Raw genomic sequence first — 69,505 nt, forward strand, 5'->3', positions numbered from 1 at the left:
AATGTATCTGAACGATTTGGAAGAAACTTTCATATTAAACGCCTTTGACGGATTTAAATGTATAGATATAGGAATGTTTAAATTGTTTTACTGTTATATGTAGATGATATAGTCACTGTGATGGTTTCTGAAACTGAATTGGGACTTCAAAAAGGGCTTGACATTTTAAAAGAATATTGCGAAAAATGGACACTTACAGTTAACTCTAGTAAAACAAAATAATGACATTTATAAAGGTGGCAAAAATAGAACGTATTTAATTGTCAAGTATGATTGAACAGACTTAACAATTGTTCACAGGATTTCTTATTTGGGTATTGTTATTTTGTAAAAGGAAGGTCATTTTTTTTTAAACAAGCACTATAAGCAATTTATTAACTTTAACTGTATATGCAATTATTCACAAATCTTCAAATGAGACATGTTTTACAACTTTTTGATAAACTTATCGTTCCAATTTTAAATTACGGATGTGACTTTTGGGGCTTTGCGGAAGTAAAGAAGCTTAGAAACATTCATATTCCTTTTTTTGTAAATCATTACTAGTTGTAAGACTGCAGACTCAGAACTCCTTAAATTAGGCAGAATGACATAATAACAGAAATACATGTTTAAGAAAAGCAAATAATTATTAGTTCATATTCATAATGATGGATGATTGTAAATATGTTAAGAAAATTTATACTATGATGCTTAATCACATACAAAATAAACTTAACAAAAATTGTTGGGCAAAATCTCAAAAATGTTTGTTAGAAAAAGCAAAGACTAATATATATCTTTTTTGCTAGAACTTAGTAGTTCAATTGAAAACTCAACACGCACATCTTCTTGCAGGTTACGTATAAAGATACATGTGGTTAAATTTCGAATTACATTAACAAGATTCAGATTGCCAGGCCGATGGCACCAACCAAACCTATCTTATGCTTCCCTTCAAATCTTAAAATTTTAACCAAGACTGTATCGCCAATGTTGATTCTTGCTGCTTTAGCTTTGATGTCGTACTGTTCTTTTTGTTTAGCTCTAGCTTTATCATTGAATTCTTTTACTATTCCTCTTGTTGATGCCATTCTTGTCTTTAAATCTTCTATGTATTTGTTTATGCTTTTTGTTGTTTCTTCTTCTTCTGTTACTTGTTCAAACATAGAGTCTATTGGAAGCATAGGTTTTCTTTCAAACATGAGCTCAAATGATGAAACGTTTGTAGACTCATGTGGTGTACTATTGTATGCGTATACTAGTGATGGTACATATTTCTTCCTGTCTTGCTTCTGAGATGTATTTAGTGTTCCTAAGATGTTGAGCAGTAATCTATTACATAGCTCAGGCGTTGAATTTCCCATAGGATGATATATATAGTGTGGTTCGACTTTTCTTTGTGTTAAGCAGATGACAGAGTTCTTGAATAATGTCTGACTCAAAATTTGCTCCTTGGTCTGAGTGTTATCTGGTTGGAATACCATAATGAACGATGAAATTGTTGAATAAAGTTTCAGCTGTTGTTTTTGCTGTCTGGTTGCGAGTTGAAATTGCATACTTGGTTAAGTGATCCGTAATAACTAACATGTTTGATATTCCTCCTTTTGATTCTTCAAGGGTTAAAAAGTCCATGCATACTAATTCAAGAGGATAAGCTGTAGTCACATTCACTAATGGTGCTCTGTCATTGGTTTTACTTTTTTCCTATGCATCTCTCACATTTGCTGATATATTCTTCTGTATCTGTGAACTTGCCTGGCCAAAATTATCTTTCTCGAAGTAGTCTAAGAGTTCTATCTCTGCCCCAGGATGACTAACATCTGTATGAAGCCCTTTTAGTATTTCTTTTCTGTACTTTTCTGGTATAACAAGCTGTTCTCTTTCTGTATCTCCACCAAGCTATTTTTCTGTAAAGAACACCTCGTTTCATTTTGAAATTCTTAAAATATCGTTTCATGATAATGTCTTCTTTGGATAATGTTTTTGGAATTCTTTGATCTGAGTAGGCACGTCTCCGTCTATCTATGAGGATATCTTATCTTTGACTCTTTCTTAGTTCTCTTAATTCTACTTGTGCTATAAGTTGTGTTAAGTCTTCAGTTGCTTCAAGAATGTTTAAATTTTCACAAGGGATTATCTCAATATATGGTGGTATTACAGTTGTCCGGCAAATGACCTTGACCTTGTTGTTGTTAATCTTTCCCATGTTATCAGGTGTTTTCTCTTTGACGAATGGATATCTGCTTAGACTGTCTGCATCTGCATTGTTGATTCCAGCACGATAGTAGATATCAAAACTATATTGTCCCAATGCTGAAGCCAACCTTTGACCTGTGGCGTCAAGTTTAGCTAATGTAAGAACATAGGTCAAAGGGTTGTTGTCCGTTAATACCGTGAAATGATTCATTTGCAAATAGTCCGAAAATTTCTCTGTCACCGCCCATTTAACGGCTAAAAATTCTAACTTGTATGCACTGTAATTATTTTCAGATTTGCTGAGTGATCTGCTAGCATATGCCACTGCATGTTTGTTGTTGTCATCTACCTGGTATAAGACTGCTCCAAGTCCTTTTGTCGAGGCATCCGTGTGTAATTCGAAAGGTTTTGTGAAGTCTGGATAAACTAATATGGGAGGCTTTGAAAGTATTTCCTTTAAATCATCAAAAATCTTTTGTTCATTATCTGTCCAATTCCATTCTTTTGTTATCTTCTTTTGTCTTTTCTTTATTGATGTTGGAGGAAGTAAGTCTGCTAGAGGTCTTGTAATTTTACTAAAGTCTTTTATGAATCTTCGGTAGTATCCAGCGAAAGCCAAAAATGATCTTAATTCATCAGAATTTGAAGGAGTAGGCCAGTTTTTAATTTTCTCAATTTTAGCTGGATCTGTCTCAATACCATCCTCTGATACCACATGTCCTAAAATGTGTACTCTCGGTTGGATGAAGAAACATTTCTCTGGTTACAATTTCAGTTTACATTCATGAACGCGGGTGAGAATCAAGTCAAGTCTTCTTATGTGTCCTTCAAACCTCTCAGCAAAAACAATGGGGTCATCCAGATAAATAACACAAATAGTCATATTGTAATCTCCTAGGAACTCCTCCGTAAGTCTTTGATATGTTGCTGGGGAGTTACTAAGACCGAAAGGCATTTTCTTTCTAACTAACAAAACATTTCTTGCCCATGGTGATTTTGATTTCCTAATTATTCCAGATGCTAAGAATTGATCTAAATGTTGTCTAACTTCTTCGATCATCATTGGTGGAATCCTGCGATGCCTTTGTTTGAATGGTGTTTCATATCCCGGAAGTAAATCAATTCTATGTTTAATTTTATCACATTGTCCTATATCTGTGTCAGAAGTAGAGAAGATTGACCTATGTTTTTGAAGTAGTTCCATTAATGTTTCTTTTTGTTTATCACTCAATGTTCCACTGTTGTCTACATGCACTTGATCTAAGACATCTGTTTTGTTTAATTCCTCTGAAAGTTTATTCATGCTGTCATGGTCTATTGTTACTGGCTGAAGTTCACAGAGTATAGATTTTGGCTGAATGGTGATAGTATTTGTTGTTAAGTTTGATAAGTTGACCATAATATCTGAATTTTCTCTGTACTTGTAATTTATAACTGATGGAGCAATATCAATGTAGGCAGGAAGTGTAGATTCTTCACATTCATGAACAATGGCTAATGTATCATGGTATCTTAATTCTCGATCTGAATATCCTTTCACATTAATTGATTCATTTGGTCTTAAGATGATTTTGTCTGGCACAGCACTTCTTACAATTGCAATCCTATCTTTGTTCTTCTTTAGTTCCTTTTCTCTAATAACAAAACATCTAAATGTCAAAAACCAAGGTGTACTTATTCCATTTCTCTGAGCTTTTTGTAAGAATTGTTCTCCGTATTGTTCTTTACAATCACTTAAAAGTTCCATTAGTATGTTAGTTCCAAGAATCACTGGAGTTGTTGTAGAGAATTTGGTATCTGGACTCACTAGAAAAAGACCTAAGTATGTTTTAGAATGTGGTAGTCCATCTGTAATGCTTATTTCAAGATCAATATAGCCATCATAAGGTAGTTTGTTGCCATCCGTACACTCAATGTTAATATCTGTCAACGGTTTAAGTTCTAAAGTTTTTCTTCATCAAATGTCCTGGAAATGATGCTTACACGACTGCCGGTATTATGTTCTTAAAAAATGGTATTAATAGCGGGGTGGTCTTAATTCCAGGATAGTCTTAAGTAGGGATTCTACTGTTTTATAAACTTTTTAAAAAGTTTGACCTGTTGAATCAGTTTAACTGTCATTTCATTACAACACTTCAGTGTATGTTTTATCAGAACCAATGCACGAAATATTTGATCATTTTAAATGAAGAATTTTGTAAAGTTTAAACTAAAACATTTCTTTATCACCTTTGGCATATGTTTTCTTTTCATAATGATATTTGGTAGGTAAAATATAAAGCAAAACAAGGCAGAGCATTTTGAAATTATGGTAATTGTATTAACAATGTGCATGAATTTTGTAACAGTACCTTTTAGAGATGTTTCAGATTCAGATGAGAACAAAAACTGTTGTTTAACTGAAAAGAATGTGCAAACCTTATATAATTCTTTAACTCTAGCAACATGATTATAATTATTTTCTTATATCTAAATTTGACTGAGGTGGGTAATGAATGGAATGGAATTTTAGTAGAAATGTGGCCTGATAGGCTTACATTACTAAATACTAAATAATTTATACTATATAATTTACTAAAATTATAAAACGTTTTATTAAAAGGGGTTATGACCCTACTATCTTAAGACATACCGCATGCTTAGTGTTCAACCCATTTACAGTTGGACACTACGCTTTCCTCTTTTGATTACATCTGACGGGCCAAGTGGGAGACTATATGATGGACAGTTCTTAAAGCCCTTTGGGACTGAATTGCCTTAATGTTTGTCTTCTGTCTTGCTTCGTCGGGCCCTTGTAGGTGATTTTCTTGTTGCTCTGTCTTCCTTTAAGACATCGAGTACTTTTGTTATGGTCATTGGGTTTACTTTTATATGTTTCTACATGATCATTTTGGTGTTTTACTTATTTAACCTTTTGTAACCATAACAACTGTTAGAATTTCACTTGGCGGGGATTCATTTTATTTACACTGTCTCGTTTATAGGAACATGGTGGGGCTAAGAGCGAGGTTTGGTGCACCATTAACCGGTTTAAACTCCCAGTAGTCATTATTATGCTGCTGACCGTTCCAAGGCGGCGCCCCTCTGTGTTCCTCAGATGTATGTCTATGTTGTTTTATACTGATTTGGTGACACTTTTGCTCGTGTCTCTTGTTGTTTCTCGTCTACGGTAAGTATCTTCCCTTGTCCCTAGTTTTTATTTATTTTATCCCCCCCCCCTTCCCCGTGTCTCGTTTCCCCTTCCCCTGTGCCTTTTGACATAATGGGCCTTATATTAAATCATTTATTTGTTTTGTTTTAGTTCCTTATAAGTTACTAATTATGTATTCTGATGTAGTGGTTTGCCTGCCCGTGCTCTGCCTTGTGCCCTGTCCTGTTTTTCTTTGGAGTCCTCCTGGGCTCCTTGCCGCTGACGCTTGTTGCTGGGTCGGATGGGGGCTGCGTTCATTGAATGCCGCCTTTCCTTGTCGATCTTGTTTATCATATATTATATTGTGTATATTAGATATACTATGGCAACACTTGCGTTGAAAATTTGTTCATAACCAGTCATTACTAATAATAAAGGTTGTATATCTAAAGTAGATTAATTCATATAGTATGCAATTATTATTACTTATAGCTATTCGTATACAATAATACAGATATTTATGAGATATCGAACATTTAGGGTAGCTGTTATTTCATTTATTCATTTTACAATTAAGGAAATTTCAAGTTACAAGACAGACGGATGATGATAACATTTTTTTAATATTCACAAAGTTTTATTTTAAGAACTGTTTTGTTTAGTCTGTACTTCAGGATAAATATTAGTTCAATGGGTTTTGACATGATTTAAAGTTATTTTATTGTCAAAGTAAACATGCGCATTGATAATCACAATTGTTAAGACTCATTATGCAAGCTAACAATGCATAACCTAATTTTAGACTGGGAAAGATATTTTAACTTCTGACCTTAAACCTTTAAATTTGACCTTGGCCTGGAATGTATTAGCCTGTTTACTACGCATGACACACTGTCTAATCAAACTGCACATTTGAGCCAAATGTGTTCGGGTATGTGATTGCAGCAACAAAAAAGACCACGAATTTTTTGGCATATCAGCCAAATCGATACAATGTCTTTGTGCGTCGTTTGATTTTTTGTCAGGTGCCCCTTCATGCATTATTGAGGGCTTAAGCGGACACTTGAGAAGAAGGACCGACGTTCTGTAAGTTCTTTTATAGCTTCTTCACATGAAAGATTCTAATTTCATGCGGGATTTCAACCTTCGGCGTGGCGAAAATAAAAGTGTTTCGAATTAAAAGAGAGTTATGCCGGTAAAACATTCATGTTGCTATTTGAATATTCTTTGGTAGTCAAATTAGGTAAATACACATGATACTTCGTTATCTGTACCCAAATAATGTCAAAACTTGAATGGCCTTCACTTTTCGTCAAATAATGACGATGCCATTCATAATCGTTATCTTAATTCCGAAATTTCTTAAGAAATATTTGTTTCATTTTTCACCAGATGTCTTTTATAATTGAAAATAACTTCTCCTTCTACTGATGGACAGGACAACAGAAAAAAGTACTTTTTATTCTTATATTGTTTCTTTCCTTCTAAAACGAAAGACATCAATTGCTATGATATTTACTTGTTGATGAGAAAAGTAAAACAAAATCCTTCGAAAATGCTCTGATAATCGCTGGCTGCTTTTAAAAGTCAGTGGTTGCTATGGAAACAACTTGAAAATCAACGGTTGTCAGGAAAATCACTTCTTGACAAAGAACGTTTACGGTTATTATGAACGTTACTACTTAACACTGAAAGTAAATGAGTTTTATCCAAGTTAATTGTTGCTTAGAAAATTCAGGTGTTGCTTTAGAAAGGGAAAAATTGCTATGAGTCATGGAAAATAAATGCTTTCTATAGAAATCACCGACCCTTTGTGAATAAGGGGTTGCCTTTAATGTTTGAGACATAAGAAATGCAGCCACAATTTGGGTTGCCTGATCGCAAGAGGAGACTAAATTGGTCCGAATAAAGGGAGACTATTCATGACTTAGTTCCAGCAGGTGAGGTTGTCTTGACCTTTGGTCTGGCTTTGAAGTCTTATCAATTCATCTGTCCTGTTTCAGCGCCATATTGGACATCACTGTGTTGTTGTGTCGTTGTATTGAACTGTTTGCCACATTCAAATGTTACTCATGAAGTCACTTGATGTGATACAAAGTTGATATTTGATATGGAAGTCAATTGCTATTTTGTTAATACACTGGGCGACTTGGAAGCCACTTGTTGCTATGTTGCTAGTCAATGGGCGCTTTGTAATTCATAGGTTGCTATGGATGTCAAAAGTTGCAAAATAAATGGTCAATAGTTGATATTGATTGCCTAGGAAATGTGCTACGTTGTTATGCAATCAATTGATTGGATGCTATGATAGTGAAACATTGCTATAGAAGTCATTGGATATTATGAACTTCAATTGTTGCTATGAAAATAAATTTATCTAAACTATTTTAAAAAATAAAAAATGCACGAGATATTAGAAAAGATGCTTAATATATAATATGGTCTCAACTTTTTAGCAGTTATGATTTTAAAAATTCAGCTTGACTGTACCCTCTGATCTTTAAGATCTGTGCCACCAAATAAAAACAAAAACAACTATCTATTTACGTGAGGTCGGTGACCATCATGATGTTTCAAGGCTATAAGGCAAATGGTTTCCAAACGGTTGCCATCTGCTTTAACATAAATGGTTTATACATTCAAGGGCACCGTGAACTTGACATGTACGCATCCATCGATGTAATAAAAAAATAATTCCAACAGTGATAATAGTATGGATCTTTAAAACTGTTGATCAAATAATTCTTAAGTTCTTTAGCTGGAACGATCTTTGTTTGCAATGTTACTATGACATTAACTGCACCGCAAAAACAATTGTTATTTTCTTCTGAGTAAGGTAATAGTCTTAGTAAGATTGAAGGCGACTAGAATATATTTATACGGTTATTTAGAATAAGAAGTATTGAAATTCAATGTCAGTATTACCTTGACTTTCACATATAAGCCTCTCGAACCTAAAACGGAGGGAGATAGTAATCGAATTGGAGTGATTTTATATTTTGCAGTTTTAAAGTATTTATCATGAATTAATAAGAACAACATTCTTAGTAGAATTAAATATTATTGCACAAACTATTCAAACAAAAAAGAGAAATAAGTTCCAAAAATTTCCATAAAAACTAAAGATTTTTTCAACATAAATATTGTGACGTAATAGTTTGATAACTGAATTCATAAAATATGGCACACGACGTCTGCCGACGATAATCTGTAAAAAATACTAAATATCCACTTGCAAGGATGCAAGTGGTATAACATTTATTTCTTTTGCATGTAAGAATAGATTGAATTAAATTATTTCTCTCATGACATCAGCTGTTATTTTTCCCCGATTGCTGTGCCACATGTATATATAAATACTGAATGTGCTACAAAAATATTTCAAAATATATAAAACTGTAAAGAAATTCACATTCATCAACTTCATTGCAGTTGACATTGGATATCCTCTGATTTTGTTAAAACATATTCTAGCACAGGATATACAAGTAATGCAAAATTGGTTAAGATATAATGTTACAATATTACAACGTTTATACTGATAATGAGCAAAATAATATGCAAAAACTTAAGTTGGTGAATCAACATACATGACATAAGGGAATGTTTTTCATATATAAGGACACAAACCACTTATTTTGCTGAGCTAGCTTTTTTTTCGGCAGGGTTTGTGTGCCTTTAAACGTTACAGCGTTTAAAATTGTTGAAGAATTCGTAAGCATGTATTTTACATGCAGCAAACAGTAAACAGAATAAATACACTGAAATTTGTTACAATGTGCAAAATACTATGCATTCTTGTAGTCAATTTAACTTGTGTTTTTCTCTTCTGAAAACACGTTTTCATGTTCTTTCCACAAATATATATTTTGTGTTTTAAACTCTGTAAATTAGTTTTATGCACAAAAAATCTATGTTATGTAATGGTATGATTTGTCATATAAAAATGTAAGTTCAATTGGTATAGCTCACATAATTTAGGTCATTGTGCACAGAAACAGATAGGGTGTAACTAACCATTATGTTGTAGATTATTCTTTTGTGACTAATCCTGCACAAGACTAATAAAAGTGATATTCATAGAAAAACACTAAACTATCATTAATTTATATATGTTCATTTAAGTTAACTCGCAATTTGCATACATATTGTAATGGTATAATACATCTTTATTATTTTCTATTTCATTAAAAATGAATGTAAACATGCAAAATCAAATGTTCTATATCCCCTCTTTTTTAACTTTAATAAGAAGAAATATATAGAAACAGATGAGACAAATCCCACAAATATTATCAATTTCAAGCAATATATCTATTATAAGAAGGAAATGATTTTAAAATAATAGCTCTTTGTTATTTTGGATTGTTTTTGGTTACTTATTAAACTCTAACTTACCGAAGGCTCACATTTCTTTATCTGAAATAAAAAATAAAGAATTATATACTACTACTAAACGCATCCAGAATCATATAAACATACATCTGTTAACAATTTAATTCTGATTAACGATTTCATATTAGTAAAAACTACAAAAAAGTGGTAATCAAGCGAATAAAACCGATTTATTTTGATATTCTATTCTGATTTCAAGGTTATATACAACTTGTTCCACACATAAAAGGAAAAAAACGAATTGAGTGCATGCGCTTATAATTGTTTTTAAATGAAAGGTGTTCCAATACAATTTGCGTTGTTCACTGGCTCTCTATCGAAATGATTTAAGATTGAAATTAACACTTAAGACTGTGAAGTATCATTGTGTGTTTAAATAGGACAGAGTATTTTAAGAACTAAGTTTTGATCGAAACGAAAATATATGAAATATAATTATTTTATAAAAAGTATCAGTATGTTAGAATGTATCTATACGATGAATAAAATCATAGTCAAACTAGTCTTATGTGTATTTTTGATTTCTGTCGTAAAGGGTAATGAAAGACAACCGTTGCACAAATCATTATTTAAACGAAATCTCAAATGTCTGCAGCATCAACAAAAATAGCAAAATTGTTGAGGAACGGAATAAATTGAGCACATATTCCAAACACGAATTATATGCTTTCCATCATTGAGTGTTTATTAGTGAGTCACTTGTTTGACACAAACGAATTGTAGAAACATACAGGTAGACAGTTGTGCTCTTAAAACTACTTCTGTAAAGTTTAATAATGTATCCTTGGAAGAATTAAATGTATCTAGCCCACAACATTGTGTACGGAATTTGTAATAATATGTGTGAAAAGTTGATTTCCGATTCGACTGTAAAACTCTGATTTAAAGACAAATCATGTAGATATGGAAGAGATTTATTAGATATGTTTGTTTCATAATAGATCGTCACACTTTTAATGTGAATCACATATAGCTCATCCCTTGTTACTTTTCAGTACATTTTAACATGTGAGTACTATTTTGACAACTACTTCAATCAAAAACTCGGTTGGATTCATTAATGCAGATTCCAATTTACCACGCAGTCTCAATAAAGTACAGTTTGGTTCAAAAACATAAACATGTATCCCTGGTATCTTTAAAACAAATTAAAAGATTTGAAATGCTATATATAAAACCTGTATAGGATACCTCATGACAGCAATAGGATAATTAGCAAAGCTCTTGGTATTTTTGTTACATTGCTGAGGAATTTCAAAGGTGAATGGTCCACCATCTTGTCTAAACTGTAAGCAAGAAGGGTGACACCGTTTCCCTACGGTGAATTTATCAAAAAACAGTCAAACATATTATTTTCCATTACATGTGACGTGCTTTAAAAATAAGAGTCATAGCCCAAACATTAAACTGGCTGGATTATAGAACTGATAATCCTAAAACTATAAACTATTTTATGGAAAATCTCACTGAGTAAATATAGTACATTAACACTGAGAAATTTCGCCTCGCCCGAGGATCGAAACAGCAACACTGGATTACTAATCCGATCCGCTTCATCTTGAGCTAAAAGGGTGGCTGTTACTTTTAACGATTGGTATTGTTACAAATAAATGAAACTTTTATAACATTTTATTTAAGAAGCATGTGCTTACCATCATATATAGTTAAGTATATAGTGACATATATTTTTAACCTTTTTTAACCCCACATATGAAGTCAATTCAATTGAGACTTATCTATATTTTAGAATGACTTTTAGAAAGGAAGAGCTTAATGTTTCATAATTATTCAATTCGTTATTTCTTATATCCGAAACTAGAGTCTAAACTTGCAATTCATGAATCTATTGTCTGATGGTATTGTTTTACTTTGTTGTCTGGTCCGGAGGCTTATCACTTAAAACAGACTATTGTCGTAATGCAGTGTTAGTGTTAAAACTTTAAAAACAAGCAATTATCATAGTATTGCAAGCAATCAATTAGTCCCCTGCCGGTAAGAACCCCAGCAACATTCTGATGGGCCATTGGCCACTCAATTTTACCAGTCAATGAATGACATAAATGAACTTAAATCTTTTGAGTTCTAAGTTTGTCTATATCATAGTAATGTGTTAAGTTTCCCAGCCTAGTAAGGGAAACAGTTTTATTAACAGACAGACAGACTGAAGTAGATTCTTAAGTTATTCTTAAGTTATTTTTTTAAACATCCCTGTTACCAAAATATAACATATTTTAATACAAAATTCTTAAAGAGGAGATAACTCTTGAAATAACGATGCCAGATTTATAACCATTGATGTGAATTTTACTTGAAGTTTAAAGATACCATTTATAGTCACAAAGAAGATAAGTAAAAAAAATAACAATTTTCAAATATAGCAATTAACTATACCATTTATAATGTATAGTAAGTAACAAAGATGAAAATTAAAATCAAAAATATAATGTAGGTGTTGATAATGAATGTTTATTTTGAATTTGAAGAAAGTCCATGAAGAAATAAGAAAGTTGAAGAATGAATAAGAAAAATTCAAAGTTTAAGGAGGAGATAATTCTGAAAATATGGATTTGGATTTATAAACCTTGTCATATTATTATGATGTGGGATTTTTAAGTAAATCCTATAAGGAATGAAGAAGTTGGAGTAAAGATACCAATTTCACGAAAAAAATCTAAGTTCCAGGGGGTAATAATTCTAGAAATAGTCTTGCTAGAGTATTTAACCTTCTCATAAATGTTGAGTGATAATAAAAAACATATATATAAAGTTTGAAGTAGATACATTAAGAAAAAAAAAAGTTTTTTAAAAAAGACAACATTTGTTTTCATAAAAAAGTTCAAGGGAGGTAATTCTGATAGTTTTTGTGGTAGAGTTGTAAACCTTGTAATATATGTTGTGGTGGATGACCAGAAACTTTATTTAAAGTTTGAAGTAAACACCTTAAGAAATAAAGAACTTATAGTGAAAAGGCGTAAAAATTCAAATCAGAAGTCTTGAAATTCAGACTATTTGAAGCCATAGCAACCAGTATTTTCAACATAGAAAAGAAAAATATGTGCATAATTTCCAGACTGTCATCTACCCATATTTCAAGTTTCATAAAAATATTTTCGACCTTTTATCACTGGATCCAGAATATGTGTAAATTTTGCCATATTTTCAGCTTATTTGTTGCCATAGCAACCGAAATTTTCAACATAGGAAGAAAAGAAAAAGAAGTGCATAATCTCCATACTGCCATTTATCCATATTTTAAGTTTCATAAAATATTTTCAGTACTTTTTGCATTTTCGCGGGATCCAGTTTTGTGGAAGGACGGACGGGCGGATAGACGGACGGAGGGTAAACCTAAAGTCCCCTCCGGTTAAACCAGTAGGGGCCTAATAAGAATTAAGTTACTACGTTTATCCATGCGAATATCATCTCAAATGATTTTGAGACTTGGTCGTTAAAATATTAGGTAGAGAGTTATTCCTTTCACATCCTAAGCAAAATTATTACAACAGTTTTACATTGATATAACTATGAGATCATTTAGATTTTCTGCTTCTGTTTTTTGCCACATGATATAAATGTTGGAGATCTCAGATTATTTTCTACATGCAATACTAGTCTTCTTGATAATTATATCAATAATAACAGTGTTGTATTTGGGGGGCGTAATTTTTCACCCCGGGGGGTTTTTGTTTCAAAGGGTGGAAATTTTAAAAGACGGGAAAAATTTAATTTAAAACGGGTTTTGGGGTGGTGGTTTTCTTCTCACGTACGGGTTTATTTACACACCACATAAATTTACATAAATATCCTTTTTTAATGAATTTTTTATCTAATGATATATTTCATGCGAATGTTTTTTTTCCGAAAATTAAATAGGAATGTCTTGAAAAACATCTTTTACAGGAGTGTTTTAATATTACAACAGGCGTCCGTTCCTAATAAATACATATGATTGTGTTTTTATATTTTCAATAAATATTTGTTTAATAAATTCAGAAGTTGAAAATACGAGGGTTGTTCGCGAAGTTCTGGGAATTTTGTCATATCTCCTATATTTTTTGATTCTATGACGTAATATTTTGCACATACTAAGATTAGCATATCATGGCACTATTCCTAAAAATTGAATATAATCCGACAACAATAGCAGTAACCATAGCAACACTATAACGCCGCACCGGAGCAGTCTGACTCTAAAGAAAGGTATAACGCGCTACACTAATAATATTTCGTAATTTTGATAACGTAAAAAATGCGCGAAAACGCTGACCAGCAGCGAAACGTCATGACGTCATTTCCTGAAAATATCATAACGTTATTTTAATTCTCAACGGATCAACATTGTTTTAAAGTTGCTTCCCAGAGCCACTGAGTAACAACATGACGTCGATAGGTGACGTTGAATTGCGAAGCATCGTGAAATTTTGTGTTGCGCTGGAAAAGTATTCCACAGAAACAATGAAAATGATCAATTCTACAGGAAAATACAAGAAATGCAGTCCGGCTACAGTGTATATATGGCATGCTCGTTTTAAAGAAGGAAGAAACTCGATCAAAGACGATCCTAGATCGGCAGTCTGTTGTTGCATGTTTAATTAAGGACTCGGTAAAAGACATGATCAATTGCGACAGAAGAACGACAGTTAGAGCTATTGCAGATGAACATTGCGTATCAGTTTCTACTGTACACGGAATACTTACAAAAGAGCTCGGTATGTCTAAAGTAAGTGCACGTTGGGTACCACGGTTGAAAAAGGACAATGAAAAGGATTGTCGGGTGCGATGCTCTCAGGCATTTCTTTCACGCTATGACGCTGAAGGTGATGCGTTCTTAGACAGAATAATAACAACTGACGAAACTTGGCTCCACCACTTTGATCCAGAGACTAAGCTGTGTCATCGGTATGGAAAACCTCGCGTACACCTCCCCCAAAGAAAGCCCGGGTGCAGAAAAGTGCGGGAAAACACATGTTTATTTTCTTTATGGACCGGCACGGGATGATTGTGCAACACAGAGTTCCGGATGGTCAAACTGTCACGGCGGCTTACTATTCAAAGGTACTAGTAACTAAAAGTATACATTTCTAATTATAATATATTTTAAAACATATTTATTGATAAACATATAATATTATAAACATAATATTTATAAAAATTAAACATTTAAGATATAAAATTTTTGAGTAAAATAAGTGCAAATAAATTTTTTAACCGCATGCGCTTTTTACAGGTTCTGAGGCGGGATCTTGTTTACGCGATACGGAAGAAGCGCCGCCACATGGACCATGACAGCATCATACTTTATCAAGACAATGCGCCGGCCCACAGAGCAGAATCTAACCAGTTAGAGATCAGCCTCTTGGGGTTTGAGATCTTAGAGCACCCTTCATACAGCCCGGACCTCGCTCCGATGGACTTCCGTGTGTTCCCGGAGTTCAAATCACAGCTGCGTGGAAAACGCTTTAACTCAGCTGACGATCTTGTTAAGCATACGCAAGCTATAGTCTCGTCCTTTACCGATAGCTGGTACGTGGAAACATACAATAAGTGGATCAGCCAACACAGGAAATGCATCGAAATTGCAGTTGAAAAGGTGCGACGATCGATGGACTTTAACGTCGCATAACGTTGCAAATGACGTCGGCGTGCTCCGGTTTTTGTTATATGGTTATTTACTAATTTTATTATGTCTTAGTTTCTGTGTGTATGATGATGATATTTTCAGACACTATACAGTATATCTTGAAATAAATGCCTATATATTTATATTTACGCTAACCCGACTACAACGTGTGCTATAAAACAATTCTCAGAACTTCCCGAACAACCCTCGTATTGATTCATTGCATTTAAGATAGTTATAAATCTAAAAGATGAGAGTGGTTATGCGTACTTTTATAGTTGTGTTTTATCAGGGATAAAAATCGATGATAATTCTAATTCTGACTATGTTGAATTTTGCCCATAACTCGAGTTTTCAATAGAGTTTAACAATAATAATTATTAAGTAATCTATAATTAAAAATGACAGGTTCAATACATGAGTAAAGTGAGACATTATTAAAGTTGGTTTAGTTGGTATACGCTGTAGTGAATGGAGGTGTCACTTTCTTTATTATAAGCATAGATTCACAAGTGCTTAAAAGTAAGGTTAGAACATCACTGATGGTTACCAATATATAAACTATGATGTAATCAAATACATGTAGATCTTTTTCATTTAACGAAATGTATAAAGCATTGTACGCCCTGTAACAAAAAAATTCTGGAACTAAATATCAGGTTATTTCTTAATCAATTCTGTGTCTAACGGAACAATTTTCTGGGAATACCATTATCTTCCAACAAACGGGGTCATCTTGAAAATATAAAAACATAATAATAAAAACATTTTTTAAACAATTTTAAATTTAAATTTAAAGTGACAAATTCGATGCATGAAAAAGAGATAGACATGCAAAGTTGGAACTATATGCCTATATTCTATGGTGCATGAAGTTGTCACTTCCATGAACATACGAGCATATATTTATCAGCGCTTGAAGGTAAGAATAAGAACATCACTAATGGTAAACAAAATATAAACTATGATAGTAGCATTTACATGTAAATCTACTGAGATAAATGGGACGTTTTGCTTGGGTGAGGCTTTGTTTCTTATATTTTGTTTTGTAAACACCCTCAAAATTGATACGAAAAGAATTCGCAACGAATTCAAAAATAGTATTTTAACGGTTGGCTGGAGAAAGTGGACCTTTTTATTAGCATTCATACACATTACTAGCATATATAGATTGAACAAATCGCCGGTCCTAAAAAACGAACTCGTGACGCAGAGTTCTCCCGGAAGTTTAGCTTTGGTTAGGGCTTTGTGTCTTATATTTCTTAAAAAGAAGACTCTCGAAATTGATACAAAAATAGGATATAAAAGAATAACAAAATAGGCAGCAGAATCAGACAAATGGTGGTTCAACGGTTGGATTTAACATGATAACAATTTAAACATTTGTCTATATCACATTGTTAACTCTAATGCATTGTATACAACATGCTGGTCATTTTGTTGATATAATCATACTAAAATATCGACTATTTAACACTGATGTGTAGGAATGTACCATGAACGTAGTAGGCCTGAGTTTGTGTTTGTTTTTTTCTTTTCCTTGTTTTTTCTTCTTTCTTTTTTTTGCTCCTTATTGACAAATGGAAATTGTGTTGTTGTTTTTTATTTAATTTGTATTATCGCTATTATCACATTTTTAACTCCAACATAGACATGAAAACATTATTTTTATTCCGAAACAAGCATTATAACATCGTCATCGTTATAATGACGACATGCTTATAATGTGTAACCGGGAATCGACTTTCATAAATATGCCATTATTGCGAAAGTGGTCGTTTCTTTTTGTTTTGTTTGTCAAAATTACCCCACTTTAGCCGACAGTTTTTGCTTCAAACTCATCACTACCGGAAAGTAAGAGTACAAGCTGTTCTAAATAAAAATGCATATACACCCGAGTGGGTTTACACTCTGGTATGTAAACTAATTTTAAAGGTATATTTAAACATGTGATTAGAAGAAATTGATGTTATATGCATGCACATTCTCAATTTATATAATATATATATGCACGTACAGGAACGTGTTGCGTCAGTGCAGTATATCAATGTGGTACATGTATTTAATAGAAGTTTTGGGGAACAGAACTAGTTCCTCACCTACTTTCGTTAATTTCGGGTGAGCAACTGTAGGACCAATACGTCTGCACTAATGATTCTGTCAGTTTCGGGTACATGCATAAGCATATACGAGTATTAAAGGACCTGCAGTCTTACGTATTATTGTCGGGCAAATACATATAGAAAAATCTGACAATGTCAATGTTGTGATAAAGAACAACTCTTTGTAGGCGACGCCGGTGAACGGCGTCGTCTCTTATGAAATGCTTTTTATTTTGACATGTGGAAGGAGCTGTTATTATAAGCAGTTAATGTAATGTTGTGTTAATTAGTTTTATTTTGATTCGTAAAAAATCAAGTAAACAAATATATTGTTATATTTGTATTTAATAACTTTATGTAAAAAGCATGTGCATTGTGATTATTATTAATTGCAGGCTCAGTTTAACAGCTTGCCATTAGTTTTATTGGCAATACTTAAACCCGGATTTCGAATATCGTTGTGGTGCAATCCGGTCAACTCGTCCCGTGGTCAAACAGTCCCGTGGCCAACTCGTCCCGTGGCCAACTCGTCACCTTTTTAGTCAACTCGTCCCCTACTTTTGGTCAACTCGTCCCTATTTTGTTACAATTCAATTTCTTTAAATAGTTCTTTTATGTAACATGTTAATGAATTTGATTGAAATCGAATTATTAATAAAATAACGTCTGTTTTACGTGCTTTTTAATGTTCTTTATCTAAGCGCACGTGCATGGCTTTGATGTAAAACTACAAAGACATGTAAGTTTGCAAATGTTTAATAAATCTGATATTAAATGATAATTAAAACTAAAATTTTGTCCATCTCTTTGTTTTTCACGCATCCCTGAATGGATTAAAGTTTTGGGAGTGCTAAAACTTTTATGTCGGTGCGTACTGATCTCATTATTGAAAGATCGTGTCAATTAAAAACATAATAATTGTTAAATATAAACGCTTTTTGGAAGAGTTAGTATTTATTTTACTTTTTGTATTATTTTCTATTTTTTAAATTAAAAATCCGTACAATGATATTTGCTGTGGATATTAATTAAATATTAAGCGATAAAGTAATTACTAAATATTCAATTGCCATGTAATAATTAGTTAAGATGAATATTAAATTTCCATAAATCTTTACATTGATCTCAAAGAGGAGCTGTAATAAACCGAGTTCTAGAATGTCTTGTATAATACAAGTCAACGTATCGAATTAATCAACCTTTTTTAATATATTTAACCATATACCATCAAAAACAAATTCAACATTTAATTGGAGAATAAATACTTATAACAACCTTTGGCACAATTTTCACGCGATTTGTATAATTTCAATTTAAAGACATGCGTTCTTTAAATATATTAGTACGTATCCAACCACATTAAAGGCGGATATCTTTTCATGTGTCGTTAATCCTATTATCAACTGGAAAAGCGGAAAATATTGAATAATTTTAAACTTACTTTAATTTTACTTACAATAAAAATATTTTACTTATCTATAGCCGTGAAAAATATATACATTCATATACAAATTCTCCTTTGCATTTAAGAAATAAATATTATTGTGAAGGACTATGGTATGTTTCAATTTATTGATATCCTGCTTTCAGAATACCCTTCTATATAAATATATTCTAAATGATAAAATACTGATTGTAATTAAGTTGAATTAAGTAAAAAATGCCAAAATTTATAATTTTATATAAAGTTTTTTTAAAAGTCTATAATTATTTATGAAATATATGAAAAACAATAATAATAAAATATAGGGGACGAGTTAGGGACGAGTTGACCACGGGACGTGTTGACAAAAGGTGACGAGTTGACAACAGGACGAGTTGACTCTGAATCGTTGTGGTCTACATTGATGCCGTATTCTTTTTCATTCATTTATACGAGGGTTGTTCAAAAAGTAATAGGACTAGGAGTCTTGCGTATTCAAATTTCATTCAATTTAGAATATTTTCATATGTACAGCAATCGTAAAATGTTTTCTACAAATCAAACATACGTTTTTTTAATCTATTGTGATAAACGCACTTTTCCTTTGCTATTGAATAACCATGGTAACACGCACCCGGCGCAGCACATAAATATAGTTATTGGAGCTAAGTTCTACTTCTAATTTATTCATAAATAACTATTTGTTTTCCCCTGTATTCCATCAATACGTTGACATATATTAATGTGACATAGTGTCCAAATTTGACGTCATTCGGACATGAAATGGCCTATTTATTAAGTTTTGAACAGCAGCGGTCATAGCGTTAGATGTAGAAATATAGCATTTGTTAACAAACAGAAAATGTGTGCCATCGTTATATTTTGCCAACAGATTGACTATAATCATTCAGATACACACAAAATGGTTAAATAAACTAAGGACAATTATCCTGCCATCAGGACACTTGTTTTCAGTTGGCACAAGCAATTCAAAAACTGCAAATACAAGATCACTGACGAGAAAGGGCGAGGATGAAAGTTGAAAATTGACGGGACGTTAGTGACGTCAATTGCAAAAGCGCTACAAAAGAATCCACGGTAAACGGTACGCGAACTGTTTATCGTTGTTTGTATCTGCTTCGGGTCTACTTATTCAGTTTTAACCAAATGATTGTAAATAAGAAATTTGTTATCAATACTATTTTATTGTATTTAACTAGATAAATGTGTACTCAATAAATTAATGTAATAGTTAACGGTAATAATTAGTAGTGTTCCCGAAACTTGTTTAATAAACGATAGACTGTGCTAAGTAGAAAAGGATACTTTTCAATTGAGAAATATCTTTATTGTTCTGTATATAATCATGTTGTTTTAAAAACATACAATGACATGAGTAAATTAATAAAATAAATTGCTTTTGCTTTAACATTTTCAGTCCTATATGAGTTCCAAGGTTACTCAAAAAACCACGAGAAAAACCCGGAGAATGTCCGGCTATCGGGCATTTATTTTATTTTGTTTTTTTGAAACAGTGGAACGAGAATGTGATCGTTTTTTTCTTGCTTCATCTCCACATATGAGGCAAAGTGAAAGTTACATGACTCATACACCTAGAGACTAGGGAGACTACTTTCAGAAAGAATGACGCTTATTACAATTTCGATTTATTTTACGACGTCATGAACGTCAATTATTGTATTGTTAGCGTGCGCCGCGTTTCGTACCCCTTGTCATTTGAAAATTTCACAGAAATTTCATTTGTTTACATTTTGTTTTGATTTTTTCACTGTATATAGAGAACATGTTCCGATATTTGTCTCATGTAAAATTGTGTACGTAAATTTAAAAATGTGAACAGTAGAGCTGCAGTCCTATTACTTTTTGAACAACCCTCGTATTTTTTCAAAATGTTCCTACAAGAAAAACGTTCACCTGCAAATGAGTATTAAGATTGGTAATGGAACTACATGTATTGTAAACGATTATCCTATTGATTTAATCCATATAACGTTTAACTATTGCACAGAATGATTGTTTTAACAAAGTATACCAGTATCCGGATGTTGAAAGCTGTCCGGTTTTCTGCAATTACTGCTGTCACATGGCCATGTGACTTTTTATGAATACTTTACCATTACTTTGCATGGCTTAATAAGACTGAGTGAGCCAGCAACATTTCATAATTTTGCTGTTTTGGGTGTTCTTTTGGGTTTCAGATTTTCTCTATTTTTAGAGGAAGTAACTTATGTTTACTAAATTATTTGTTCTTTTCTGTCTATCTTAGGTATTACTTACAATTTTTGTTGTATAAAATTTACCAGTTGTAAGGTCATCAAAGGCATAGAGGCCCGGATGACTGAATAATAATATTTTTACTGGCTTTATATACCGTATAGACTGGATTGTTCTAGTTTGTTCAGTTAGTACATACCTACAGGTATTCTGCTACAGGAATCTTAAAATCACTATGTGAAACTAATTATTATTTTATATGTGTTTGTATATAAATTTTTAATAAACCTTTGGTAAAAATGAAAGTTGGAAAATTAAAGCTATGCATATAGGTGCTTATGTCCATATATTAAAAAAGAGAAAGGATAACATCCTGAAAACATTTGATATACAAAGTATATGCAGTTAGTTATATAGTAAAGTCTAATGGAACGGTATTTGTTACTGTAAGAGATATGCATTTAATGTTTAGACACTCACACAACTCAAACTTTATTATATGATATAGACTATTTGAGATTTTTTTTTTTTTACTTTTATACTATACATTATAGTTTTCTTTCTACAAGATTATGAATTTCCATACAAGTACCAATGCTAATAGGATGTTATATTTATTTTTAATAGAAACTGGGAATTTTTAATGTTATTTGCAAATATATCTATCTTAGTATATGGATATAATGTGACTTACAATATTTCTGTATCTAAAGACTTACAGTTATGATGGATGAGACTTGCATTTAAATTTATATCAAATGATTATACAGGTTTTGATTGGTCTACAGTTTATAGGTGTTATACCCAGTGTAAGCTGGCTAAAAATAGTACTATAATAGAGTTCTTTACATCATAAGCTTCTTTTCTACTAGATTTTGAATTCCAGTCCATTTACCAATGTTATGTTAATTTAGATTTCTATTTTAATTATAGAAACTGGGGAATGTTAATGTTATTACATAATGTATATCTTAGATCTGATATGGTGAAACTTTAATAATTTTTTATTAAAAGAGTTTACAGTTATGACATTTTTATTAAAGTGGTGGAGACTTTCATTAAAGTTATAAAATAAAACGAAAATGTACTGATTAGTTAACAGGTTAATGGTTTATACCAGTGTTAGCTGGCTAAAAAATAATTTAATAAATTAAAATCTTACCTTCTGTATTCTCCTATTTTATCCATCTGAAATTGTGAGATTTGGGCAGGTTACATAATGACCTATCCAAAATTGAGGTTAATTAGTGTCAATTACTAGTTATGGCAGGGCAATGGTGCAATTCCCACTGGCAGTTGCATGGAAAATAGATTGTATTCCAAACCTTTGTGCTAGTAGGTCCTACTGGTTTTACGAAGAAAATTCCCCTTTAAAAATTTGGGTCAAGCAATAGATTTTAAAATTCAAAACTCAAAAAATTTCGAATTGTTATCTATTTTCTAACATGGGGCAAATTTTAAAAGGGAAATTTGTCTTATCTTTTTGTAATGGGGGGGACAAGGTCTGAGCCCCCATCTCCCGAAACCCAACTACAGACTTTTCATAAGGGGAGATTGTTATTCACTTTAATAAAATTTTTGACTAAAATTTTATAGTGGTGATTTGTGCCCCATGAAAACGCAAATACAAAAAGTAAAAAGTCGCCAGATGAAAAACAAAACAATTGCCCCCAAAAGGGTTCGTCTGTTTATTTTCTGTTTTCGCCCGGTTCCCCTGATGCAAAAATAAATGCCTCCAATCTTTCTTATCAAAAAAAAAAGTTAGTTTTTTAATGTCTACAAAATATAGAATTGTACATGTAATAGTACAGTTATGTTCACTTACAAATTGACCTGTTTTAAAATTGGCACAACCAATAAATGTATAAGCCGTTGTTTTTTTAGTAAAATAATATACAATATATAAATTTTATTTGATTAAAACTATAGTATGTAAGTTTTTTTCTTATTTTTTTTGATTAAAATAATCTACCTGTTTTAATTAGAAAAAATCTAAAAGTATTTGCCATGTGAAAGAACTGTTTCACTTTTAGGGAGAAAGGGGAGAAAGTGTGTAAGCGGCCGTTAGCTTAATCGCTACCGCCGCGTACATTATTCTGTGGTCATAGCATTCGAGTTCAGGTCAAGCTGAAGTATTTCTCATCCTGTGACTGCATATAACCTGAGTTTAATTCACTCATGCTCTGTAAACATCAGAAATTTAGGGACACAAATCAATATAGTGGGGAAATATGTTGTGGTTCATTATTAAAGATGAAATGTGTAGCCGGCCGGATAGCTCAGTGAATCTTCCTGACAGTCATGGGTTCGAGTCATGGTCAAGAAGTTTTAGTAAGTGTTTTTTCAACTGACACATGTTTGATTCATTTAACAGATTGTATTGAAATTTGAAATTGACAAAGGCAGTATTGTATGCATGATATTTTAGATGTACAAAAGGCATTTGATACAGTTAATCTCACTATACTGCACATGAAGAAGTTCTTCTTCTTCTTCTTCTTCTTCTTCTTCTTCTTCATGAAACTTCTAGCATCTGCCATAAATAATGACTTTATGACATGGTTCAAGTCTTATTTCTGATGGACAGCAGCTGGTGGATGTGTCTGGTACTCATTCTACTACTGCTCCGAGTACCTATTGTGTTTCCCCTGAGGTTAATTTTAGTTCCTCTTTTATGTCTAATATATGTCAATAAGCAATAAGCTTTTAATTATATTCTGGTGGCTCAGGTATCCTTGTTATATTATAAAATAAATCTGAAGAAATTCTTTTTTTGTTAATGGACTAAACATTGTCTTTGCATCTTAACAAGACAGGGTCTATCCCTTTTGGATTTAAAGTTTCAAACTTAAACTGGGCCTAGCCTCCATGTCGCATGTAATGGTATTATTTTGGCGTCGCCTTTGATGCTTTGCATCAATGCTTTTTTGTTTTCCATTGTTATGAATAATACATTAACCTACCGCCAGCCAAGGGTAGACGGGCTTTTTTGCCTCGGGATTCCTTTAACGTGGTTTTATAAACATGTATCTACAAACATGGGGCAAAGAAATGGTCCGAAAAACTTTTAAGATAATTATGTTCCTTTTGTTTGCTTTTCTATGATTGGATCTCCTGTGACGTTAGAGCTGGCTTGTTTTGTATTACATTATGTTAAAGCAACGCTTAATTGATAGCCACATATCTATTATGATAATGTTGAAATTTCTGTAAAAGCATTATAATTCAAGTACCTGTAGACAAAGGGTACTTTCGAATACTTTTTAGAATGAAGATAAGCGTTTCTTATGTTTGCTGTTTGTATAATAATCGTATGATAGAAAATGACAGACATAACAAATGAATAGTGACATACGATACTGAAAAATATATAAGAGATAAATTATCGTAAAAAATTTAGAGAATAAATATAGATAAGTGTTTTCTCATAATTATTGTCTTTCAACCATAGTATAGACAATATAATAAAGAGATAATAAAATAGCTTGATACTTAACATGTTGTTTTATAATGTATTCCTCAAGGACAAATACTTAGGTAACTGTGTAAAAAGGATAAAATATTCCTTGAATGCTCAGTGTAACACACTCTTTTAATATAATAATTTTATTTATACAATTCTTATTATCATATACTTTTTACCATTATGTCGTCTAAAATAACGGATAAGGTTAAATCAATTGCAAAGTAGGAAATAGCTCATTATAGAAGCATTTTAGTCATTTTTTTAAATACGGAAGTTATATTGCGATATGACACTTAAATGTTTTCTTCATGTTTCGGACTGGAGGCCGATATAAGTTTAACTGCATTTTTAGTGTAACAAAGCTTCATAACCGCCGATTATCCATGTGCATAAACATGGCTTAAACGGGGGACTGTTGATTACATGGCTCATTTATTTTTCTTATAAACATACATGTGTATATTGGAATCGTGACTGCTAAAAAAAACTCACAATGAAAAGTCTAGCCATCATATCTCTAAGTTCTTTCATCAGAAATGCTAACGAAGCGGTCCCGTTTTTATTTTATATAAGGTGTACAGACATTCAGTACACATGTTATCAAAATATGTGACAAAAGTTTACCATCGTTATACATGAAAGATCATTTCTGTTTTGTTATTTGTAAATGCCAATTATTGTAAATCATAATGTTTTGAGATTTTCTATACAATACTGAAAATAACTTGTATCAAATCAATTATCTCTGGTAAAGGATCGATTAATAATAGCAATCCAGCTCCGATTAATTCTTTTTGGACCAATCTACCACACACTTTTAATGTTAAATAAATATCTTTATATTAAAGGTCATATGTTTCTAATGGCAAGTTAAAAAATAATTAAATTGATATCTTGTTGTAAGTATGTCATTTCCTTTTCATATTTTGTCAATCAATGATGTTAGATTTAAGATTTAAATTAAACTCTAACTTACCGTTAACGAAATTTCATGTCCCTGAAATAAAAAAGGAATTGGAATTGTATACTTTTCCTTAACCAATCAAGAATAATATAAACATAAAATGTCTTTCAATTCACTTTTTAATTCTGATTAATGATTTAACATTAGTAAAACTAGAAAAAAATGGTTATCAAGCGAATAAAACGATGTATTTTGATATTCTATTATGATAAATGTATACAACGTTATATACAACTGATTCCTCATATGAAATGAAAAAACGAATTGAGTGCATGCGCTTATAATTGTCTTTAAATGAAAGGTGTTCCAATACAATACGCGTTGTTCACAGTTTCCCTATCAAAATGATTTAAGATCGAAAATAACACTTAAGATTATGAACTATCATAGTCTGTTTAAATAGGACAGAATATTTTAAGAAATAAGCTTTGATCGAAACGAAAATATATGAAATGTATTTTGTTAAAAATATCAGTATGTTAGAATGTACATGTATCTTTACAATGAATAAAATCATAATCAAACTAGTCTTATGTGTCCGTGCTTAATTTTGTGTATTATTGATTTCTGTCGTAAAGGGTAATGAAAGACAACCGTTGCACAAACCATTATAAAAACGAAATCAGAAATGTCTGTAGCATCAACAAAAATTGCAAAATTGTTTAGGAACGGAATAAATTGAGCACATATTCCAAACACGAATTATCTGCTTTCCATCATTGAGTGTTTATTAGTGAGTCACTTGTTTGACACAAACGAATTGCAGAAACATACAGGTAGACAGTTGTGCTCTAAAGCCTACTTTTCTTAAGTTAAATAATGAAAGAATTAAACCACCTTATACCTAAATGTAGCCCACAACATTGTGTACGTAATTTGTAATAATATGTGTGAAAAGTTGATTTCCTATCGACTGTAAAACTCTGATTTAAAGACGACTCATGAAGATATGGAAGAGACTTATTAGACATGTTTGTTCCATAATAGATCGTCATACTTTTAATGAGATGAGCTAATCCCTTGCTACCTTTCAGTAAATTTTAACACTTCAATACTATTTTGACAACTACCTCAATCAAAATCGCGGTTGAATTCATTAATGTAAAACCCCATTTACCGTCCAGTCTCAATAAATTAAAGTTTGACTCAAAGACATAAACATGTATCCCTGATATATTTGAAAGCTAAAAGAAAAATATTTGTAATACTTTATATACAAGTTTGATTTTAGACCTCACGACAGCACAATTATATAACTACTAAAGCTCTTAGTATTTTTGTTACATTGCTGAGGAATTTCAAACGCGAATTTTCCGCCATCTTATATCAACTGTAAGCAAGAAGTGTGATACGGTATCACGTTCCCTACGGCGAATTTATCAAAAAAAAGTCAAACTTATTATTTTCCAATACATGTGACAAGCTTTAAAAATAAAGAGTCATAGCCAAAACATTAAACTGGCTGGATTATAGAATTGATAATCCTAAAGCTATATAATATTATATGTTAAATCTCACTGAGTAGATGTATTACATAGAAACTAAAGCCTTTTACTTATTGGTGTCAGTAATTTCCCTTGGCTCTCTCTTTTACATTTGTCTCGGAGAAATATCGCCTCGCCCGAGGATCGAAGCAGCAACCCTGGGTTACTAATCCGATGCGTTTTATCTTTAGCTAAAAGAGTGGCTACTACTTTTAACGATTGGTATTGTTACAAATAGATTAATCTTTTTTTTACATTTTATTTTAAAAGCATGTGCTTACCATGATATAAAGTACAGTATATAGTTACATAAATATTCTTATCTTTTATTTTAAACTCACACGTCGACTTCAGTACCATATCAAGTCAATTCATTTGATACTTATCTATATTTTACAATGACATTAGAAAGGAAGAGCTTATTAATTCATAATTAGTAAACTCGTTATTTATTTTTCCGAACCTAGAGTCTGAACTTGCAATTCATGAATCTATTGTCTGATTGTATTGTTTTACTTTGTATTTTGGTCACGAGGCTTATCACTTTAAACAGACTATTTTCGAATGCAGTGTTACACGCCTGGTAAATGATCGAGCTACCTCTTTCGGGAGATATACAGATATACGGTAAATTGCTCTATCTAATGCGCGCTATTCTGTAATGATAGACAGAACACGACTTTGTTGTTCTACAATAATTAGGAGAAAATCTTATTTAACAATAAAGCCACAAATAGATATTTATCAGTGAATTCTAAGATATATAATCCAAATTCTTAGAAATTGCTTCAGCTAGATTATTTAAATCATTTTCGTCTTGTTGGAAAAGGAACAATTAAATGGATAATATGAATAAATACACATTCAGGAGAAAGGGCTTTAAAATGGTATTAATTAAAAAAAGCCATTGAGACCAAGCTGAAGTAAACAAATTCATTCAGCACAGTCACATGAAACATGTAACCTATTAATAAAACATGTCATTTCTAGATAAAGTTATTTGTTGTTTATTTTGTTATCATTATTATATTCAGATCAAGAAATTAAATGCAATTTAGACATGATACACTATATTTACTTAAAGAATCTGTTTAAAAATCTTTTTGCATGACTTTTCAAAATATGTAGTGTTTATGATACCTAGATTTGTTTTTTTAATGCATTATTCCACATAGTACCGTTAAACATATACATAGCTTTGGATTCAAATTTTTAAATCACTATTTATGTACCTCTCGGTAAGCGCTCGAAATAAAAACAGGCGCCTGTTAAAATCATTTTAATGGCACCACTTGTTCAATATTGTATACAAATCATTTCGTAAATATTTGTTCAGCTTTGTTAAAAAGGTTTTCGTTTCCTTTCATATAGTTGGTGAGTCTACATTATTTCGTTTTCATTTCAATGATAATTTATTTTGTTTTATATCAATCTTGTCTCTCTAATTTAATCATCTTGACATTCATACAAATAAGTAACATAATAAAGGCATGTAACCCGGTTTTAAAACATCATCATTGTAGAAAATTCCAGTTGGAATACAAATGCAAGCCACATACAATTTACAATGTCAATGATAAAAGATGATGATATAGAATAATTAAACAAGCTTTTGTAAAAGCAGCATATTCAAAAATTGATGATTAATTGACTTTGGCGGAGGGGAAGGGATTTGCTTAAGCAATCTATGCTTGGTCTTCACATAAATTAGCTACACATCCTCCTTTCTCTACCTATTTAGCTGAAATCAATTTTCAATTTTGGTAATAGTGACCATGATATTGATCCTATGGGACTCAGTAGCACTCTTACGTGAGAATTTCAATTATGATGCCAAACAACAAGTTTAAAAACAATTTCTCATTCCGAAATGTTATTATATACTGGAAACCGATTTTCCGTTTTTTAGTAAACGTGACGTAGAGTTGGTACTAGAAGGAACAAAAATAAATCCCAAGCTAGCGTTTCACATTAAGTTTCATGCTCACCACGTGTGCATGGACTATCTCATTCCAAACTGTTGCTTTTTACTCGAAACCAATTGTCTATTTAAGCAACAAAGATCTTGACCCTAGGGGACTCCAAAGCATTCTCAAGCGAGGTCTTCATTATGCTTGCTTTACACCAAGTTCCACTGAATATCTTATTCCAAACTATTGTAATTGATCGCATACAATTTTTTTTTGTTTCTAGGTTCAACGGCCTCGACTCTAGATGACCGAAAACAATCAAGGTGAAGTCTTCACATAAACTTGCACCACACCATCTTATATTAAAAAAAACTCGTTCTTATCAATAGTTATTGACCAGAAAAACTAATTTCCTCATTTTAATAGTGACCTTGACCCTAGGGAGAACCAAAACCAATTGTAAGGGAGGTCTTCATAAAACAAAGCTAAACATTTATATTCATTTAAATATAAACTCAAAATAATTTTCTATTTTAGTAACAGTGACCTTGATATTGGTCCGTACTGGTCCTTTCAGCGAAGAAAATGTCCTTAAATTTGGATCAAGCAATATAATTTATAAAGTCTCAAAACTTCATATTCTGAATTGTTATTCTATTTTTTTCTAACATGTGCATAGTTTGAAAAGGACAGCTTCTGTCTTATCTATTTGTAATGGAGGGACACAGGTCTGAGCCTCTAGGTCTCCAGAGTCAAACCAACTACAGACTTTTCATAAGGTAGATTGTTACTTGCACTTGAATAAATTTTTGCACTAACTTTTAAAGTGGGTGATTTGTGCCACAGGAAAACCGACAAAGTACAAAAGTAACCAGTCGCCAGATGAAAACATCAAAATACAATCTGCCACAAAGTGGTTCGTCTGTTGTATTTTCATGTTTTCGCCCGGTGCCCCCTGATGCAAAATATAAATCAGCCTCCATAATCTTTCTTATCAAAGAAAAAAAGTTAGTTTTAATCTACAAAATATAGATATTGTACATGTAATAGTACAGTTATGTTCACTTACAAATTGACCTGTTTTAAATATTGGCACAACCAATAAATGTATAAGCCGTTTTTTAGTAAAATAATTATACAATATATAAATTGTTATTTTGATAAAGACTTATTTCTTATTTGTTTAATTAAAAATTAATCTACCTGTTAATTAAAAAATCTAAAAGTATTTGTCATGATGAAGAACTGTTCACTATTTAGGGGAGAAAAGGGGAGAAAGTGTGTAAGCGGCCAGTTAGCTTAATCGCTACATTATTCTGTGGGTCATAGATTCGAGTTCAGGTCAAGCTGAAAGTATTTCTCATCCTGTGACTGCATATAACCCTGAGTTTAATTCACTATGCTCTGTAAACATCAGAAATTTAGGGACACAAATCAATATAGTGGGGAAATATGTTGTGGTTCATTATTAAAGATGAAATGTGTAGCCGGCCGGATAGCTCAGTGAATCTTCTGACAGTCATGGGTTCGAGTCATGGTCAAGAAGTTTTAGTAAGTGTTTTTTCAACTGACACATGTTTGATTCATTTAACAGATTGTATTAAATTTGAAATTGACAAAGGCAGTATTGTATGCATGATACTTTTAGATGTACAAAAGGCCTTTGATACAGTTGATCTCACTATACTGCACATGAAGAAGTTCTTCTTCTTCTTCTTCTTCATGAAACTTCTAGCATCTGCCATAGGTAATGACTTTCTTACATGGTTCAAGTCTTATTTCTGATGGACAGCAGCTGATGGATGTGTCTGGTACTCATTCTACTACTGCTCCGAGTACCTATTGTGTTCCCCTGAGGTTCATTTCAGTTCCTCTTTTATGTCTAATATATGTCAATAAGCAATAAGCTTTTAATTATATTCTGGTGGCTCAGGTATCCTTGTATATTATAAAATAAATCTGAAGAAATTCTTTTTTTGTTAATGGACTAAACATTGTCTTTGCATCTTAACAAGACAGGGTCTATCCCTTTTGGATTAAGTTTCAACTTAAACTGGGCCTAGCCTCCATGTCGCATGTAATGGTATTATTTTGGCGTCGCCTTTGATGCTTTGCATCAATGCTTTTTTGTTTTCCATTGTTATGAATAATACATTCACCTACCTCCTGCCAAGGGTAGACGGGCTTTTATGACTCGGGATTCCTTTTACGTGGTTTTATTAAATTTTCTACACATATAGGGCAAAAAAATGGTCCGAAAAACTTTTAAGATAATTATGTTCCTTTTGTTTGCTTTTCTATGATTGGATCTCCTGTGACGTTAGAGCTGGCTTGTTTTGTATTACATTATGTTAAAGCAACGCTTAATTGATAGCCACATATCTATTATGATAATGTTGAAATTTCTGTAAAAGCATTATAATTCAAAGACCTGTAGACAAAGGGTACTTTCGAATACTTTTTAGAATGAAGATAAGCGTTTCTTATGTTTGCTGTTTGTATAATAATCGTATGATAGAAAATGATAGACATAACAAATAAATAGTGACATACGATACTGAATAATATATAAGAGATAAATTATCGTAAAAAATTTAGAGAATAAATATAGATAAGTGTTTTCTCATAATTATTGTCTTTCAACCATAGTATAGACAATATAATAAAGAGATAATAAAATAGCTTGATACTTAACATGCTGTTTTATAATGTATTCCTCAAAGACAAATACTTAGGTAACTGTGTAAAAAGGATGAATTATTCCTTGAATGCTCAGTGTAACACACTCTTTTAATATAATAATTTTATTTATACAATTCTTATTATCATATACTTTTTACCATTATGTCGTCTAAAATAACGAATAAGGTTAAATCAATTGCAAAGTAGGAAAAAGCCTATTGTATAATCATTTTAGTCATCTTTTTAATTACGGAAGTTATAATGCTATTTGACACTTAAATGTTTTCTTCATGTTTCGGACTGGAGGCCGATATAAGTTTAACTGCATTTTTAGTGTAACAAAGCTTCATAACCGCCGATTATCCATGTGCATAAACATGGCTTAAACGGGGGACTGTTGATTACATGGCTCATTTATTTTTCTTATAAACATACATGTGTATATTGGAATTGTGACTGCTAAAAAAACTCACAATGAAAGGTCTAGCCATCATATCTTTAAGTTCTTTCATCAGAAATGCTAACGAAGCGGTCCCGTTTTTATTTTATATAAGTGTACAGACATTCAGTACACATGTTATCAAAGTATGTGACAAAAGTTTACCATCGTTATACATGAAAGATCATTTCTGTTGTGTAATTTGTAAATGCCAATTATTGTAAATCAAAATGTTTTGAGATTTTCTATACAATACTGAAAATAACTTGTATCAAATCAATTATCTCTGGTAAAGGATCGATTAATAATAGCAATCCAGCTCCGATTAATTCTTTTTGGACCAATCTACCACACACTTTTAATGTTAAATAAATATCATTATATTAAAGGTCATATGTTACTAATGGCAAGTTAAAAAAGAAAAATTGATATCTTGTTGTAAGTACGTCATTTCCTTTTCATATTTTGTCAATCAATGATGTTAGATTTAAGATTTAAATTAAACTCTAACTTACCGTTAACGAAATTTCATGACCCTGAAATAAAAAAGGAATTGGAATTGTATACTTTTCCTTAACCAATCAAGAATAATATAAACATAAAATGGCTTTCAATTCACTTTTTAATTCTGATTAATGATTTAACATTAGTAAAACTAGAAAAAAGTAGTTATCAAGCGAATAAAACGATTTATTTTGATATTATATTATGATAAATGTATACAACGTTATATACAACTGATTCCTCATATGAAATGAAAAAACGAATTGAGTGCATGCGCTTATAATTGTCTTTAAATGAAAGGTGTTCCAATACAATACGCGTTGTTCACAGGTTCTCTATCAAAATGATTTAAGATCGACAATAACACTTAAGATTATGAACTATCATAGTCTGTTTAAATAGGACAGAATATTTTAAGAAATAAGCTTTGATCGAAACGAAAATATATGAAATGTATTTTGTTAAAAATATCAGTATGTTAGGATGTACATGTATCTTTACGATGAATAAAATCATAATCAAAATAGTCTTATGTGTCCGTGATTAATTGTGTGTATTATTGATGGGTAATGAAAGAAAACCGTTGCACAAACGAAAACGAAATCACAAATGTCTGTAGCATCAACAAAAATTGCAAAATTGTTGAGAAACGGAATAAATTGAGCACATATTCCAAACACGAATTATCTGCTTTCCATCATTGAGTGTTTATTAGTGAGTCACTTGTTTGACACAAACGAATTTCAGAAACATACAGGTAGACAGTTGTGCTCTAAAGCCTACTTTTCTTAAGTTAAATAATGTACCCTTGAAAGAATTAAACCACCTTATACCTAAATGTATCTAGCCCACAACATTGTGTACGTAATTTGTAATAATATGTGTGAAAAGTGGATTTCCTATCGACTGTAAAACTCTGATTAAAAGACAAATCATGAAGATATGGAAGAGACTTATTAGACATGTTTGTTCCATAATAGATCGTCATACTTTTAATGAGATGAGCTAATCCCTTGCTACCTTTCAGTAAATTTTAACACTTCAATACTATTTTGACAACTACCTCAATCAAAATCTCGGTTGGATTCATTAATGTAGAACCCCATTTACCGTCCAGTCTCAATAAATTAAAGTTTGACTCAAAGACATAAACATGTATCCCTGATATATTTGAAAGCTAAAAGAAAAATATTTGTAATACTTTATATACAACTTTGATTTTAGACCTCACGACAGCACAATAATATAACTACTAAGCTCTTAGTATTTTTGTTACATTGCTGAGGAATTTCAAACGCGAATTATCCGCCATCTTATATCAACTATAAGCAAGAAGTGTGATACGGTATCACGTTCCCTACGGAGAATTTATAAAAAAAAAGTCATACTTATTGTTTTCCAATACATGTGACAAGCTTTAAAAATAAAGAGTCATAGCCAAAACATTAAACTGGCTGGATTATAGAACTGATAATCCTAAAGCTATATAATATCATATGTTAAATCTCACTGAGTAGATGTATTACATAGAAACTAAAGCCTTTTACTTATTGGTGTCAGTAATTTCCCTTGGCTCTCTCTTTTACATTTGTCTCGGAGAAATATCGCCTCGCCCGAGGATCGAAGCAGCAACCCTGGGTTACTAATCCGATGCGTTTTATCTTTAGCTAAAAGAGTGGCTACTACTTTTTAACGATTGGTATTGTTACAAATAGATTAATCTTTTTTTTACATTTTATTTTAAAGCATGTGCTTACCATGATATAAAGTACAGTATATAGTTACATAAATATTCTTATCTTTTATTTTAAACTCACACGTCGACTTCAGTACCATATCAAGTCAATTCATTTGATACTTATCTATATTTTTACATGACATTAGAAAAGGAAGAGCTTATTAATTCATAATTAGTAAACTCGTTATTTATTTTTCCGAACCTAGAGTCTGAACTTGCAATTCATGAATCTATTGTCTGATTGTATTGTTTTACTTTGTATTTTGGTCACGAGGCTTATCACTTTAAACAGACTATTTTCAAATGCAGTGTTACACGCCTTGTAAATGATAGAGCTACCTCTTTTGGGAGATATACGGTAAATCGCCCTATCTAATGCGCGCTATTCTGTAATGATAGACAGAACACGACTTTTTTTGTTCTACAATAAATAGGAGAAAATCTTATTTAACAATAAAGCCAAAATAGATATCTATCAGTAAATTCTAAGATATATAATCCAAAATCTTAGAAATTGCTTCAGCTAGATTATTTGAATCATTTTCGTCTTGTTGGAAAAGGAACAATTAAATTTATAGAATGAATAAATACTCATTCAGGAGAAAGGGCTTTAAAATGGTATTAATTAAAAAAATCCATTTAGACCAAGCTGAAGTAAACAAATTCATTCAGCACAGTCACATGAAACATGCAACCTATTAATAAAACATGTCATTTCTAGATAAAGTTATTTGTTGTTTATTTTGTTATCATTATTATATTTAGATCAAGAAATTAAATGCAATTTAGACATGATACACTATATTTACTTAAAGAATCTGTTTAAAGATCTTTTTGCATGACTCTTCAAAATATGTAGTGTTTATGATACCTAGATTTGTTTTTTAAATGCATTATTCCACATAGTACCGTTAAGCATATACATAGCTTTGGATTCAAAATTTTAAATCAATATTTGTGTACCTCTCGGTAAGCACTCGAAATAAAAACAGGCGCCTGTTAAAATCATTTTAATGGCACCACTTGTTCAAAATTGTATACAAATCATTTCGTAAATATTTGTTCAGCTTTGTTAAAAAGGTTTGCGTTTCCTTTCATATATTTGGTGAGTCTACATTATTTCGTTTTTATTTCAATGATAATTTATTATGTTTTATATCAATCTTGTCTCTCTAATTTAATCATCTTGACATTCATACAAATAAGTTACATAATAAAGGCATGTAACCCGGTTTTAAAACATCATCATTGTAGAAAATTCCAGTTGGAATACAATTGCAAGCAACATACAATTAACAATGTCAATGATAAAAGATGATGATATAAAATAATTAAACAAGCTTTTGTAAAAGCAGCATATTCAAAAATTGATGATAAATTGACTTTGGCTGAGGGGAAGGGATTTGTTAAAGCAATCTATGCTTGGTCTTCACATAAAATAGCTACACATCCTCCTTTCTCTACCTATTTAGCTGAAATCAATTTTCAATTTTGGTAATAGTGACCATGATATTGATCCTATGGGACTTAGGAGCACTCTTACGTGAGAATTTCAATAATGATGCCAAACAACAAGTTTAAAAACAATTTCTCATTCCGAAATGTTATTATATACTGGAAACCGATTTTCCGTTTATAGTAAACGTGACGTAGAGTTGGTACTAGAAGGAACAAAAATAAATCCCAAGCTAGCGTTTCACATAAAGCTTCATGCTCACCACGTGTGCATGGACTATCTCATTCCAAACTGTTGCTTTTAACTCGAAACCAATTGTCTATTTAAGCAACAAAGATCTTGACCCTAGGGGACTCCAAAGCATCTAAAGCGAGGTCTGTATATAAGCTTGCTATACACCAAGTTCCACTGAATATCTTATTCCAAACTATTGTAATTGATCGCATACAATTTTTTTTGTTTCTATGTTCAACGGCCTCGACTCTAGATGACCGAAAACAATCAAGGTGAAGTCTTCACATAAACTTGCACCACACCATCTTATATTAAAAAAACTCGTTCTTATCAATAGTTATTGACCAGAAAACTAATTTCCTCATTTTAATAGTGACCTTGACCCTAGGGGGAGCCAAAACCAATTGTAAGGGAGGTCTTCATAAAACCAAGCTAAACATTTATATTCATTTAAATATTAACTCAAAAATAATTTTCTATTTAAGTTACAGTGACCTTGATATTAATCATATGGGCTAAGGAGCCAGTCTTAAGTGAGGTATTTAAATATAATACCAAACAACATGTTTAAAAACAATTTCTCATTTCTAAATCTAATTATATTCTCGAACCTGAACCTAGGGGGACAAAAGCAACTCCAATGGGAGTCTTCATAAAATCAAATTATACGTTAATATTATTTAAATATTAAATTCCAAACTCGGGTGACTGGAAACCAATTTCCTATCTTTAGTGACCGTGACCTTATTTCTTAGGGGCCAACGGCAATTTCAATCGAGGTATAATCTTATTATACACTACATTTCATTGAACTTCTCATCCCCCACTAAAATTACTGACCGGGAAGCATCATCTACTTTTTGTGACATTAACATTGACATTGGAAGTCCAAATGCAAAACGTGATCGTCACATAATCTTGCCGTACCTCAATTATAACTGAACTATTACAATTCTAATTCGAATTATTGACTGGAAACTGATTTTCTTATTTAAGTAACAGTGATTTTGATCTTGTGTCTAGGGGCCCAAAAATCATTCCACAGTGAGGTATTCACGTACGCCAGCTATACACCAAGATTCTTGAAATAACTCGATCTAAACTCTAGGTTTTGACCGGAAACCGATTTTCCATATTATAACATTGCTATTTTGTTATTTTTTGTTGTTGTTTTTTTTTCTTCTCTCTTTCTAAACATTCTACCTTGTTTTTGATATCAAGATCATAGTTTTGTATGAAATACAGTTTAACCAATTGAACGATTAGCTTTAATGATAATGAAGAACACAGTCAAATATCTTTGAAAGATGTTAACGACGTTGGAAGGTATAATATTTCTTCTTTACTTTTGTTCATTATAATCAAATTATATTTTCCTTTTTTCTTCAGTAAACATGAAACTGTGGGAGAAGATATATATCAACAGAAAATGAACGTTTTCTGTTTTTTCTGATAGATATAAATTCTATGTTAATGTGTATATAAGAAAGTAAGATGAAATGTATCTTTACTATAAAGTTCATCAAATAACTAAAATTTAAGAGAAGAATTTCTTAAGACAAGTTGTCTTTCATTCTAATCCTGTTTTTAAGAATATTTGAATTGCTCTGTGTATGTTATAAATTGTAACATGTATATATATATTTATATGTATATATTTATTCTGAGAAATAAAAATATCTTTAAACTAAGTAACAAAAAGGACAGGCGTATTACTATGCTAACAACATTGTAGAACTTTTATTATAAACAAATCATGAAAAACACACAAGAGAACAAAATAATAAAACATACCACATCTCAAAAAAGTAAGTGTTCTTTTATTTTTGTAATGCATTATATGGCTTTCGATTTCTATGAAATTTATTCTTTATCCACTTACAACATTTATAATTAAAACAGACAAAAGAAAAACTTTCTATTAAACGCCTTTTTAATAAAGTCATCAATATACCGTTCTTTTACTATGTTTAAAACAACTATATTTTTTTATAAATTTTAATTAATGATTTCTTTTTCAATGCTTAATTTTTGTTTGATCTCTTATTGTACTTTTTTATAATTATTTTCTGTCTGCTGTTATAGGTTTTTCGCACGTTGTTCTCTTAAAGAAAATCGGAATTCCTAAATAAACAAATTTGCCCGAAACGGTTAGGATGAAAATTTTGCAAACTTGGTTGATTTGAGGCTGTTCTATAAGTCACCATATAACAGCTATTTAAGTACGCTAATTTATTAAACAACGTGTAAGCATTATTTGTTTATTATTAACATATTATTACACATTAATTCATTTAATTATTAAAATGTGCTTCAAGACATATGATGATAAAGAGTTTCAGTATTTTATAAATTGAATGACACAGATCATTTCTTTGAAGTCTTTCAGTTGTTTAATCATTACGAATTACCATTTTAGCAAAATATCAAGATAGATATGAATATAAATAAAATAAGGTCAAGTTTTCTGGTTTAAAGAATTTTAATGTGCTTCAAGACATATAATGATAAAGAATTTCAGTATGTTATAAATTGAATAACAAAATCAACACAATGACACAAATCATTTCTGTAAACTCGTTTAGTTATTTAATCATTAATTCCCATTTAAGCAAAATATGAAGATAGATAAGAATATTAAAAAAAGTTAATGATAGTCTGGTTTAAGAATACACAACATTGTTTACGTTTCAGTTCATTGAATGGAGTTTGTTCAAAAAACTTTAAAAGTTAAACAATTCAAGAATCGAATGTTTTTTGTTGTTTTTGTTGTTTTGTTTTGTTTTTTTTTTTGTTTTTTTTCTTCAGCATTCAAGTGCCTTATGAACACAATCTGTGGCTGCGCAGTAAATAAATGTGCGTGCCAAAAACGAGAATACTTTTGGAAAACTTTGATGAATTGGAACACTTTGATGAAATGAAAATTTGAAAGCGAATCTGGTGTTATGAAGACTGCATATCACGATTACAGTTAAAATGCCAAAAGACAAATTTTAAAAGCAGGTAACATAGTCTTACGTATAATATGTGAATTTTAAAAGTTAAAATTCGTCATTGACTTATAATTGCGACACAAAACATTTTTTTCATTCTTGGAATTCATTTGAAATGTGTATAAATGTTCCAATACAATTTGCATTGTTCACAGGTTCTATATCAGAATGATTGAGGACCAAAAGCTACAATAAAGAATGTGAAGTATAATCGTGTGTTTAAATTGTAACAACGTGTTTAAGTTTAAGAAGCTCTGAGAACAATGGACATATATTACATATATTTTAGTTTAAAAAGTCAATGTTTTATTATGTACATGACTGTTTACAGTGAAAAAAACCTAATTAAAATGTCTGTTTCGATATGTCAATGTTATCAATTAACCACTAAAGAAGATGCTAAGGTAAATAAGGTAATAGTTGGTATGAAAGTTTATAGTTGCCCTGGATAATAATTGATGACTTCATAAAATGATTGCTGTGTACAGTGTATGGGGGCTATGAACGTCACAGGCTGTTATGGAAAGTCAATGATTGTTATCGATGTCACTGGCTGCTGTAAAAAAGTGAATGATTGCTATGGCCATCACTGACTGCTTTGCCCATTTAATTGTTGCTAAATAAGTATATTGTTCCTATCTTAATCATTGGTTTATATTGAAAGTCAGACGTTGCTAAGAAAACTAAATGTGTACTTTCGAAAAACAATACTTATTATGTAAGTTATGCGTTGCTATGGAAAGTCAATGGTTGTGAGGGAAATTACTTGTTGATTTATTGATTGCTATTAAAGGAAAGCTAAAATGTAAGAGCTTTATTTCAATGTTTTTTGCTACATATCTTAAATAATGTATGTATGTTTTAAAGAAGGAAATTTCTTGCATTGTTACTATGTACATTTAAAAAAAAAAATTACACCCGTCGGGACAGTACATTAGGGTTATAGTTTGAATAAACTTGAAAGCAAATCCTCTAGCTAATGTGTCATGCGAAGGTTTTTCACCACGTCCGGTAGAAATGTGTATGTTTTTTTCTAGGCCCTTATGTCTTAATATTCAACTTTCCCCTTTCAAAATATGTCTGAACCAAACAAATAAAAGCCGATCTATATAGTTCTATATGTTAATTATCGCAATAGTCGTTCCAAATGTTCTCTTTTATTTTTTTTTGTCTGCAGCTGGAAAAATTACCCCATAGAAAATATAGAGGAAAAAGATCGTTTTATAAATTGTTTCAGTCAGGTCATCTATCTTTTTTAGTTTCGCCTTTATGTTTATAACAATAGTAAACCTTATGTCTTGGGTAACAGCGTTTTCCTTTCGATGATATTTTTAATTTTACCCACAAAGCTATGTGTTATCTTTATATTACTAAATGGGAAGACTACTTTGATGTTGGCAATTAGAGTAAGGTTGGATAGAATAAAACCTGTACAACTTGTCTAACTTGACGCTTTTAACTAACAAGTGCCACCGCAGCGAGGGGGGCGCTCATCTTTTTAACTTTTACTAAAAACAAGTAAATTAAATGTTTCAATAAATCTTTAAAAAATAAAGAAATTAATGTTTTTTTCTGTTTCTGTTTTAATTTCAAAAGTCTCGTACCAGTTGTTGTTTTGTCCAATTATGAACTATAACTACAATGTGCAATGATCAATTTGACATCGGAAACTGTGCACAAGGTCCAATTTTTGTAGCTGTAAATCAAAGAACAACAATGTAGGTCACTTATTCAAACCTTCTAGGTTAGCTGACATCAAAGTTCAGATTGCCATCAAAATCTGTCCATATTGACCACATTTCATAGTTGTATATTATAGGACAAGAAAGTAGGTTATTTATCAAAAACTACATTTTTTATATCAAAATTCAATTCGACATCTTGAACTGTGCACATACTTAAACAATAGAGAATTTAATTAATTTGACTCTTAGCGTAATGTCAATTACAGGCCAAGGTCATATCTAAATGTTTCAATATCTTTGTTTGGCCACAACTCTTATTCTGTCCAAATATATATAAAATCTGTATAATAACCGAAATCCAATAATTTGACATTAACAGTCAATGTTATTTAATGCTCTAAATCACGGTCAGTTCAACCTTTAAGAAGGTCCTGTCAGAAGGTTGTGTCTGAATATGAAATTATTTTTGTAGCTGTAAATCAAAGAACAACGATGTAGGTCACTTATTCAAACCTTCTAGGTTAGCTGACATCAAAGTTCAGATTGCCATCAAAATCTGTCCATATTGACCACATTTCATAGTTGTATATTATAGGACAAGAAAGTAGGTTATTTATCAATAACTACATTTTTGATATCAAAGTTCAATTCGACATCTTGAACTGTGCACATACTTAGACAATAGAGAATTTAATTACTTTGACCCTTAGCGTAATGTCAATTACAGACCAAGGTCATATCTAAATGTTTCAATATCTTTGTTTGGCCACAACTCTTATTCTGTCCAAATATATATAAAATCTGTATAATAACCGAAATCCAATAATTTGACATTAACAGTCAATGTTATTTAATGCTCTAAATCACGGTCAGTTCAACCTTTAAGAAGGTCCTGTCAGAAGGTTGTGTCTGAATATGAAATTATTCATTCGGAAATGTTGAAGTTGAAGCCAGTTACAGCAGACAAAATGAAATTTTCAATAATCTGACCTTCAAAATTAAGGTAACTCATGAGTGACGATCAAAATCAATCTTGTTATCTTAAAGGACTACCATAACAGTTTGTTGTATTTCAGACAATCAATTTATAAATATAAAGATATAGCCATTATAGCAAAATCAAGCAACATTTAGATTTTTGACATTTGAAGTTATTGTAATTTATGAATAAAGGTTAAACTTACTTCGGGTTTCTTTAAAGGTTTTGTCCGAAGAGTTGTAGTGGCCCAGTATGAAGACAATACATCAAAACATCAAAGTTATTATCAAGGTTAATGTTTGCGGACAGAAACGGGAACGCAACCACGAGTGTTACAGTACAACTGGTTTATGTCTGCGTAAAAAGTCAAACTGTAACGGATTGAATCTTTACAGACATTGCCGCCGTCACAGTTATCACTTTCGCAAACTCAAGATGGAGAATCACGCCGTTCGTTACCAAAACAAACCGGCCGAAAAGTAAGATTTTCCTTTTCTTCTCTGAAACTCATGATCTTCTTGTGTAAAGTTACATATACTATCCTTCTCCACAATTTTCCGGACATATAGGAATTTATTGCATGATGTTTCGTCCCGTACTTCTTCGGAATGCCCGTCACTAGAATCGAATTGAGATAATTTTCCACCGGTTTGATTATGATAACGTACGGCTTCTTCTCTCAAATTCACTGTTTCTTTTACATATATGTATATTAACTGACTTTATATTTCGTCATGTAAGCACCCATGCCCATTCTGGCTAGATTTACCGCTGTAAATATTGACATCGGGACAGTTTTCGGAAATCATAACGTATGGCGCACAAAATATCAATGATAACGTACGGCGCATTTTTCTACTTGGTGGACTATGACGTCAGATATTTTCACGACCTAACCATACAATTTTCTTTCATTTTCTTTCATTATAAATGAAAGGAACGTCATTTGATCAAAACAATTACATGTAATTCATGAATTTGCCTAATATTCTAGACAGCGTTTTTTCCACAAACGCCCCCAACAAAAACAATATGATATATGTGCATGGAAATTAAAGTCATTTCATCCATAACTATTTTCTTACAATAGCGTATGAACTTACAACTTTAATAACAACGGCACAATGACGTCATGCTAAGCACATATTACCCTTCTAAAACGACGTCATTTTAACGCGGTTCATTTATTAAGTGCGCTAAAATGACTTTGTTCTTTGGCACGCGACTCATCTGGCACCCCAAATGCGAGATGAAATTTTTGGCGTGGGTGAAACTCACGGAAACACCAGTCTGCTATGCAAGAAATTATTATGCAAACACTCAAAAATATCCAGTTTCTTTATTTGGTTCCACGCACCTTCTTATGCCTGGAAAGCCTGAGCGATAAACAACTTTTCTATTCAAAACTGACTGATAAATAGAACATTAATTAAAAGAAAAATGCGCCGTACGTTATCACTGATTTTGTGTGCGTCATACGTTATCATTTCCGGAAAGTGCCTCGATATTTTTACCGGCTATTCTAGCAAGAATGGGTATGAATGCTTAAATGATAACATACGACTAGTATTATATCTTTTTTTAAAGTCAGTGGTTTCAGTTATATTCAATTATATATCTGAAAGAAACAATTTTAGAGAAGAAGCCGTATGTTACCGCGATCAAACAGGTGGAAAATTCTCTCGCTTCGAATCTAGGGACGGGACAAAACATCATGAAATTAAAATCCTGTGTGACCAGAAAATTGAAGAGAATGATATTATATGTATTTTTACACTAGAACATCACGAATTATAGAGAAAAAAGGGGAAAAGTTACTTTTCGGTTGCATTCGCCATCTTGTTTGTTTGGTTTTTTGTTTGTTTTGGGTTTAACGTCACATCGACACAGTATAGGTCATATCGCGACGTTCCAGCTTTACTGGTGGAGGAAGACCTCAGGTGCCCTTCCGTGCATTATTTCAGGCACGAACGGGTACCTGAGTAGAACCATCGACGTTCCGTAAGCTAGCTGGATAGCTTCCTCACATGAAAGAATCAAAGTCCCTGTCGGGATTCGAACCCACAGAGGTGAGGGGCAAGTGGTTTGAAGTCAACGACCTTAACAATTCGTTACGGACGCCCCTTGTTTGTTTGGGTAACGAACGGTGTGATTCTTCCCCGTGAAACTAGTAGGGTTTTTTTCTCAAAAAAACATATGTCCCCCTATGTACTCTAAGAATGGAAAAGCGGCAAAGTATACAAGGTGAAAGTTAAAACATGGACTGCAGTAAGTTATAACAAATACAATAGTTGAAGGTGAAATTGCAAAGTAATGTGGACAATGATGAAATGCTTCATGATTTTACTATCAGAGAGTGAAGATACATATTTAAAAGAAATCATCATGAAGTTTCATCGCAATTTTGTTAAGCGTAGCAACGCGTAATAGCAATATGTGCCTTGGTAGTTTAGTAACTGATCAATCCTGTAAAGATTCATGAAAATCCTGTAAGCAGTTTGAGCTGTAAAAGCCGGACAAGGTTTACTATTTCAGCTCTGTAGGCAATTTTGTGCAGCAAAACAGATTGTCCATGCGATTTACACTACTGGCAATTTCAAAATAAAAAAGTATTTAGCTTCATCATTTAATAAAAACGTTCAATATCTTAGGGAGACATAGAAATTGCTATATTTGCACACATTTATGCTTAAATGTCTACCCAAAAGGAATTTTGTCTAGTTCGAGGATTGCAACATTGATACCTGGATTACAAACTCTTTTTTAATTCAGTTGCTGGAATACTATAAATAGCTATGGTATGAGTTCCCTTAACAGAATGTTTCAATATAATTTAATCAAACATATTAGCTCAAAATAATGAACAAAATGTTACTTTGGTTTGACTTGATAACCAAACACATGACTCCATATTATCTTAATTCGATGGTATTCAAGATTAAAATGTAGATGTATATCAAATAATAATTAATCAATAAATCGTACCTTGATTTATTATTACGATTATTATATAATTATTATAAGTACTTTACGCACGGGTATTCTGCATAGGGCAATTGCAATGGAAATAAATATATAAAGTGAAATAATTAATTTGATAATTATTAAAGATGTTAGTTAATTTTCTGATTTAATTCATAGGATAGATAATTTATGATTTAGGATAAACATGGTTTCAAAAGATATTTATTTAAAACCCTCCATTGAGATGAATTTTCATATAATATTGTTCAGGCTTACAAACAATTAATTCCAAGTCATTCCAAATGTAGTAAGCGTGACATATTGTGTTCTATAACTTTTATTTTGAAGCAATCATACATTTGTTTAATTCAATTAAGTATTCTTTCTTGCATGTTGTTTTTCTAATCCTTTTATCGAAAAAAGGTTGCTCAGATCATTATAAAATTAAGCCTCGCTCGAGGATTGAACCAACGACCCTGGATTACTTATCCGATGCTCTCTCTTTTGAATATAACTTATAACGATATGAATTGTTATAAATTAATAACATTTGCTTACGTTTTATTTCATACTCATGCCCTTACTGTGATACGTTGTTATATATATTTATCATTTTTTCTTTTTATTTTATTGATTATTTTATAATATTTGTATTTACCTATGTCGTCTACAATAACAGAAAGGGTCAATTTACGAGTAATTGATAAATATTTATGTTATACAATGAATATCAGTACGGAAGAGCTGCATATTTCATAATTACGGAAATTCTGTACTTTTGTATTTTTGAGCTTGCAATTCGTGACAAGTTTCTAGTTGTATTGTTTTACTTTGTATTTCGGTCCGGAGGCCTATATTACTATAAATAAAATACTGTTGTAATGCATTTTTAGTATTACAGGTGTATAACTAAGCATTCAGCAACTACGTTTAACCCTGCGGATATCATCGGAAATGATGTTTAGGCTTGTCCTTGCAATATTAGGTATAGAAGATATAGAAAAACATCTTACAAAAGTTTTACATAGAGGATATTTGTTTGTTTAGCATGTAAGATTGAAATATATTTCAATTAGTGAGCACCAGATGCAGCGTTTCACGAGTGGCGTAGCTACGAATGAAAAAAATAGCTGGTGCTCACGAATGAAATATATTTCAATTATATATATATAACAAATACATGTTCATATTATTTCATGCTTTTAAGTGATAACTGGATTTGCCGCGTAACATTGCGCATTCTAAATTGTGACGTCATCACATCATGACGTCACATCATCAATTTTTAAAATATAGTTCTGTTATTAATGTCTCGAATTTTATTACATTTTTAACATGATGTATGATGACATCGACTTTCTTACCTAAAGAAGCAAATTTTACGTATGACGGCATTTATTTTTGCCTGTTATTCAATTAAGTTATGATTTTCTTTTCATCCGCCGGCTACAGTGAAAGTTAAATTTTATAAAATTTTACTAGTGGTTTATCAGAATAATTTTAATCATCCGATTTATTACAGAAAAAAACACTGGAAAGCATGAACTAAATTAATCTAAATGTGAGATCATTTCTGTTTCGTGTTTCTTTATTGCTAGGATTATTCTATACAAACAATACCAATAAACACTGTAATAATTAAAAATTGTAACTATAACAGAATCCGGTTTAGTTTGGTATTGATTTTAAGCAAAAGAGATAAAATGATTGGTTGTTTATATTGTTATGATCATTATTATATTCAGATCAAGAAGTTATCAGTAGAATGCAAATTTAGACATGATACATTTTATTTACTTATAGAATCTGTTTTAAAATATTTTCGAATGCAGCTTCAAAATTTATATTGATTATGTTACCTAGATTTAAAAAAAAACGTATTATAACGCATAGTACGGTTAAACATATACATGATTTTAATTTTGAAATCAATATTGATACATTTAGAATGTGTAACACTCGGTAAAGACTCATAATCAAGACAGACGTCTGCTGAAATCAGTTCAATCGACCACTTGTTAATTACTTTATACAAATAATTTCATAAGCATTTTTTCAGTTTTTGTTAAAAAAGGTAAGTGCTTTCTTTCATACTTTTAGTGGGCTTACATTATTACGTTTTTATATCATTTCAATAAGAATATTTTATGTTTTATATCAATCTTGTCTGTATAATTAAATCATATTGACACTCAAACCAAAAAAGTCACATGACAAAGCCACGTAAGCAGGTTTTAAATTATCATCATTGGTGAAAATTCCAGTTGGAATACAAGTACAAGCAACATACAATTAACAATGTCAATGATAAATAAGGACTTAACAAAATAAGTTAAAAAGCCTTTTGTAATATTAACAGCATATTTAAAAATTGATGATATATTGACGTTGGCGGAGGGGAATAAACCCCAAAAGTACCAATACCTTTGTAAATGTTTCCTATTCTTATTATTTCAATGAAATCAAGTGCTTTTCGCATAAAAGAGTAATTCAAACTTACAAGTTGTTCCCATTCCTGTTCTCTCAACTGAAATAAAGAGACAAAAACACACAAATATACTAATGGTTAACATAATGAGATAAAGACTACTCTTAAAAAAGCAATATAATATTGTTGCCATGCAACTTAAACTTAATTTGGAGAGCTATATTACGAAGAAGAAGATTTTAGATTAAAAATGTTGTACAAATCATTATCAAAGTATTGCATATAAGTAAGAGATAAAGACGATGTTACAAAAAAAGTTGTATCTAGAAAAGTCAATGATAGTAACTGATTGCTTGTAGAGAATCAAATTCAAACTTACATGTCTTTTCATTCCATCTTCTGTCAACTGAAATAAAGAGACATAAACACATAAATATACTAATGGTTAACATAATGAGATTAAGACTACTCTTATAAAAGCAATATAATATTGTTGCCATGCAACTTAAACTTAATTTGGAGAGCTATATTACGAAGAAGAATATTTTAGATTAAAAATGTTGTACAAATCATTATCAAAGTATTGCATATAAGTAAGAGATAAAGACGATGTTGCAAAAAAAGTTGTATCTAGAAAAGTCAATGATAGTAACTGATTGCTTGTAGAGAATCAAATTCAAACTTACATGTCTTTTCATTCCATCTTCTGTCAACTGAAATAAAGAGACATAAACACATAAATATACTAATGGTTAACATAATGAGATTAAGACTACTCTTATAAAAGCAATATAATATTGTTGCCATGCAACTTAAACCTTTATTTGGAGAGCTATATTACGAAGAAGAATATTTTAGATTAAAAATGTTGTACAGATAATTATCAAAGTATTGCATATAAGTAAGAGATAAAGACGATGTTGCAAAATATTGTATCTAGAAAAGGCAATGGTAGTGACTAATTGCTACGGAAAGTCACCGGTTGCGATGTAAATTACTTGTTGCTATGGAAAGTTAATGGTTGCTATGGACGTAATTGGTAATTATCTAAAGTCTGTGTTTGTTATGGAAGCCAATAGTTATTAGAAAAAAATGGAAAACTATTTTGTGGAGGAGTGTTCTTAATCGAAGCCAAACAACATTATGTGATATAAACGTCGATAAGGTGTCACAAAAATATAATTTTATTGTTATTTTTTTGTATACTTAGGCAGTAATAAGCATTTTTTTGTCTTCTGCTACTTAAAAAGAAATGATAATCAATTTGATATTCAAATTAAATTTATAATATTGTCGTTATATACTGGCATAATGAATTTGTATGATAAAAAGAACAGTATCTGTTTTGATTTTGCCAACGCTTTGACAGTTATTTTCTAGTAAATTTACAAAAAGCTATGGACGTTGCTCTATTTTGTCAATATATTTACACGTATTTCCCATACCAAAGATATTGCGGTCGAAAAGGCTGAACGTTCCTGCAGTACAAAGCATTAAAGCTTCTGACTGTATGTAATGAAAATCTAAAGGTTGAAACTCGGACATATTGGACATATCGATTTAACTTGCATGTATTTTGAAGTATACTTTTCTTCGATAAAACCGAGTTAACGTCAGGTGTAACATGTAGTTATCTTGGGTTTAAACTATTTTGATAAATTAGATCGAATCTGTTCAAGCAAAATATATATATACAATGATTTGTCTAACAGAATTCTGTAAGTCATTTACCCTTGGTGATTTTTTAGATTTATTACTCTAAAATATTTAAATGAGAACTATATCTGAATGCGATTCATACCCCCACCAATGTCCTTGACAGAAGACAACTTGGAAAGGTGGTTAAGGGAATAACGTTAGTGGCACATATACATATACATAAAAAGAAATAATCTCTGGTGAAAAAAAAAGACAAATTGTACAGGTAATAGTAAAAATATATATTGCCAAATCATGTTCGATACAGTTCGATACAGTTACAAATAACCTTTCATTTTCTCAATGTACTAAAACAAACAAAAGAAGTGAAGTTAAGAAAATAGCATAATTATGTCAAAATTGAATTAAGAGTGGAAAAACTTTGCATACTGAGCTTACTTGTGACCCTTCATATATTATATAGTTTCAAGTGAATATCTGTTCTAGTTTCAAAAACATTTAAGTATTAATGGTTATATCAGAACATTTTCTCAGCCTAATCATAATTCAATGGCAATGTAGAATTTTCGTCATATGAGCTTGCTTGTAACCATTCATATAAATGTTAAGTTTCAAGTAAATATATGTTCTGTTTTAAGAAATATTATAGTAAATAAAGTTAAAGACATACAAATGGACTTAGCTTTGTCAAAATACAAATCTCCCCCTCACTTTTTTTGTTGTCAAACTTGACCTGCATATCTTACTTGCGACACATCGTATATATTTGAAGTTTCAATTATATGTTCTAGTTTGAGAATGTTCAAGTACATGTTAAAATTTTATAACATTTTCTAAGTCAATTTTTGACCTTCAAGTGTGGCCTTGAACCTAAGCCGGCACAAATGAAACATGGGTTCTGCACATAACCTTGTTGAGGGGAACATTTGAGTAAAGTTTGAAGAAAATTCTTCCATTAGTATAGGATTTATAAAGCGGACACGACATATTGTCTAATATTTCATTGTATGTAAATTTCAAGACTTAAAAAGGGGCATAACTTTGTTAAAATGCAATACATAGTTATGAAACTTGATCAACATATCTTACTTGTGACACCTCATATATCTTTTAAGTTTCAAGCAAATACATTTTCTAGTTTCCGAAATATTCAAATACATGTTAAAAACTAAAAATATTTTCTATGTCAATTTTTGACATTCAAGTGAGACCTTGACCTTAAAGGGCAACATTCGCTGCCATGCAGCGAGTATTTGTTGGTGTAACTAATCAGTGATGTAAAACTGTCTGTAATAAGCCCTGAACTATAAATAGCATGCAGTGTTAACCTGCATGAGAATGTAAACAAAAACAGTTGGTTTTACACAGGAGAGGTTTAATGGATGTTTTATATAACTCAAAGATTAATTAAAGACAATATCAAGTTATCTTGTCCAGATATTATTTTTGAAGTCAGTTGTTTTTCTCTTTTTTTTTTCACTGGAATGCTGTATGTGTCCTTCATCAAGTCAGACAATTATATCAAAATCCAAAAGATGCGCCTTACATGGGGCATTTCTTTTAGGAACAACCTGCTAAAAATGTTCTTGAAAGGAATTTAAAATATATTTAAACTGTTAATGTATAAAATTTTTATGCATATCCAACATTTAGTTTGATTAACATTTGTGAAATGTAATTTTTGACTACAAGATATTTACAACAAAAATTATGGTGAAAATGAAATATACCTGGAAGTTACTTTTATTGTTTTCATGAAGTTTAAACCATTCAAATACAAGTTAAATCAGTACTTTGAAATTTTAAAAAAAATCATATATTAATGGATTATTGTAAATTTGTGGGATTTGATAAAGCAAGTCAGTAAAAGTTATTGTTTTATTCAGCATTCCAATGTGTTGTCTGCTGAAAATCTCGCTCCCTTAAATATACATCGTCTGCTACAAATCTCTCTCCCTGAAATAAACACTGCCACGTGCTTCTGTTTACTACTGAAGGTTCATGACCTATAATTATCACATGGCTCCTCCCAGGGAAATTCAAATTTCAAATTTGACAGCAAGTATTTTTTTCCAGAAATACACTTAACAAACTTATATTTTGAATAATTTTGGTCAATCTTTATCAAAAATATCTATGCCTACAAACATGCCAAGTGTTGTTTTAATGCATTTTGTAATTAATCTTAAATCTTTGAAAAAGGGTCCCTGAAGTGAAGCATGCATAAAATTAATAAGAAACCTGCCCTAGCGCCATCCGCTGGCTTTTATAGTCCAGTTGGGCCTTTAAGCCGACAGAAAGGTAACATAGGTTCTGCTCATAACATGGTAAGGTGAACATTTGAGCCAAGACTGAAGAAAATCTTTTAATTAGTGTAGGACTCAGAGAGCGGCCACGACATACTGTCTTATATTTGACTGTTTTATATTTGACCTTCAATTGTGACCTTGACATTGAGCTGACACATGGGCAGCCCTTGTTGAGGTGAACATTTGAGCCAAGTTTGAAGAAAATCCTTCAATTGGTATAGGATTTATAGAGCGAACATGATAATGGAGACGGACGAACCGATAGACGGACCGTAGCAAAACATAAAACATGCGAAGACATTATAGCCCCCCCCCCCCCTAAATCACATGTTCCCAATATATTGATATCATATATTAGATAATCTACAAACACATTAAATATATGCTCCCTCCGATAGTTTCTTTTATGTATGGATCTCTGGTTACATTAAAGATAACTCTTTTTTTATTACATTATGTTAAAGCTACCCTTAATTGATATCCACATACCTCGATTGGTAAAAGCATTACTTTACAAGAACTTTACAAGAACTTGTAGACGTTACATCATTTTGAAGACTATTTCAGTTTATATTAGAGCATTTGAATGATGACACGCGTTTTCTTATTTCTGTGTCAAAATCTAAGCATGAAAAATGGTACACATAAGATACTGTTTTTTTAGCCTATAAATAAAGATATGTGTCTTAGCATATAAAATATAGATACAGAAATGTGTTTTCTCATTTTCTCTCTCATAACCTTAGCATAGAAAATGGTACACAATAGAATATAGATATAAAAGAATAGTAAAAGACGAAAAATACTGTGTTATAACAAGATATGTTTGTAAAACATATATGCCCCCCTATCGGAAGCCAATTATTTATGTGATCAGGTTATTATGACTGACTTTTCACCTAGTGACCGAAAACTCAATAAGGGTTATTTACTGGTCATGACTAGTTACTAGGAAATTGTGACTGCAATGGTTGTGTGCAGCAATTTTATGACAAAGTTATCACAAATCTTACCAAATAGCATATGCATAAATTGTATGAATCATATAGGCCTCATTAATAACAGCCAAGTTGTTATATTACATAAGACCTTGAACTGTGTAGATAAAACACATTTTTAGTTTAATAAAAATTATCAACCACTGCAAATTTACATACAAGGTCAATATGACATTGACATTTGCCACTTAATCAATAAAGTTTACTGGCCAAGACCAATGAACCTGTGAAGTTTGAAGATAAAGGGCCCATGAGTTGTTGGGGTATTGATAAGAAAGCGTTTTTAAATATAAGGTCAATATGATCTTGACCGCTGATCCGTTAACCCCAAGAATCCATTGAGGAAATCTTCTGACCAAAAGTATTGCATCTGTAATGTTTGAAGGTCAAGGGTCAATGGATTGTCCAGTTTTTGATAGAAAACTGGTTTGACATACAAGGTCAATGCGACCTTGACCTTTGACCCTCTGACTCCAAAATCAATAGGGGTCCTCTTCTGGTCAAGACTAATGCATCTTCAAAGCGTTACGGCCAACAACCGATAGCTTGTCAAACTATTAAATTAAATTCAGAAACCGATTTTTTCCTACAATGTCAATTTGGCTTTGACTTTTGACTCCTTGACAATTAAATCAAAAGGGTGACGTATAATGCACCTACTAAGTTAGAAGGCAAACATCCTATGGGTTGTCAAGTAAATGATGAGTACATGTGAACTTTACCTTTGACCCCTTAACCAAAAAATCAATAGGGGTCATCTGCTGCTGGTCATGGGCAATCACCATAAAGTTTTAAGTTCCTAGGCCTAAGCCTTCTTTAGTTACTGATCAGAAACCGTTTTACCAACAATGTAAATGTTACCTTGACCTTTGGCACTCGACACCAAAATTAAAAATAATAGGATTCATCTGCTGGTCAGGAACAATCACCGTATTAAATTTGAAGTTCCTAGGCTAAAGCATTCTTAGGTTATTGACCGGAAACCGTTTTTACCTACAAAGTCAATGTGAACTTGACCTTTGTCCCCTTGACCCAAAAATCAATAGGGGTCATCTGCTGGTCATGGACAATCACCATACCAAGTTTGAAGTTCCTAGGTCTAAGCTTTTTTGAGTTACTGATCGGAAACCGGTTTTACCAACAAGGTCAATGTGACCTTGACCTTTGACCCATGACTCCAAAAATCAATAGACTTCATCTGCTTGTTATGAACAGTCACCACACCAAGTTTGAAGTTCTTAGGCCTAAGCGCTCTTAAGTTATTGATTGGAAACCGTTTTTTCCTGCAAGGTCAATGTGACCTTGACCGTTGACCCCTTGACCAAATTCAATTGGGGTCATCTGCTGGTCATGAACAATCATCATAGCTAGTTTGAAGTTCCTAGGCCTAAGCGTCCTCTAGTTATCACTCGGAACTGACCGACGGACCGATAGACTGACGAACAGACAAATGCAAAGCAATATACTTCTTTGAAGGGGGGAGGTGGCATTATTAATTGCTTAAAGACAAATGTTATGGTAAAACCGCAAATATCATAATTAATTTCTTCGAATGTCCACTTTACAACAATCTTTTAAGACATATAATTAATAAAGTATTATCATCATTCATGTTTTGCCATTATATCGTCTAGAATAACGAATAACGAATAAGGTTGCTTAAAATTCATATCATGGAATTAAAATAAGGAAGCAAACGCTTTGTATTAAATCATCCTTTTTTAAATGAATCTCTTGTTGTGATTGCAATTCGTCATTTGATTTAGCCGTAATCCATGTGCATGACCCTTTTTATTTCTATAATAAACTTGTAATTATTGATATATAGTGCATTTCTTAAAAATATACTTTTCTTTCTCCATCCACGCCTCATCTCATATTTAATACCATAGCCTCATTATCATTCATCATAGATCATACACTTAATATAGTAACTTAACTATGGTGACAGGGCCTCAATTTTCGCTCATAGCTTACCGCCACGCTTGCGCAGTTGTTGAAGTGAAAACATAACACCTGTGTTTGTGATTTTATTTTGCAAATGTTTCATGTATATTAGTAGAAAATTAAGAGTAAAAAGATGAGGCCTTTATCAATTCCTCTTTTTCTGTAACTTTCATAATAATATTCTAATCCACATTTCTTGTGCTGTGAACATTTATTATCTTAAAACATAACAGAAGTTTAAATTGCATTTACAAATTAGTAATTAATGTATAATTGCAACTTGGAAATAGAATTGTAATGTTACCTGATACTTGAACTTATCAGTAATGTATGTGGTCATGATGTTATTCTTCATGGTAAATTGTAGAATTTACAACAGAAGCCGTGTGAATGCTTATCCTCTTAAATACAGTGTATACAATTGTCAACACGGAAATTATTCTAACACCAAATTTTAAAGGTATAAGATCTTCTTTTTTAATTAGGCGGAAAATATCCTTACCGTCCATGAATTGCCTAACGCCTCGTCGTCATTTGTGTCTTTATCCTGAAAGAAGTCAGTATTAAATTACTCAGTTTTACAAATATGGAAATTTGTTCAGTAAAGCATAATGTTTCGTAAGTGTTATCTGACAAGATTGAGTGTCAATATTTCAAATTAAAAAAAAATTAAATCTAAACAGCCTAATTTAAAATAATCCAACCTTAAAGAAAAATGAGGTTGTATCTAAATTATAAAATGAATGATGGCAGTGTACAAATACAATTTTATTGTGACGTTTATTTGACAATTCGATAAAATATATTCCAAGGAAAATCGGTCGTCCTCAACCTCTGATTCACGAAAACATGTTAATGGAATTTAAAGAAATAATGACTGTCATTTCAAAATGTTTTCTCAGGGCTATTTGTTCTTCACACAATAATTTGCTGTAGAGTTATACATGTATTATGCTGCTATGAAACAGAATAATTTGTTGCAAACAAGATTTGAAGTAATGATCAAATCTTAAAGTAACTGTTAAAAGGTGAATAGTTTTTTTTTCAGTCTAAGAACTGGTTGTTTTGTAATATCAAAAAACAACAAGTTATCAAAGTACAAACATTACATACTCGATAAGGATATAGTAAACATAGAGCAACGGAGAAAACGACAGAGTTACTGAAGGTACCCGACGATAATAAAGAGGAACATGTTATTAGATTTATGTGATGGACTTTATTTTGTTGAAGTCCCAAATGTAGTTAAAAGTACACTGAAATAATATGTCTATATTTTACAGTAAATGGTGCATATTTTATTATAATACTCTTTTGCTTAATTGTGCGCATTTATGATTTAGTTCTTCCCTGCGATTTAATTCCATACATCACATAGATAGGTTCATATGAACTATTTTTATTTGCTTTATTTAATATATTTTATATATGATCCCAAAGTTCTACTAAGACCAGCTGCGCAGCGTGAGACAATATCACAACGATGAAAGGAAAGAAAATAGCCGTGGATGTTGAAGGAGTCAGTGCCAGTACATGTAGCTTTGGCATATTTGCAGTCATGACTTGAAAACTTCAATAATGTATATCTTATTTCAAATAATGACAGAAGAGTTGACTTCATTGTTGTGAATGCAATAAAATTTCTTGTCGGCCATCCCAGAGTTAATATATTCTTTAACAGTGTTCCTGGTAGAAATATCTAAGCTCTGATTTTTTACAAATTTGGAGTAAGCATAAACGCGATATATTTATTAAATACATCTACAGACACTAAGCTACCCATGGAGTGGAGTTAGTTTTTGTCTACGGGTCATAACCAGTTTGGACAAAAACATCATTTACTCTTTTTATTTCTAAAGTAATAAATACATCTACATTTCCTACACCTTGAGATAACCATACATCAATAAAACCAAGTGACTGTAATAAATCTGTAACTCATGTTTGTGTTAGGTCTTACATGTAAGCCTCTGCACGATAAATTATAAACTATTTGAACATATTTTACATATTCAAGTTGTATAATTTAAGACCAGCATTTTATTACACTTACAATTCTTCTGCATTGCAAATGCGTTCTTCCTAGTTCTCCATGATAAATAAAATTGTTCTGAGTTTGTACTCTGACGCCTAACATATTTTTTTATAAAAATTGAAATGCACTTTTTTTCTAATTTACAACAATCATATACACCGCTTACCTCTGAAGCATAGTTCAAAATTGGTGAGATTAATTTATCAAAAGGTCTAGTTTATGTTTCACAGTTATACATGGGAATTTAATCAAATCTAGTTGTAATTTATTTAAAGCCTTCAAAGCATGACCAGACAGTGTTTCAAAAGAAGTATAAACGATTCACCAGTTGTAAAGACTACTCCTAAATAAGTAAATTTGTCGGCAATATCCAAATTTTCTCCTTTATATACAAATGAAATGTTATATCTTAGTCTGCCTTTTCTGAAAATCATTATTTTAGCTTTCTTAATATTAACAGTAAATCTCCACTTTTCACAATAATTCTCCAATAACAATAAACCTTGAAAATTAATATATAATTGAAATCTGCAATTATAGCTCCATGAAGAAATTAAAAGTTATAGAATGAATAAGGATAATTTAAAGTTAAAAGGATAGATAATTCTGGCAATATGGTCTCAAAATTTATAAACCCTATCATATTATTATAATGTGGGAGTTTGAAGTAAATCCTTAAGTTTAAGAAATGAAGAAGTTTCTGTAAGAATCAATCATTAAAATTCTCTAGAGAAAATATAAGGAGGACAGAATTCTAGAAATAGTCAATCTAGATTATCAGTTCTTATTTCTCTAACCTGATTTGAGTGGTAATAACGAATATATACTTGAAGTAGATACCTTAGGAATAAAAGAAGTTATAAAAAACAAATAGCATTTCCTCAAAAAAAGTTCTTAATTCAGGATGGTAATTATAATCATATTAAGGTGCTATAATAATTATTATGAACTTCGCTACATAAAATATGGGTGATGATAAGAAAATATATTTAAAGTTTGGAGACATAAATTAAGGAATAAAGCAGTTATATAAAAACACATATTTCTTCATGACAATTCTAAGTTAAAGGGGGATAAATCTGATAACAATTGAGCTAGAGTTAGAACCTTGTCACACATGATGTGGTTTATGAAAGAAACATATATTCTAAGTTTGAAATAAATACTCTTAAGAAGAATAGAAGTAATAGTGAAAATTATTTAAGTGCGTAAAAAATTTAATTAAAAATCAGGACGCGGTCGCCGACGCTGGCTGAGTGGGACAGATCTCAATATCCCTTTGTCGAGCTTAGAATGATCTGCATAATACCCATACTGCCAAATATCCATATTTTAAGTTTCATAACAATATTTTCTGTACTATTTGAGGTATCACAAATATTCTTATATTTGCTATATTTTAAATCTTTCTGTTTGACAGTATCAAATATTTTCAACATAGAAAGAAAGGATAATTTCCAGATTGCTATTAATCCATATTTAAAGTTTCATGAAAAAAGCAGTTCTTCTGGGTTATCACGGGATCCAGTTTTTGTGTTATATTAACCATGTATTTTTGTTGTAATAGCAACCAGATTTTTCAACAAATGAAGAAAATAAACAAAAACGAACATAATCTCCAGACTGCCATCTACCCATACCTCAAACTTTATAAAACAATAATTTTTTTTACTGTTTGTGATATCACGGAAACCATTTTTGTGGACAGACAGAGGGATAGACGGCCGGACGCACAGACAGATGGACGGAGGGTAAACCTGATGCCTCCTCAAGATAAACAGGTAACGAACTAAAAAGTTAAAGGTTAATGGATACTGAGTTGGTTAATTTACGATATTTTAAATGTTAATGCCGTAGCAGTATCCAGTGTTTACAAAATGCGTGTGTTGAAATCAAAATATTGAGATTTTCATAAAATTATGTAAAAAGTATTCTTATGAATCATGTTTTCTTTTTAGACTATGACGAGAAGAACCTGGAACCTCGCTATATTTGTTTTCCTGATATTAAGTGTTAATGTTTCGATTATTCTATAACATATCACTAGCATTATTATTCATTATAATTAAACTTTTATGGTCCACATGTTAAAAAGTACTTTAGAATCACCCGTCGAGGCAGTAACAAGTGTTTGAAAATACATGTATTTAACTCAAAATATTAAGATATTACGATTTTTTCCAGAGGGTTAAAGTTTTTTCCCTAATATAAAATGTTACGGTATCAATCATACTGCAACAATATTACAAGCATACATATCCATTTTATTGATAAACATTTATGTTGCAAAAACTTTTATATATCAATAGTTTTTGTGTGATCTTAAGTAATATTTCAATGACAGTGGAAATATAATTTACTATCAGTTTAATTATGTACCAAAACGTTTAAATCAACAGTATGTGTAATTCTAATTGATATTTTTTTATCAAAAAGTAAGAAGTAACCAAATAGGCATTTATTGTTAGAATAATTTCTACATACATAAAAGTTTAAGGAATGAATGTTTTTGGTTGAATTTTATTCAAGCGTTATATAGCCTTACCATCTGTGAAGAGCCTGAAGCTCCATCATTATTACTGTCTTTATTCTGAAAGAAGTGAAAGAAGGATTCAGTATTGAATTATTAATAGGTTTTTGCGAAAAATAGTAATTACAAATACACAAATATGTCCCGTTAAGCAAAATGTTTCATGCGTGTTAACATGAGATGATTGTCATTAGTTCAAACTAATCTCATCACTGGATCACGCCTAATTTTACACAAAAATAAACTCGTATTTAATCTTTTAAAGCTACATTATATAATTACATTAATAAATATGTGAAAATATTTTTCCGTCGGCCTAAAAATCAAGCATTCTACAGTTTCATAAACCTTTTTTTTTCACAATATTGTTGTAAATGTCATCAAATATTGCTCATAAATTAGGATTTTAAACGGAAAACCCCACGGTAACACTAAATTTCGTATACGAATTTTAACATGCAAATGAAGACTATAATCAGCTCATGTGTGTGCTACGTCACCGTGTTATAGTTGCTATCCGGACACAGTAAATATGAGATTTTCTTGTGCAAACACACTTTAACCGTTTTAGCTTCACGGTGCACTAGACCTGGGGTTCAGAAAAAAGTAATCATCTCCTAAAAAGGATTAAATTTGTATGAAAACATCCGTTACAATGCGGAAATATACAGTTAAATTAAGACTATTGAATATAGTCATGTCTGTTGATTGAATATTGATGTACGGATGTTTCTCATGCAAGCAGAAAATGTACTTCCGATTTCGCCACAATGAGGTTGCCCATTTTTTATGTTTATAAAACTTATTTTGGTTGTCTTGACACCAAAATAAAATCTGAAGTCGATATAAAACCCAATTTATTAATGAAATATCGCTTTTTCTGTTTTCATGAAATTTATTTAGTGTAGCTTTAAAGGTATCAATACAATGTATGAAACCATTTGAGTTAAAAAATTTAATGGTTGAAATATTAAAAGTAAGATTCTAGCAATAAGATTAACTTACCGACATTGTGTTTTAAGATATACAAATATTTCCAACCTGAAAGAAAAAAAACAATAGTTTGCGTGACTTGCTTGTTAATTAAAAACATAAAAGAAAAAAATACATGTTTATAAAATCATGTGACTTTATAAATAAAACATCATGTTTAAGTTGTTTTTTTATCAATACGTACATGAGACCGATGATATCATACTTACTCAATTTAAAGTTAAGGTTAGATTAGTACAACACAGTTGGTAATGATTTATCATATTTCTACAACATTAAGAAGTATATCTTGTTCTTTCTTTATACAGGAATTATACTATTCAGATTGTTCCAGTTTACGATAATTTAAGTATCTTTTCATTTGCTCAATAAAGTAAATTCCGCTTACAACAATACTCAGGAGACCGCCGAATTTATACTTACATTACGTATGAATAACGTATAAATTATTCCTTGCCTTTCATGACCATAAAATTCAACACATATAAGTAATTCATTTACAATACTTTTAGATGTAGTAATTCATTTACAATATTTTTACATGTAAGTGACAGATTTCTTTCAGGTATCACCATCATCATCACCACTTGATTTACATCATTGATATTAAAGATGTTATCGTATTAATCGTGTATATAGTGTATATAACATATACTAGTTATAATGTTGAAGGCAAAACCAGAAATATACATTTTTACCTGACAATTTATTTATTTAATTTTTAATGTTCAACATTTAATAATGGCAAAGGTATGTTACATTTGAATTCTTTTCATTAAAATCCACTTTCTTTTTCTGTACCTTGCAATTTTTATTTCAACTTCCGCTTTATTCAAAAATAAAACCAGGGTTGACAAAACTGTATAACGTCAAAAACAAGGCACTACGTAGTTAAACTTAATTATATATTTAACATTCAACTTTAAACAGATCTATTTTAAACGTCTGCTTGTGCAATATGATACTCTTGTTACCAAGCATAAATGTTACTTCACTAATTAAAAGTCGTTCATGCTTTATTTATGTAGCATTTAGCGTTTCAATTTTGATACATTTTACTATGTGAAAGCAAAGGTTATCTCTCAAGTGGCTTTTGTGTTGTTTTCTTTTGTTTTGATTTTTTTGCTCATAGTTACGAGACAAATTATGACACTACGTACGTCGTATAAGCATGATTTAACTTTGTTTTCGATTAGCTACTATTCCGACGGTCACCGTAAAAGGGCTCAAAATCAATTTATGTATATGAAATAAATTTATACAATAAATCAAATAAAAAACAGTTTTTCTTACCTTTCTACTTTTCATTTTGACTTATAGGAAATTCCAATATGCTATAAATATAATCGCACATCTTCGGGTCTTTTCGATATACTTCGCTGATCTTGTTTACCATATTTCATGACGAGGTTCAATAATATAGTAGTTCATAATATGCGTAAAGTATTTTATCGTTAATTATTCCGAAGTTAAAAAATGTTTAACTGTTTAAAGTATTTGTCTTTTTATTAACACTTTGAAGAATGTGTGCAATAAGCATAACGTATTTATGTTACACGTGATTTTTACACTGAAAAATATATCCATTACAGTTGCATTAATGTATCCGTATACCCTAGAGTGAGAGAAGCGAGGTTCTCGTACTGGGTTAACATTTTTTATACTTCACTTATATTATGTGGTTGATAATTTACCTGTCTTTATGGAAGTTTTTTATTTCATTTTTTTTTATTTTTATTTATTTTTTTATTTTTTTCAGTTTAAGAAAACCGATATCTGCAGTTGTTCAATTGTATCGGTAGTGGAAATAGTTGGTCTTATATTGATGATGTTAATGTATCGTAACATGATAGGCAATGTCATATTTTTCCGTTAATCAAGCTGGATTAACTATCGTATATCAATACGTGTGTTTAAAGTATGGACGTTTTTCGTTCAATTATAGTAAAATGTTCATACGTTGGTGGTGTATAACATAATTATAAAATTTAAAGTAAAACTAAACAATCCTCAAAATAGAAAATTAAATTCACTTTTGACATAGGATGAGGTATAAGTGTTTATAATTACTTACAATTATAATAATGACCATTTGCTTACCAAAGTTTTTAACGAAGACAAAATACTTATCACAATGCTTAAAATTCTCAAAATAGAGGTTGATTGAAACGGCCTGTTTGTGTTAAAGTTTACCGTTATTGAGCGTTTATGTAACTAGTATAGCAAATGAATAATATGTTAATTGCTATTTTATATAGTTAATGAATAAACAAGCGAAAGACAACTATGTATAATAATTATGATGGTTTTTCATTATTATGATTATTTTTTCCTCTTTTGCCCATGTTATAACGGGACCAAAACCATGTGTTAACATAGTCACGTGCTCTTGTTAGAGCCCAGTTTAACCTGTGTGCAATACATACAGGGCCCAGTAAACAAACAAAAAAATGACGATTTGGCCTTGTTTGACAAAGAGTCATGCGCTTTTGTTATATTGAAATTATCGATTCGCGCTTTTGTTATATTGAAATTATCGATTCGAGGGCATCAATCGCATAAGTAAAGGCGAGCAGCATTCAAGTAACTATGCCGGAAATACGGCGTATGGACATCGCCGAATATATGTTGTCGCCCTTTTATAAGAAACGGACCGTTGTCAATGTAAATAAACCCTCCGAGTAACTTACAAAACAAGATAACACAAAATGAATCGAGAAAATGTTGTTTTATTGATGTTTATATTGATAAATGTTCTTTATATTTCTTTGAGAGAATAATGTTTAGTGCCTGATTTTTTTATAAACTTGTGTGCTTAAAAAAAACGATTCTGATGTCATTGATCTTTTTTCTACCGTCAATCAGAAATAATTCTAGGAATTTCTGACGGTCATGTTTTGTCTTGTGTAGAGTAATTTAATGTGTATTTTTCTGAAGTTAATAAATCTTCAATGTTAAGCTTTGTTAAATCAATTAAAATTCGAAATTTCGTTCGGTTCTAAGCATTTGTATTTCCAAAGATGTTTGCCCCGGAAAAATAAAACGCATACGCAAAAAATGTAGAATTGGATAAATACCGTCCAAGCACAAGGATTTAATGTATGTGTTTTGTATTAAAGCGACATCATGAATCTGTTTAAACTGTTATGCTATAATAGCGTCAACGCACGTTTATTTCGTGTTATAAAGTCTGCAGAGTACCTCGGAACTGTTGGAGCCCAAGCCCGGTCCCCAACCATTCCTCGGGACTCTGCAGACGTTATAACACGAAAAACGTGCATTAACCCTATATTATAGTATCATCTTATAAAAATAGCTGAGGGAAATTTATTGATATATCATTATGATGCTTATCGTGCTCTAGATACTGTTTCATTTAACTCTCAAACCGGACAAAATGCGTACGTCATAAAAAATCTGATTTTTAATTCACCAGTATGTATACCCGTTATCACGTCTTATCAATTCGAATTCCCATTCGAAGTATAAGGAACGTTTCCCTGAGTTTTCTTTTAACGATATTTAATAAAAGTGTCATTACCTTTTCCTACGTTTAATGTTAATACAAATGATGGACAGTCGAGGGCGTTTTGTCTATAATATTTTATAATTATAGCATCGAGAGGTATTATCATGAATTCCTTGGTCTGATTTTGACTATAAACCAGAATTATTTTCACCCATTAAATCAAATTAAACTGTTATGACTGATAAACTGACAGTGACACATCATATAGTCGTATGAGGAAATGACAAGCATTGCGTAACCAATTAAATATTGGTGTCATATACTATACCGAATAATCATTCAAAAGATCTTGGCTTTGAAATTTATGTATGCATGCGTCTATGACAAACAGTTCCCCAACTAATTTTATCAACTCAGGTATTACACGTATTTAGTCAAGTTCAGTGATGCATGTAAGTCCCTATCATTTTGATGATATTCCAAAACCAATGTATCGGTGAAGTTTGAGGGTTATGTAGTTCTTTATCTGAAACTGTTATTTTCTAAGTAAATATGACCATGACCTTTGTCCCTTTGACCTCAAAATCAATAGGGGTCATCTAGTGGCCAAGACAAATGCACGTGTGAACTTTGAGGGCCAATAACTCATGGATTGTGGAATTATTGATCAGAAACTGTTTTCGCATTCCGCAATGTGACCTTAATCTTTGATCTCTTGACCCCAAAATCAAATGCACCTTTGAAGTTTAAGACTCTAGATATTTGTAGGAAACCGTTTTAAAATACTAAATTAGTCATAAACTTTACTCATTGACCCCTAAATCATCAATAGGAGTCATCTTTTTGCCAAGACCAATGCACATGTGAAGTTTTAGGGCAAAGGGCCCATGGGTTGTCCAGTTATTGGTCAGAACCATTTTGATATTAAAAGTCAATGTGACATTGGCCTTTGACTCCATGACCTCAAAATCAATATGCGTCACTTACTTGTCATGGCCAAGTATTGAATCAAGTTTTAAATCTCTAGGCCTAGAGATTCTAAAGTAATTGATCTGAAACTGTTTTGTCAAAGGACAGACCGAGCGACAGGACGTGCAGAACAACAAACCCAAACTTCCTCGAAGAGTTTATAATAAAACATGTACTGACACAACGATGTAAGTCACATGGGCGAAAAGTAGCATTTCCCTGAGAACTCCCTAAAAGAAATCTAGGCAGTAGTAAATTCGTTTCGGACAATGGTAACTTAAATATTACGATGATTTGCGCATTTCCTTTGATAGAAACATGTAACATATTAACAAATTCTGCCATTTCGAGTTAAGAAAATACGTACAAAATAGTATTACGTAAAAAAGTGACAAATCTTATTTCTGTGAATGGGGCGGCAGTTATCGTCACGGCAGAATCATGTCTTTACAAGGTTTCGTCGTTTAGGTGTCAGAACCACCTTTACATGATGAAAGGGGGTTAACTCATTTAATAAAATTTTTTTCTTACATACACTTAGTACTTAACATTTAAAAAATGATTTGAGATTAGACGAGTTGAAACAAATGGTGCTTATTCTTTTTGACCAATTGAACAATTTGAACACATATTTAAAGAAATGTCTCTGAAAAGGAAAGCACGTTCAGAAAACCGACCGATGAAAAGAAATATCATAGTTGCGTTAGCTATTCAAAATCACGATTTTATAGAAAAATAAATAAAACTTATTAGCGTGTTTTTCGCACCGCGCCCTGTCATTTTATTTCTTAAATATAGTTCTGCGCCCCCGTAGGGTGACGTTTTATTTATTAAACGTTGCCTCACGCCACCTCTAATTAACGTGTTTTCGTTCCGCGCCCCCGCCTTTTTAATTGTCGACTTTTCGCTTGGCGGGGTCATTGGGCGAAAACACTAATGACAGAAATCAACCACCATATTTGAAAGTAATTTATCCCAACTAGTAAGCAGTATACACTGACTTTAAGATTTTGATTTTGAGTGTTGAACCGAAATAGATTACTTGACCTCTAGTAAAACAAGTCAATACAATCCATTGTAAATGACGGAATATGAGTAAAACATAATGCAATAAATGCTGAAATGACACTTGATAGTTCCCGCGCAAATTGTACACTGCTTTTACGTTTAATTGTTATAAGACATGGTAATCTGATGATTATTAGGAAAGAAGGAAATCAATAAGACAGTGTCGCTTGCTGCCTCATTGCAAATGTTCTACTCTTTTCTTGATTTTGTGACTTATTTTATTTGACAGAGATGGTTGTCACTTTGGTTAAGATAGTTTTACAATCCTTAAGTCTGTTAACCTCTTATAGGGTATACTGTTTTAGCTTAATCAAATGATATATTTTTGTAACATCATAAAAGATCATGTGCAAAATATCATGCTGCTATTTCAAGTAAGTTTGTTTTTACTGTTTAGTAATAATTTCGAACATTAGTCATTTGCTCGTAAGGAAATATACAAATATAGTTCTTTTCTCACATGCATTTCAAAGTATTCATGTTCATTTTTTGACATTTTATTGCTAGGTATCACATTATTCCCATAATAACATTGCCGTAAATTGGAAATAAGATTATATTAGTTTCATAAACAGAATGCATAAAGTGAAAACGTGTTTAAAATCATTGAACGCTTCTGTCGCCGGTCATCCATGACAGAAGAAGGTGGTCGGGAGGTCAAAAATATAATACCGGGATATACTTTTGGAATATCGATGCGTACACAAGATGGATAGATGATGTTATCCGGTATTAAATTCTAAATTGATGGGAGAACTATCACCATATATTAATAATTTAAATAAGTACATATTTGCTTTGAGTTTAATTTGTGTATGAACTATAATTATCTAATGTTTCAGAGTTGGAACAGTTTCATGTGCAGTGTATATTTTTAATGAATGGATCTTTTTTCACATTATTTTCAAGGGCATGAAGTATTATCAAATTTAATATTCTTTCATAAAATGAAATGAAATGGAAAAATACGTTGTTTCAATAATCTAACAGTCGATTTTTGAAAGAGTTGCAACATAGAATGTCTCACATGGGTATTGCACGAAAACAAAATAAACTGGTCTATAATAAGAAGGAATGCTGCCATTTTATAAAGGGTTTTTTTGGCTTGTGAATTATCACTAGAACTTAGTTAACGTTTTTTCGATGTCGCGCAGTTTACTCTGTCTATCGTTGCCAAAACTTTGTGCCATTCTTGATATTTAATAAAACACAAAACCTGAAGAAGTGAACGAATGATGATCAAGACAGGAATGATTGAATGTTTGCATAGTTCACAATATTTCCCCACGTTCCCTTTCATCAGTGCAAACTGTATAATTATCTATGACATTATCAGGCTGTTACAGATATCAAGCATAATTTTACTCTGCACTTTGATAAATGTTCAGTAAAATTTTCGTAAATGCGCCATTTGCTGTGAAGGAAAGATACAAACCTTTTTATGTCATATAGGTTATAAACGTGCAGAAATACAAAACGTTTGACGATACTACATACATTTAACATATTTTAGTATAAGTACCCTTTATGCTGTCAAACAGCGTTAAGTATGTTGATAATCAGATGTAGAAGTTTGTAATACTACATGTGTGTAACGTCGCTTTTCATTGGATAACTTGATCTATATTGCCTGTCTGCACTGCTACTGTAAAATCATAAATAATTTGAGTTTTCCCCCGAAAAAAGTAATTCTGCTGTTTTGTAAATTTGTATAATAAAGATGTATGGCAAGTTATATGGTCATGTGTTAATTAGATTCATTCTATGTATTTTGTTATTCAAACAAAGTATAGATCAGACAGTTCAAATAAACTTACTAAATTTTATCTTTGATGTACGTTTTTGTTAGATCAGTCACTTAAAATTAAGGTATGGGACTAATTTGTGGTAAGTTTATAAAAGTATGTTTATAAACATTTCTTTTTCAGTTTTAGGGACATTTACATTTTATTGCAGTTGTTTACCCGAAAGAAATATGATTTTCTACAATTCAAAATGGATTAAATGATACATACTTGCATGAAGTATGTATGACATGGCATGGTATACTATATCATATGGTATGGTATAGAATGAGTTATAGCATATGTTAGTATATGGTATGAGATATTGAGTGTGACATGACCTGATATGAATTATGTAATAGTATATACTATAGTATAGAATGCGACTGTCACATGGTATTCATGTATAATTTCGTTTGATTTGTATATAGCATGATATCTGTTTTAATTTGTTCTGTTTTAGGTATAGTTGTAATTTGTTCTGTTTTAGGTATAGTTGTATGGCATGATGTACAGTGCGTTGCAGACAAATTAAATCGAATGCAGCAAGTTGAAAATTTTAATAAAGAAAGTAATTTACAGGACACAAACACGAGCAATAAATATACATTTATTTAAAATAATGTAAAAAGGATATGCAATGACATATCACCTCTCAATTTTAAAAGGAAAAACATACTTCATACATTATATAATAATGATAATAATAATAATAATAATACTAATAATAATAATAATAATATTCATAATAATAATAATAATAATAATAATAATAAAAATAATAAAAATAATAATAATAATAATAATAATAAATCAAGAAAAACATTTACAACAAGTTTAAAAAGAATACTTGGAAAATTTGAGAACACAAAATCGTTCAATCAATGTGTACATGTCTTTGTTATCTACAAAACATTATAAATTGATATGTAAATTAATTTCATTTGGTTAACTCTTAATGCATAAATATAATTTCAATATCTTAAAATGGCAAGGCATTACATGGCACAACAATAACACATCTTGCATAGAACGTACATGTAATTCAGACACTTGGACATTCCATGAAAATTCGAACAGACTAGAATTTCTAAGTTCTTACTCAACCAATTATGCCTCCAGTTGTCACCTACACTGCTTAAAGTTCGGATTTTCAGGTAGATTGGCACATTGTCTTTATTGGCGACATTTTGACAATTGTAAAATATTGCTTTCATTTCAATATCAGACTGGTTCATGGGACAACAGAAATATTCATGGAATGTCTAAGTGTCTGAATTACATGTACGTTATTTTTTTATGAAAGAACTATAACATGGTCCGATATGACACATCTTTTAACAGCAATTATTTAATAAAATATATGAATATCATTTGTCATATAAATACTGAGAAATCTATTAACATTTTTCTTCACAGGAAAAAAGCAATAAAGGCATATTGAAGTTATGCATTTCAAGTGTTTTTAACTTTTTATCAATATTTAAAAAAGTGATCAATTCACATTAAGAATGGAACGCTTGTCAACAGCAATTAAGTATTAAACGTCTGCCAGAAGAACAAAAAAGCAATAACTAGCAGATAAATTTATATCAAAATACCACCGTACCCGGGAATGGCAATTTAAGTTCATGGCACACATAAAAAAGATATAGCTTTATAACCTTTAATGTCATAACGGTATAATCATTAGCGTCCGCGCCGAACCGCGACGCCCTTTATGGAATAAAATAGGGCAATTGCAATTTCTCGGGCCTTTTCGTCTGCCATAATAGCCGATCATTCCGATTGGTATGATGGTGTTTGATTGTCAAAAATGAAAAGTCGCGATATGTACATTGAAAAGCGAACTGGAGAATTTAGCAATGCAAAACATATTCAAATAAAATTATCCTATGCGTCAATTAATCGCGATCTTCGGGTTTTTATTAATTATTTTGAAGTACATAGTGGGTTATTATGTATTGCTGTACCTATAAATAGAATCATGACATAAACATTGTGAAATTGGTATGATGGTGTTTGATTATCAGAAATGAAATGTAGCGATATGTACAATGAAAAGCGAACTGGAGAATTTCGCAATGCAAAACATATTCAAATAAAATTATCCTATGCGTCAATTAATCGCGCTCTTCGGGGTTTTTTTATTAATAATTTTAAAGTACATAGTGGGTTTTTATGTATTGCTGTACCTATAAATAGAATGATGACCTTAACATTGTAAAAGTCCGATAATATATTTATAGTATTAGTTTCAGTTTAACGAAACGGTCATTCGTGTCGCGCTATGGTAATAAATAACAAACTGGAGAATTTTGCAATAAATGAAATGCAAACATATTAAAACAATTGATTGCACTCTTTATAAATCTGTAGTAAGCCTTTTTACGAATTGTTATATCATTTTTTGCTGTTCTATGTTTTATTTGAAGGCAATCGATTTTATTGTAGTTTGAGTGAAATGTTGATTTGCCGAATATTGTGACATTTTAACGAACATTGTGACATTTTAACAGGAACTTTCGTCTGCAAGTTAACAGGAGTTGTTATGGGTTTATTAATAGGAATGTAAACACACTGATTGGTCAGACGAGGTTTTTTGAAGTAATTCATTAGTAGTAGATTGACCTTCCTATAAATTAATTAACATACTTTCAATTTGACTACTATTTTGTATGTTCCAAAGAAAATACCACATTAACTTGAAATTCTATCAAATAATCAATATTAAT

At 31.3% G+C, this 69,505-nt stretch overlaps 1 protein-coding gene across 1 annotated transcript; it reads right to left on the reverse strand.

Moving 5' to 3' along the window:
• Positions 1 to 7,288: 7,288 nt before the first annotated feature.
• LOC132740211 (uncharacterized) lies at positions 7,289 to 59,629 on the reverse strand. Its single transcript, XM_060728069.1, has 10 exons — positions 59,493 to 59,629; positions 58,503 to 58,547; positions 54,425 to 54,469; positions 47,696 to 47,722; positions 47,389 to 47,415; positions 47,082 to 47,108; positions 32,544 to 32,564; positions 25,526 to 25,546; positions 9,707 to 9,727; positions 7,289 to 7,354 (listed from the first exon to the last, which is right to left on the reverse strand). The coding sequence occupies exons 1-10, from the start codon at positions 59,496 to 59,498 to the stop codon at positions 7,289 to 7,291; spliced, it is 306 nt and encodes a 101-aa protein (XP_060584052.1). The 5' UTR covers positions 59,499 to 59,629.
• Between the last annotated feature and the right edge of the window lie 9,876 nt (positions 59,630 to 69,505).

Source organism: Ruditapes philippinarum, unplaced genomic scaffold, assembly GCF_026571515.1.
Source record: "Ruditapes philippinarum isolate M1 unplaced genomic scaffold, ASM2657151v2 ctg2710_1_1_1_1, whole genome shotgun sequence".
Taxonomy (NCBI): domain Eukaryota; kingdom Metazoa; phylum Mollusca; class Bivalvia; order Venerida; family Veneridae; genus Ruditapes; species Ruditapes philippinarum.

Bases quoted from the DNA above. Each gene is read 5' to 3' on its own strand.
- LOC132740211 (XM_060728069.1), bottom strand. The intron at 32,565-47,081 runs GTAAGTTTGAAT...TTTTTATTTCAG, and splicing joins AACAGGAATGGGAACAACTT to GGTCATGAAATTTCGTTAAC. The intron at 7,355-9,706 runs GTAAGTTAGAGT...TGTGGCAAACAG, and splicing joins TAAAGAAATGTGAGCCTTCG to TTCAATACAACGACACAACA.